Genomic DNA, 72,089 nt, shown 5'->3' with positions numbered 1-72,089 from the left:
TCAGTGATGACCTGCCAAATCACATAATTTCTGGAAAAGTCCAAGTAAAGCCCAGTGTGAAGGAGTTCACAGAAACAGATGCCATTTTTGAAGACAGCACTGTAGAGGAGAATATTGATGTTGTCATCTTTGCTACAGGATACAGTTTTTCTTTTTCTTTCCTTGATGGTCTGATCAAGGTTACTAACAATGAAGTATCTCTGTATAAGCTTATGTTCCCTCCTGACCTGGAGAAGCCAACCTTGGCTGTCATCGGTCTCATCCAACCACTGGGCATCATCTTACCTATTGCAGAGCTCCAATCTCGTTGGGCTACACGAGTGTTCAAAGGTATGTGAATAAATGTTGGATAAAGGCCTAATATTTCACCTAAAGTTAATACTCTGTTTTTTCTCAACACTAGTTCTCTCTTTTCAGCAAAATGCACCCCTCTTATTCCTAGGAATCCTGACAAACTCTGAATTTTCTCTTCTAGGGCTGATCAAATTACCCTCAGCGGAGAACATGATGGCAGATATTGCCCAGAGGAAAAGGGCTATGGAAAAACGGTAAATAAATAATTAGTAGCAACTAGTTGGAGACCTTCATAGGGATCACAAAATTTTAAATCTTAAATTCTAAATACATGCTTCATCTCATTGAATTATGCAGGCATTTTTCTCCATTTCCTACACTATATTGTTATACAACACCAAAACAAGTATGAATCTTAGTTCCCTAACTCAGTTTTGCAACGAATAGTCATATATTTATTCTCTTTAAGTCATACTAAATTTGAATTTAAGCCCTCTATATCAATTTCAGTCATTATGAATATTTCTCCCAGGATCTTATTATGAATATTTCTTCCCAGGAACTCAAGAAGCTTATGTGATTTCCCAAAATGTGAGAATAGTTTCTGATTTTCACCACATCGTGTTCTTTACTGACATCCTTGTTGCCTAAGTTTAAAGTATACCCTTCATGTCTGGAGGCTTTTGGCTTCCCTATCACAAGTAGAGTGCAGGAATCCTTACTGAGAATGGGGGCTCCAGCTAAGATGGGCTTGGAGTTCAGCCTCCCTAGGAACCCACACAGCTACTCTCTCTGACATCTTGCCCTAGATTCCTAGACTTTTTCAAACCAGTTTTCAATTTCCTGCTGTGTGAAATCTCTCCCTCTCCTCTCTTGTTAACTTAAAATACATTTATATTATTCTTTTCCATGAGCCCAGAATTTAAGAAATAACAAACTAGAAGGGGAGTTGTCTTGCGAATAAGGTACTTCTTTGGTCATGTAACAAAAAATGTCTCTGAAACAAGGGAACAGGAAAGGCTTGGCCACTTTTGCAGAGAGCAGAAGAAAGGAATATAGATAGAAAAGATACAAATTCATATCTTAATAAATAACCTTGCCACATTATTTCAGCATTCTAAAGACTTTATGTGTGTGTGTATCCATACAAAGATATGAAATTCATTCCCATTAACTGCCCCCACACACAGACACTTTACAGTTTTACAAACTTTGCAACACAGAGAAAACCATTCGTTGAAAAGGCCTTCAAGTGTTGTACTCATCAATATTTGGAAGAAGAAGTTAATTCATTAAAATGTATTTTGTGCCTATTGTATTAGTCATATTGCTAAGCATTTCCAAAAGGATTATGTACAATGTAAATGGAGAGCAATTTAAATGGCAACACTGCTGCTTCTTCTTATGTAACAGTACCTGAAAAATTGTGAGGGCTACAAACTCCATGTTATGGGGAAGGTCCTACAACATGAACAAAAGTTCAATACATGCAGTAGAGGTGCCAGCTCCCACACATCTCTAAGATGACACTTTGTGCATTCCTGCATCAGAAAGACATGCTACCCTTGCCCTGTGTTGTACAGCAGGTGTGCACAGGGCTGCTGCTATCTCATAAAATAAGTTTTTGCAAATTAGAAAAAGGGCAGCCCTTCCTCAGGACACTTTACTTCCAAATGCTGGAAGTCAAATTCTCATTATAAACATCAAATCTACAATATCTACAATGCAAATGGGGCCTCTAAAGTTATGCAGCCCCATTGCATCATGCAATGTATGCTCAGAGTTGAAGCATCTGGGGCAAGGGAGAGCTACCCAAGAAGCTGCCATTCTCAGCAGTGCTGCAGAGTCACCTTGCTCTGCAAAGGAGACTACGTTCCCCACATTCTTATTCCCATTGTGGTCATCAAACTCCTGGAGCCAGGTTATCAATGACTGCTGATCATCTATCCCCTGGTTAACTACAAAGACACACGGGGGGGTAAAAGTTAAAAATTTTCCATCCTGCTTACATAGTATACACAGAAGTATTTTACTGGATGACAATTCTTCATTTTAAAAAATGGACATCTTAAAGGATAGGGATCCCTTCAAACATCATCAGTTCAGTCACCATGAAGGGACAGTGAGCATGGAAACTTGGATTGTGAGTCTGCCCTGCCATTCAATGATTGAGTGATGCTGGGTTTGTCAATTCAGCTTTCTGGTTCTCAGTTTCTTCACCTCTAAAGTGAGTAGAAGGAGTTTAAACTTTGTGTGATTCTTGGATGATATAAATCTCTGTCCAGGGACTGTGAGTCTTCTACATTCTTCCCTTTTGTTTCAGATATGTAAAGACACCCCGCCACACAATCCAAGTGGATCACATTGAGTACATGGATGAGATTGCCATGCTAGCAGGGGTGAAACCCAACCTGCTCTTCCTCTTTCTCTCAGATCCAAAGCTGGCCATGGAGGTTTTCTTTGGCCCCTGCACCCCATACCAGTGCCACCTCCATGGGCCCGGGAAATAGGATGGGGCCCGGAGAGCTAACCTGATCCAGAGAGAGAGGATCATCAAGCCCCTGAGGACTCGCATTACTAGTGAGGACAGCCACCCATCCTCGCAGCTCTCTTGGATAAAGATGGCCCCAGTGGGCCTGGCATTTCTGGCTGCTGGCTTGGCATACTTTTGATATACTCATTACGGTAAATGGAAATAAATGAAAGAACACTGAGGGGGAAAAGCATGGAATAGTTTCTACTCATCCTGATCGTTATATCTTTTAAAGTCAATAGCATATGTCCAATATTATTTAGTACCACTATAACTGCCATAAGGAAATGTTTAGATAGACTTTACAAGTAGATTTATTATTTTTAAAATGGGTATAATTATATATATTCATAATGTTATGAATGCACAAGAAAATCTTATTTTAAAAAAATCCTGTTTAAGCCTTAAAAATGATGCTGCAACAGAGTATACTTAAATTGTTTTCATTAAGCTGAATTCTTCTTGTAGAAATTTACCCATGGTGAAACCCTGTCTCTACTAAAACTACAAAAAATTATCTGGGTGTGGTGCTGGACACCTGTAATTCCAGCTACTTGGGAGGCTGAGGCAGGAGAACGGCTTGAACTTGGGAGGCAGAGGTTGCAGTGAGCTGAGGTAGTGCCAGTGCACTCCAGCCTGGGCGACACAGTGAGACCCTGTTATCAATAATAATAATAATAATAAAATAAATAAAAATAAATTTACACATAAAGTTTTGCTTTTTCACTGATTTTATTTTTAACCTTAACCTTCCTTTCAGGAGATTCTATAAAGTTCTCACTCAGAAACGAAAGTTCAGTTTACAGCATAGAAGTTAAGAAACACACATTTAAATGTTTTAGGTTTTAATTTACTAGAAACAAATAAAAATGCTTCTCTTTTCAATTCATTTACAAATTATTCTTTTGAAGAAACAACTAAAGAAAAAAGTGCAATATATTTCAGAAGTTTTAATGATTTAATTATTCTAAACTTTTAATATTTAGCACAAAGCAGTCACTATACTGTATTAAGCTAAAGCTATGTGGATATCTAAGTAACAAACGCAACGGCATGCTGGCTGACATGGTAACTTTGCCTGGCTTTTGAGGTGATCCTGTCCCTATGTAGAAGAGGTGACTTCCACATTGTTGTGATTTCGAGGATGCCAGAAGAATTCTCTGCCCCAAATGCCTTCTCCCCCAACTGACTATGTGAAATCCTCCAAAGACTCAGCCTATTATTCAAGAAAGGGGTGTTCTTCCTGTCCCCCAGTTAAAATCAAAACCACCATGGAATGAGAGTGTGAAAACTGAGTGGGGTGAGGGATGGGAATTGAGCAGCCTGCACAGCTGTAGCATTAAGAAGAAATATTGGTAAAATATACTAAAAACATCATAAAGAGATTTAGATATTTACTAATGTCTCATAATGATAAACTGGACATTTATTACACACAGCAAAACTTTATTACACACAGTAAAAAAAAAAAAAAGTCTCTCCACATCTCTCTCAGTAACTCAAGTAGAATGGTGGCTGCCTTATCCCACAAGACATGCATGAGCACCTCAGAATGATAAGAACAACATTACTACGAACAATATAATTACTCACAACTGTTTAAACAACTAATGCTCAGAACCTGTGATTATGTTACCACCCATGGGAAAAAAAAGAGTGACTTTGAAGACGTGATTAAGATCAGGATCTTGAGATGGCGACATTATCCTGTATGACCAAGGTGGGCCCAGTGTAATCACAGGGGTTCTTAAATGGGAAAGAGGGAGGCAAGAGAGTCAAAGGAGATGTGGCAAAAGAAGCAGAGGTCCGGGGAGGCCATTGCTGCCTTTCAGGAGGCAGAGGACCATGAGTCGGGGAATGCAGGCAGCCTCTAGAAAATAGAAAAGGAAAGGATCAAGTTATTCCCTACAGCTTGAACACAGCCTTGCTGACACCTTGGTTTTAGCCCAGTGAGACTACTGACCTCCAGAACAAGAGAATACATTTGTATTGTCTAAGTCACTAAATTTGTGATAATTTGTTATAGCATCAATCAGAAATTGATATACTTCCTAAGTGTAGAAAGACAGTTAAAAACTGGAACAAAAATGTTAAGACCATTGGTTTAAAAAACAATGTTTATGTTTATAATTGTTGTACTTTAGTGACCATAAAGAATGTGACTTAATCTGAAAAATAAAAAGCCTTCAAATGCCTTCGTTTTATAGTTTTTTCCTTCATGCTTTGTTAGCATGTTTTTTTACACTGGATTCTATAAGCATCATCCCACTGGTCAGTAAAGCTCAAATTAATACGGGTAAAACTTTTTTCCAAACTAAAAGTAGACTAAATTTGGTATAGCAAATAATGAAGGATTTCAACATATATTATCTAGTTTAATCATATTGTAGAAGGATGAGCAATGGTTTTTTTCCCACTTTAATCTACTTTTTAATACGTGAATGAACAACCACCTTGTGGGAAAAAAGCAGAGGCTTAGAGATGGTTAGAAAATATGGCTAAAGGTGGAATCTTGGACTTTTTTTTTTTTTTTTTTTTTTTTGAGACGAAGTTTTGCGTTTCGCTCTTGTTGCCCATGCTGGAGTGCAATGGCGCAATCTTGGCTCACTGCAACCTCTGCCTCCTGGGTTCAAGAGATTCTCCTGCTTCAGCCTCCCAAGTAGCTGGGATTACAGGCGCCTGCCACCACGCCCACCTAATTTTTGTATATTTAGTAGAAATGGGATTTCACCATGTTGACCACGCTGGTCTTGAACTTCTGACCTCAGATGATCCACCCACCTCAGCCTCCCAAAGTGCTGAGATTACAGGCGTGAGCCACCGCATTTGGCCCTTTCTACATACAGTCTATCACACAGTACCAGCTGCTTCACTTTACATGGGTATGTTTTGGTACTCTGCAGAAATTCATCTGCCTGCTCTCCCCTAATCTTCTAAACAGATCTGCAACTTTCAACCAAATTACAGAGTGCTTTTTTTAATTTAGAATTTTTTCATGGTAGCTTACTTTTTTATTATTGTTTTCTTTGCTGTACAATGTGGGTTTATGTAATACATAGTTCACATATTTAAAAACGAGGTATACCAAAACAATGTATCAATGCTGACTACTTTGATACATAGTACATGTTCCAAGAACAAGGTGTAGTCAAATGCATCCTAATTCATGAATACCAATTTATTTTGTAATAATACATGTGTTTCAAGAACAAGATGTTTTCGGATGAACCCTAACTCATGAATGTTAATTGCTTTTTAATATTACAAGCCCCACAAGAACAGAGTATGCCTGGATTAGCCCCCTCTGTGAGTGAGCCTCATTCTCACACCCACTTATTTCCTAAATATTGATGATCCAAGCGTCTATCATTCCCTCCTTCTACAGGTTATTTCATTCAGGTACAATCTTGCGCTGCAACCTAATTTCCATATCTTCATCTTTCAGCGTAGACTTCTCTCCTGAGCTACAATCTCATGTTTATTCCTGTCTTCTACAAAAGCATCTCAGACTCTCATTTTTAAAACTGAACTCATTTTATTTCCAAAGAAACTGCTCTTCTCCCACACTCCTTATCTTAGCTCATATCAAAAATCTGAAAGTCCTATTATACTCTTTTGTCTCTTGTAATGGGCTGTAAGTTTCTGATGCCTGCTGGTGCTACTTTCTGCACATCTCTAAAGTCTGTCCCATCCTTTTCAAACTCACTGCCATTGTTTCAGTTCAGCTTATGATTTCCCATCTCGACTATTGAAATAGACTCCTTATCCAAGCCCATGCCATCTGTCTAGCCTCCCTCCAATTCATCCTCCACAACAACACCGTGGTTAGATCTAGAGGGAAAATCTGATCCTCTTCCTCCTTACATCCCCTTCAGCCAGGACAGACAGTACCCTTCAAGAATTTCCCTGCACCGACACTTCCAGCCTTGCTCCCAGACACCTGGGATAAGCCTACACTCCAGGCATACCAGCTGCTTCTAAGTCCCTGAATAGGTCACGTTCATGTTGACTCCACATCTTTGTACAGACTATTCTGTTTGGAAAATCTTCTTTCTCCTTTTTCTCACTTGTAAGCTGCTATTCAGTCCTTTAAACTTGGCTAAAATTACAACTCCTTTAAGAACTGTTTTCTGGCCTTTACTTCCCTTGCCCCATTAGACAATTGATATGAAATTAAGAAAAAGTAGAAAGATAGAAAAGATTAAAAACCTAGACACTACTGTGTTTTGGGATAATGATAATGGGCTCAAAACAGTGATTCATTGCTCTACCAGGAGAACAAATAGACATTGCATTACTTAAACCATCTGCAAATGCCCCCAAATCTCTCATTCTGTTAATGTGTCTCTGTTAGGTTTCCATCACTGTTGTAATAAATTATCACAAACCTAGTGGCCTAAGGCAACATGAATTTATTATCTTTTATTTCTGGAGGTCAGAAGTCTGAAATCAGTTTCACTGGGATAAAATTAAGATGTCAGCAGGACTACATTTTTTCTGGGAGGTTCTAAGGGAGACTCTCTTCCTTACCTTTTCCAGTTTCTGGAGACTGCTTGCATTCTTTGGCTCATAGCCCTTTCTCCATGGGCAAAGCCAGCAGCATCTTTTTTTCTCTCTGACTTTTGCATTATCTTTACATCTTCTTTCGCTAACTCTGATCCTCCTGCTTCCTTCTCATAAGGACCCATGTAATTAGATTAGACTCACCTAGATAATCCAAGATAGTCTCCCCATCTCAAGATTTTTAACCTAATCACATCCTCAGTCACTTTTGCCATATAAGGTAATATATTCATAGGTTCTGAAGATTAGGACATGGATATCTTTTGGAGGTCATTATTCAATGGTATGAATTATATATATGTATATATAATTCACAATATAATATATAATGATGAATGAATTATATATTGTTATAGAAATATATCACTATATTCTATATGAATTATAATTTATATGTAGAATACATGAATTCATATACATTATATGTGAATTATATATAAATATATACTTATGAATGGATTATATATACATATAATTCTTACTGTTGAATAATGGCCTCTAAATATATACATATATACATATGAGCAATTCATTTTTCCTGGTAATTAACAATTTAAAAACTGAAACAGAATGGCAACAAAAAGGAAAATATGGTAATGGCTTTGCTTAAAAATGTCTCCATAAATCACAAGCCAAATTCAGGAAAAAGATTGTACATATTTTCTGACATAGGAAAAGCAAAGGAAAGAAATGGATACTGCCATAAGCTACACTAAACATCATTTCTTAAATGCTAGCAAAACATATCTCCACAGGAACCTTGCCTCCAGAATAACTAAGCCTGGAAAAACAAAGAGAAGTTGAGGGAGCCTCGACTGCTAGCTATAGTTGCTAAATGAGGGTAGAAAACAGGGTTGGTAATGGAGAATTGGAAATACCATGAGGATTTCCTTTAGAGGCTATGATGAGAATTTGTAGATGGTGAAGGAGAATTTTAAGTAACAAAAGGGTGGCTTAACTTTATTAATACTTAATTATATTACTCCAATTCCCCTGCTTCTTTCCAGTAACAGTGTTGGCCCCAGCCCCAGAATATGGTCTCCAGCTGTTTTCCCTATTCCTCTTAGATTTTGTCAAGTTAATATGCATATGCAAAATCAAAACAACTCCCCCAGTTTCCTCCTTCCCATAGCCCCTCTGCCTATTCCCCAACTCGCCTTCCTATGAGAACACCAATGCTGAGACCTTCCTGTCCTCATTTAGAGGTATCAGCTCCAGTTTACACTCATGGACTCATATCAGAAAAATTGATAGGTCACTTTTTCACAAAGAATTCTGAAGCTTTATTCAGGTATCCACATATAGAACATTAAACTCTGACCTTCTGGAGGACAATGACTTTGTTTTATTCATTGTTTTACATCCAGCTTCTAAAACAATGACTAGTATATAGTTCTTGAATGCTCACTATCAAAATTAGGAAGACTAGATCTCAGCTGGCCTCCATCCCCGATTTGAACCTATCATTATCAAATCATCAGGAAAATAAATGACCTTTAGAACAGCACTTGTTACCCTCAGTTTCAAGGGGTGAACTCCCAAGAAAGCAGCATCAACAAGTAACATGCCATTGGGCAGTGGCATCAGGAAATTCACCAGGGAGAAAACCAGGCAGTCTGAGAAGACGTTAACAATACAAAAGCTGAGATCTAATACAGGAGGATTAAAATATTGAATGCTGGTTTTTATTCTAGTTAGGAATTATTTAAAATTTGAATAAAATGCATTAAATTATATAAAATTCATGTATTTACCGTGAGAGTTAGAGTTAGAAAATGGAAATGGTATTCTGGAGCCAAGATGGCTGACTTGAAGCAGATAGTGTGTGCTGCTCTTACTGAGAGAAGAAGGAGTGGTGAGTAAAGACTGACTCTTCGACTGGAAAGTCCAGGTGGAAGCATTGGGATTCATCAAGAAATCAACTCGACTCACAGAGAACGGAGAGGAATGAGACAGGACAACTGCCTACCTGGGACTAGCACAGAGTCAGAGGAGTCCCCCCACCACTACTAAAGAGAAATGATAAGTGAGTGGGAGTTCCGGGGGACCCATACTTCTGCCATGGACCTGTGCAAACCTGGGCTCAGGAGATCCCCCCATAAGTCCACTCCACTGGGGCCTTCAGACTGACGTGGAGAGCTATATGGAGTCTGGGCAGAGCCACCACTCAGGTACATGCAGAGTCCCAGCAGCCTTGGATTCCCAGGCATCCAGGCATTAGTGGCTGTAGCTCCAGCAACAGAGGAGGTCAGTCTCCCTCACATGCCCTCAGGAAAAGGGCCAAATTCAGGGCCTGAGCAACAATGGACTGCAGGCTTTGCTTCCACTGCTTCTCACAGTATAAGACCCACTGTCCTGGGGTTCCAGCCACCCCGCTACCTGGGATCCTAGACCAGTAGCAGCTCTGTACTTCCCCGGGATGGAGCTTCCAGAGGGAGATGCGGGCCACCATATTTGCTGCCCCATAGCCCTGGCTGCTGTTGCCCTCAGGCTCTGGATAGCATGTGGTGATTAGGGACTGGTGCAGATCCCCAGCATAATACAGCCACCTGACAGAAAAGTGGCTGGACTGTTTTCCACACGAGTCCCCCATCTTTCTTCTCTTCACTAAGTGAGACTTTCCAACCTGGGACTACAGCACAACTACCCTGCCCCAAGTGGAACACTTCAGTCAGAGGTGGCTCTGCAGTTATCTGTGGAGGAAATTCCAGAGACAACTCACAACCCCTCTGCCACAGCAGCTGCAGTGGTACTGTCTTAACTGCCCTTGGGCTGGGGAAGGAACAAAGGGCCTTGTTACTACTGGTTCTCCAAGCTCACTCAATCAGACAAAAATAAAGAGAAAACAATAAAGAAGAATGAACAATGGCTCTGAGACATAGAGATTATGTAAAGAGACCAAATCTATGATTCATTGGCATCCCTCAAAGAGAGGGAGAGAAAACAAGCAACTTGGAAAACATATTTTAGGATGTTGGAAAACATCCCCAACCTCCATAGAGAGGCCAACATTCAAATTGAGGAAATGCAGAGAATATTTGCAAGATACCGCACAGGAAGACCATCTCCAAGACACATAATCATCAGATTTTCCAAGGATGAAATGAAAGAAAAAATGTTAAAGGAAACTAGAGAGAAGGGATAGGTCATCTACGAAGGAAACCCCATCAAGCTAACAGTGGACATTTCAGCGGAAACCCAACAAACCAGAAGAGATTGGGGGCCTATATTCAGCAAATTTAAAGAAGAGAATTTCCAACCGATAATTTCCAACCAAGAATTTCATATTTAGTCAAACTAGGCTTCATAAGTGAAGAAGAAATAAGATCCTTCTAAGACAAGCAAATGGTAAGAGATTTCATTACCACCAGACCTGCCTCACAAGAGGCTCTGAACGTAGAAGGAGAGACTGTTACTGATACTAAAAAAAAAACACACTTAAGTATATACACCAGTGACACAATAAAGCAACCACACAAAAAAGTCTGCATAATAACCAGCTAACAACATGATGACAAAAACAAATCTGCACATATCAATACTAAACCTCAATGTAAATGGTCTAAGTGCACCAGTTAAAAGGCACAGAGTGACAAGTTGGATAAAGAATCAAGACCCAACGGTATGCTATCTTTAACAGACCCATCTCAAAGGCTGGGTCCGGTGGCTCACACCTGTAATCCCAGAATTTTTGGAGGCTGAGGCGGGTGGATTACCTGAGGTCAGGAGTTCAGGACCAGCCTGGCCAACGTGGTGAAACCCATCTCTACTAAAAAATACAAAAATTAGCCAGGCCTGGGGGTGGGCACCTGTAATCCCACCTGCTTGGGAGGCTGAGACAGGAGAATTGCTTGAACCTGGGAGGCAGAGGTTGCACTGAGCTGAGATGGTGCCATTGCACTCCAGCCTGGGTGACAAGAGCGAAATTTCATCTCAAAAATAAAAGAGACCCATCTCATATGCAATGGCACCCATAGGCTCAAAGTAAAGAGATAGAGAAAAGTCTACCAAGCAAATGGAAAACAGAAAAAAGCAGAGGTTGTTATTTCAATTTTAGACAAAGCAGACTTTAAAACAACAAAGATCAAAAGAGACAAAGAAGGGCATTATATAATGATAAAGGGTTCAATTCAACAAGAAGACCTGACTATTCTAAATATATATGCACCCAACATAGGAGCAACCAGATTCATAAAGCAAGTTCTTAGAGACCTATGAAGAGACTTAGATAACCACACAACAGTAGTGGGAGTCTTCAACATCTCACTGACAATATTAGGCAGATCATCAAAGCAGAAAACTAACAAAGATATTCAAGACTGAACTAGACACTTGACCAAATGAACCTGATAGATATCTACAGAACTCTGCACCCAAAGACAACAGAATATACATTCTTCTCATCTGCACATGGCACACACTCTAAAATTGACCACAAAATCTGATATAAAACAATGCTCAGCAAATTAAAAAAAACTGAAATCACATCAACCACACTCTTGGAATATAGCACAATAAAAATAGAAATTGAATTTAAAAAATCACTCATAGAATTACATAGAAATTAAACAACCTGCTACTGAATGACTTTTGGGTAAATAATGAAATTAAAGCAGAACTCAAAAAATTCTTTAAAACTAATGACAGCAAAGATACAACATAGACTCCCTAGGACACAGCTAAGGCACTGTTAAGAGGAAAGTTTATAGTACTAAACACTAACATCAAAAAGTCAGAAACATCTTAAATTAACAATCTAACATTACAACTAGAGGAACTAGAAGAGGAAACTAACCCCAAAGCTAGCAGAAGACAGGAAATAACCAAAATCAATTCTAAATTGATGGAAATTAAGATGCAAAAAAAAAAACCATAAAAAAGATCAGTGAATCCAGGAGTTGGTTTTTGAAAAAATTAATAAGACAGATAGACCATTATCTAGATGAATGAAGAAAAAAAGATAAGATCCAAATAAACACAATCAGAAATGACAAAGGAGACATTACCCCTGACCACAAAGAAATATAATAGTAAAAAAAACTAAACAGACTGCTACAAACAACTCTGTGCACGCAAGCTAGACAACCTGGAAGAAATGGACAAATTCCTATACACATGCAACCTCTCAAGACTGAACCAGGAATAAATTCAATCTCTAAACAGACCTATAATAACAAGTTACAAAATTGAATCAGTAATAAAAAGTCTGCCAAACGAAAAAAAAAAAAAAAAAAAAAAGACACAGGACCAGGCAGATTCATAGCTGAATCCTACCAGATGTATAAAGAAGAGATGGTACCATTTCTACTGAAACTATTGAAGAAACTGTGGAGGAGGGACTCCTCCATAACTCATTCTATGAAGCCAGCATCATCCTGATACCAAATGCTGGCAGAGACGAGGGAAAAAAAAAAAACTAATTTAAGCAAACTAATTTAAACTTCATATGGAACCACAAAAGAGCCTGAATAGCCAAAGCAATCATAAGTAAAAAGAACAAAGATAAAGGCGTCACCAAAATAGATGGTACTGGTAAAAAAAAAAAAAAAAAAAACACAGACACATAGACCAATGAAACAGAATAGAGAACCCAACAGTAAAGCCACACACCTACAGTCATCTGTTCTCCCACAGGGCCAAGAAAAATAAGATTAAGGAAAGGACTTCCTATTGAATAAATGGTGCTGGGATAGCTGGCTAGCCAATATGCAGAAGAATGAAACTGGACCCCTACCTTACACCATATACAAAAATTAACTCAAGATGGATTAAAGACTTATTTATTTATTTATTTTAAGACAGAGTCTCCCTCTGTGGCCCAGGCTGGAGTGCAGCGACGTGATCTCGGCTCACTGCAACCTCTGCCTCTCTAGGTTCAAGCGATTCTCTTGCCTCAGCCTCCCAAGTAGCTAGAATTACAGGCACCCACCACCATGCCCAGTTAATTTTTGTATTTTTTGTACAGACAGGGTTTCACCATGGTGGCCAGGCTAGTCTCGAACTTCTGACCTCAAATAATCCTCCTGCTTCAGCCTCCCAATGTGCTGGGATTACAGGCATGAGCCACTGCACCTGCCCAGATTAAAGGTTTAAATGTAAGACTTCAAACTATAAGAATTCTAGAAGAAAACCTAGGAAACACCATTCTGGACACTGGCGTTGGAAAAGAATTTATGAATGAGTCCTCAAAAGCAATTGCAACAAAAATAGAAATTGACAAGTAAGACCTAATTAAACTAAAGAGTTTCTTCACAGCAAAAGAAATCATCAACAGAGTAAACAGACAACTTACAGAATGGGAGAAACAGAATGGGAGAAAATATTCACAAACTATGCACCTGTTAAAGGTCTAGTATCCAGAATCTATAAGGAACTTAATTCAATAATCAAAACCAAATAAGCCCATTAAAAAGTAGGCAAAGGACATAAACAGACACCCATCAAAAGAAGACATACAAGTGTTCAACAAACATATGGAAAAATGCTCAACATCATTAATCATCAGAGAAATCCTAATCAAAAACACAATGAGATACTATCTCACCCCAGTCAGAATGGCTATTAATAAATATTTTTTTAAAAACAGATGCTAATGAGACTGCAGAGAAAAGGGAATGCTTATATACTCTTGGTGGGAATGTAAATTAGTTCAGCAGTGTGGAAAGCAGTTTGGAGATTTCTCAAATAACTTAAAATAGAATTACCATTCAACCCAGCAATCCCATTACTGGGTATATATCCAAAGGAAAAAAAATCTTTCTACCAAAAAGACACATGCACTTGCATGTTCGAAACAGCACTACTCAAAGTAACCCATTAACAGTGGGACTGGACAAAGAAAATGTGGTACATATATACCATGGAATACTATGCAACCATAAAAAAGAATGAAATCTTGTCCTTACAGCAAATGGATGCAGCTGGAGGCTAGTAACCTAAGCAAAATAATGCAGGAACAGAAAACCAAATACTGCATCTTCTTATTTATAATTGAGAGCTAAACACTGTGTACTCATGGACATAAAGATGGCAACAATAGACAATGCCAATTACTAGATAGAAGAGGGAGGAAGGGAATCAAGGGTTGAAAAACTAACTTTTGGGTACTATGCTCACTTCCTGGGTGATGGATTCAATTGAACCCCAACCTCAGTATCACACAACATACCCTTGTAACAAACCTGCACATGTACTCCCTGAACCTAAAATAAAAGTTGATTTTTTTTTAAAAAAAAGAATCTCCCAACAAAGTAAGGCCCAGAACCTGATGGATTCACGCCAAATTCTGCCAAATGTACAAAGAAAAACTAATACTAATCTTCCTGAAATTATTAGAAATAATCAAAAAGAAAGAAATGATCCCTAACTGATTCTATGGGATCCACACTACTTTGATATCAATGCCAGACAAGGATACTTCAAAAAAAGAAAACTACAGGCTAATATCCCTAATGAGCATAGATGCAAAAATCCTCAACAAAATACTAGCAAACAAAATACAACAGTCCTTCAAAAAGATAACACACCATGATCTGGTGGGATTTATATCAGAAATTTGAGAATAGTTCAACATTTGCAAATCAATAAACATAAAACCTCACATCAACAGAATGAAACACAAAAACCATATTATCATCTCAGTAGATTCAGAAAAAACATTCACTGTAATTCAACATCTCTTCATGATAAAAACCCTCAACAAGCTAGGCATTACAGGAACATACCTCAAAATAAGAAAGGCCATATATGACAAACCCACAGTTAACATCATACTAAATGGGGAGAAGTTAAAAGCCTTTCCTCTAAGAACTGGAATGAGACAAGGATGCCCACTTTTATTATTCCTATTCAACATAGCACTGAAAGTCCTAGCCAGAGCAATGAGGCAAAAGAAAGAAATTAAAGGCAGGTAAATTGGAAAACGGGAAGTCAAACTCTCCCTCTTAATTGATGATATAATCTTATATCTAAAAAATCCTAAAGACTCCACTGAAAAACTCTTAGATTTGATAAATAAATTTAATAAAGTTGCAGGGTAGAAAATCAATGTACAAAAACCATTAGTATTTCTATACATCAGTAAGAATCTAGCTGAGAAAAAAATCAAGAAGGCAATCTTGTTTACAATAGCTAAAAAACAATAAATAAAATACCTAGGAATACATTTAACCAAGGAGGTGAAATATATCTACAAGGAAAACTACAACAACTAATGAAAGAAAATGAAGATGATACAAACAAATGAAAAAACATTCCGCGCTCATGGATTAGAATTTATATCGTCAAAATGACCATATTACCTAAAGCAATCTACAGATTCAATGCAATCCCTATCAAAATACCAAGATTGTTCTTCTCAGAAATAGAAAAAAACAATTCCACAATTCATGAGGAATAAAAAAAGAGCTCAAATAGCCAAAAACAATTCTGAGCAAAAAGAACAAAGCTGAAAGCATCATGTTACTTGACTTCAAAATATATTGCAAGGCTATAGTAACCAGCAGGGTATTAGTATAAAAATAGATACATAGACCAACGAAACAGAATAGATAATCCAGAAATAAAACCAGATATTTACAGCCAATTGATCTGTGACAAAGTTGGCAAGAACTTATTTTGGGGAGAGGACACCCTTTTCAATAAGTTGTGCTGGAAAAATTCAACAGTCACATGTAGAAGAATAAAACTGGACCCCTATGTCTCGTCATATTAAAAAAATCTAAAATCTATTGCAATCTTAAACATAAGACTCAAAAGTATAAAAATATGAGAAAATCTAGGGAAAAAATCCCTGAACATTTGTCTAGGCAAATAACTTACAACTAACAGCTCAAAAGCACATTCAACAAAAACAAAAATAAACAAATGGAGCTTAGTCAAACAAAAAAGCTTCTTCACAGCAAAAGAAGTAATCAATAGAGTGAAGAGATAATCTGTTGAATGGGAAAAAATATTTGCAAAGTATTCACCCAACAGGGGACTAATATTCAGACTATACAATGAACTCAACAGGAAAAAAATCCCATTAAAAAGTGGGCAAGGGACATAAATTGACATTTCTTGAAAGAAGACATACAAATGGACAACAGGTATAAGAAAAAATGCTCGACATCACTGATCATCAGGGAAATGCTACTCAAAATTGCAATCAGATATTATCCTACCCCAGTCAGAATGGCTAGTATTAAAAATAAATAACATGTTGGCAAGGATGTGGAGAAAGGGGAACTCTTATACACTGTTGGTGGAAATGCAAACTGCTACAGCCACTATAGAAAACAGTTTGAAGGTTTCTCAGGAAACTAAAAATAGGATTACCATTGCACCCAGCAATCTCACTACTGGGTATCTACCCAAAGGAAAAGAAATCAATGTACCAAAAGGATATCTGCACTTGTTTGTTTGTTTCAGAACTATTCACAAGAGCTAAGACAATGGAATCAACCTAAATGTCCATCAAGAGATGAATGGATGAAGAAAATGTGGTATATATACAAAAGGAAATACTATTCAGCCATAAAAAAGAATGAAATAATGTCATTTGCAGAAACACGGATGGAACTGGAAGTCATTATCTTCAATGAAATAAGCCAGGCACATAAAGACAAATATCACATGTTCTGACTTATATGTGGGAGCTAAAAAAAATTAGAACACATAGAGGTAGGGAGTGGAAAAAATAGATAATGGAGACTGAGAAGGGTGAGTGATGTGGGGAGGATAAAGAGAAGTAAGTTAAAGAGTACAAACATACAGTAAGATAGAAATAAATTCAATGCTTGATAATAGATTATTATATATGGGATTATTATATTTAACAAAAATATTTTGTACTCAGATGATGCACACCCTGAATACCATGTCTTGATCACTGTGCATTATATACATGTAACAAAATTTCTTATGTGCCCCATAAATGTGCGCAAATTTAAAAACATTACTTGGGGGTGTTGGTGGTAATCAATTTAGTTCAGCATAATTATTTGACTGTATGATTTTCAAGTTACTATAGGCAATTCAAATTTTCATGGGAATTTTAGAGCATATTAATGATACAGCAAATGAAACTTTATAGAATTTTAGTTAAATACCATTTTAACAGGTAGATATATCGTTTTGTGTGTAAAGACATTTTTGGAGAATCTTTGGGACTAAATATGTTAAATTCGGGGACATGTGTTAAGTGATTTTTGTAGATTGTATTAAATGGAGCAAAGGAGTCAAAATCAGTGGGAAAGTTGTGACATTGTCATTAAATTGATAAATGTATATGTATACATAATTATTAAATATATGCTTTTCATAAAGGTGGCTGTGGGAGATAGTCCATGGGGCACTCATGGTCTCACTATGGAAATTCATGTAAGTGAGGGGATCTGGAAGTACCTTGAATTGGACTGATAGTGATTTTAAATGAAATCCTGGAAATAACTCTATCATTCTGTGATAGTGCCATGGTCTGGACCATTGGTTGAAAATTCTGCATTAAATGTTTCTCCATTGAGTTCAAAGATTCGATAAGATTCCTGAGTATGCCTATGTAGAGCAGAGCTTTATGTCTTCTTACATTTTTACAAGTGTTTTCTGTGATTTTGCCATCTACCACAACCACAGCTTACGTACAGTTGAAAACTGTCCAGTATTCATCTGGCTGGACTTATTTCTGTATTGCAACAGACCCCACTGTGATCGCTGAAAAATTGGCAGAAGTGTTTTTCATGTACCAGAATAACTCATCAAGGAGACCATTGTTTCAGAAAAGAATGTCCAAAAGATATGGAAAAGGTAAATTAGAGCTATTTCCATATGTGGAGCAGCAACTTAAAAGGAAAATCTGCTAATATCCTTCTAGAATATTCCTACTATAAAATCCCAAGACTATGCCACCACTTCTCGGCTTTGGATTTCTATTTAATGTTATTTATAAATCAAATGCTAAAATAATTTAATTTATCATGAATCTAGTTCTAAAGTATCCTTGAAATTTCCAAGTCAAGGCAGATTACATTAGCAAAGAACTTCAAAGAAGAAGCACAATACCATATGTTAACTCTTACATGATACCCTCTCTCTTTAACCACAGTTGCACCCTGTCTACTGGTGGTCAGAGTCTCTAGGAACAACTCTGAAAGCAGAAGGTAGTAAATAATGTCTTGAGGACTAAAGATTAGTTTGGCTTTATCAATGAAACTCATGTTTATTAAACATACATGGAAAGGAATTCCTCTTTTAAATAAAAAAGGTAAAATTATTATTATTTATTCATGTGATTTATTACAATAAGATCTACAGTTTTTATAAGAATATTATGTCATATCTTTGAAAATAAAATTTTCTAATAAAGCAGAACTGGAGGTCTATCAGAATCTCTTGTGGTACTTTTCCAAACTACAAGAGATTTTCTATCTACTTTACTCCTCAAGAAATTTTGATTTAGCTAGACAACTTCTAAGTAGTCTGTCCATATTATTGATGAATTCATTTCAAGAGTGAAGTTGTTAGTACTAACACCAAGACAAAAGGCAAAACCAGGACTAGTCTAGGTAAACCAGGACATGTAGATACTTAGCTTTAAATCCCTTTTGAATTCCAAGGGAGTGGTTCTCAACTCTGTCTGTACATTAAGATCAGCATGACTACCTCTTGAAAATACCAATCTCTGGTCCCTACCAGAAAAATGGAGTCAGATTTTTGGGTGTGAGGAACAGTTATCAGTTCTCTAGGTTATTTTTATGTGCAGCCAGAATAGCCCACAGTTCTAGGAAAGCCAAGAACAAACAAGAAAGCCTAGCAAGACCTTAAGGAAGAAAAGTTTATGCTATTCATGTAGTGCTATACTGATCAGGATAGGAGATGCCTTGCTGCAATAAAATCCCCAAATCTCAATGCTCTAACACAACAAAGGTTTGTTTTTCTCTCATATCATAGTCTAATGTTATTCAAGATGCCCTCCCTGATGGCATGCACCAAGCAGTGACTCAAGGACCCAGGCTTCTTCTGAAGGGTATCACTTCCATCTTAAACTAATGGCTTCCATTGCTGAGATAGATGGAAGAGGTAGGGAGAGAATAGATAAGATGAGGGGTTGTCATGCTCAGGCATGGAGTACTTGCATCACTTCTGTACATATCCAGTTGGTCCAGACCTAGTCACATGGCCACAATTTAAGAGCAAAACAAAACAAAACAACAATCCCTAGGAAATATAGTCTTCCTGTGTGCCCAGGAAGAGGAAAAGGATGTAAAATTTTAATAAATACATTGCATTGCCTGTCACAAGTACTTGGAAATCTTTAGAATTGACAGAAAAGTCTGAATTCCCATTCCTCCCTCCAGATATTTATTCAGTCTCTCTTCCTATGTTTTTCCCCTCAACCTATTCCTTAAATATGGGAAAATCCCAGGCATTTGTCTTTTGTTCTCTTCTCACTTTGCATCCTCTCCCCTAGGTAAACACATCCTCTCCCATGACTTAACATTAACACTATTTTACTGATAATTCTCAAAACTATGGCTTTAGCCCTGACCATTCTTTGGCGATCAGTCCCATTCTTCTCCCTGCCTGTGGAACAGACACCTGAATGCCTGGCAAGCTTCCCTCAATTTAGCATGTGCAAAAGTGAACTTAGTCTCAAGTAATGTCACTTTCCCTTCAATCCTATTCACCTTAAATCATCCCCCGAATCTCTCTTTCCCTGCAGCTGCAAATCCACTTTATCACCAAATATTGTTTGTGCAACTTTAGGAGTTTTTCTGTGGTCCATACCACCAGACATTCTTGCCTCATTTTATTGACTTTGACCGCAGTGGTCGTGTGTACTTTATTTCATCAGCCTTCTACCATGAATTTTGTCATCACCACTAATTACTCCACATATGAAATCTTAAACTTTAAATAAAAATTCTATTATAATTTGGCTTTCTAGCCTTCCAACTCCTTCTGTGACTCCCACTACATCTACTCATTACCTTATCAAGGCCTTGTCCTTTTACTCACTCCTTATCAGTCACCTTCTATGCTCACTGTCTCCATACCCTATCCGGACCCTGTGATACACCACTTGATACATCACTTCACTTACCTACTCCCATGTACCCATCATTCTACACCTTGGATCAATATATTTGAATATAATTTCCAGTAGGGCACAAAACATCTGTTTTGGTAACAGCTTTATCTCCAGCATCTAGACTAATGTCTAACACATTGTAGGCATCCAGTAAATGTTGGGTGAATAAGTGAATGAATAAATTCTGAAATTTGTTTTATCCATTCCAGCACCTGACATGCTAAGATTGTTCATTGAAAATTAGTGCCATTACATTTTTAAGGTTTCCAACTCCAGGCAGACCTTTTGGTTTATCTTTGATCTGCTCTGGGTCCCATTTTCTTGAATAAGTATTCCAAAATCCTTATAATCCTCAGACTCCCTGCTCCATACAACAACAACAAACCCTAAGAAGTACAGTCTTCCTGTGGGCTCGGGGAGAGGAAAAGGAAATAGAATGTTTAATAAATAGATTGCACTGCAAATTCAAATTTGAACCCTTCAAGTTCCAATCTTGCACCTATACACTTGTCTGTGCGTTACTTCTGAGGTATCTTTCAGGAGATTTCTTTGTTTGTTTGGGTTTGTTTTGGGTTTTATGGGGGCAAGTAATTGAATCTGACTCTTGTTGGCTTATTTATATGGGGATATTAATTGGAAAGCTGTTTCAGGATGAAAAAGAACACAGAAGTTCTGGTTAAGGAAAAGCAGGAACCAGAGTAATTCCAGGAGACCAGATAATGGAATCACTGACCTCTCCAATTGCCTTTCTGAGGAGCCTCCTTATTTTTCCCTCTACCCCAGTAGATATGATGGATGTATGTTTGATCTCATACTTGCTGCAAGCCTGAATTCTATCTGGCCTTTGTTACTCAAAGTTTACCTCAATTTTATCTTTTTCAGTCATGAGTGAGAATTTTTTTTCTCAATTTTTCATTTCCTGAATTCTGGGATTCTCTCTAGTCCTTTTTATTATTGTTTGAAAGAAAATCAGTTCTTTCTGAGCTCATCTATTTCTTTAATACCTTATCAGTTGGCAGCCAACTAATACATTAACTAATGAATTATTTTTCCAGACTCTTCCCCTAGAGCTATAAGTATATTAAATATAATATCTGCCTTCTATCATAACAATAGTTCCACAAAAATATTATTTAGTTCATAACACAGATGGTCATTCTGCCAGCCTCCATATCGGTGTCCTTACCATCTGCTAGCTGAATACTAAGCCAATACCACATATTTTAGGATTTTGTTGCAGCAGCACCCAACTTCCAAGTACCATTTTCTGTAACAGTCAGAAAGTTTAGGTTAAAGCTTCAGTAACAACTTCAAAATTTCATTAGCTTAAAACAAGATTTATACCTTGTTAAAAGGAATTGAAGCTATCTCATTTATGCTTCATGTCATCCTTACTCTAAAATCCAGGTGGACAAAGCAGTCACTAACTGTAGCACTCAACATTTGCAGAGGATATTGTGAGTTGTATACTGGTTCACTGGTCAAAACATGTCACATGGCCATGCTTAACTTCAAAGAGGGTGAAGAAGTGAAATGTGCCAGGTTTCCAGAAGGCAGAGAGCCAGGAATATTGGAAGAACAGCATTAATGACTTCCATGCCATATTTCTTGTTAATCTACTCAAGATTCAAAGACCCAGGAAAGAGAATGAGATCAGCTTAATGGGCTTGGCTGGAACATGGCAGCCCAGGAGTCTGACATTTCCATTGAGACCACACACAATGGAGAAGAGATTGTTTCCCAAAAGGAAACCAGAATGTTTCACCAAAGGGAAATTACCTCTCATTTTACAAGAATGAGAGGTAATGGATGCAGGGTAAACAAACAAACAAACGAAATATTACTACATAAATATTTTCTCTATTGACCTCACAAAGAAAATCCTTCATTCTTTTGAAACAATTCTCTCTCATGTCTCCCTTACAGCCCTCCTCTTGGAAGGTGATGTTCCCCAGAGGTCTTTTTCAGCACTGTTTGCACTTTAAATCCTCTTCCTGGGGATGTCATGGCTTTAACAGGCCCTTCTATGTAGGTGAATATTTTCACTGACCTTGAAATCTATACAATCAACTGCCTACTAGGACACTTTTATCTGTCTGTTACAAAATTATCTAAAATTAAACTCATATCTTACCCTAGTCCAAAATTGCTCTTTCTTCCATGTTTTTTATAATGATTGGTGACACAGATTGCCATTTATTATCTTTCATTCAGAAACTTGCAAGCAATCCTAGACACTTTCCTTACCCAATGTGTTGGCATCTTGTTGATTTTACCTGCTAAACATTTATCAAATCTGTCTTCCTTATTCTCACTACAACTTCCTCAGGTGAGTGTGTGTGTGTGTGTGCATTTGTGTGTGTGTGGTTTGTGTGTGTGTGTGCATGCACATGCACTTGTGTGTGGGGCATGGTATTTTTTGAATAGCCTACTACATTTTCCTTTTCTGGCCTTGCCCTCTTCACTGAGAAAAAAAATTATATTTCAAAGTATTTAATCTGATTGTCATCTCCTACTTTCAATTATCCACTATTTGTAGGAGAATCCCCAACCTCCTTAGTATGGTACATCCCACTCTCCAGTCATGGCTCCCTGCCTCCTCTTCAGTTTCACCTTCTGCTACTTTCCTACCTGCATCTTAGTGCTCACATTTATGAGCACAACATATTCTTCCAGACCTTTATTGCTACCTGCTATGGGCTCCTCTTGAAATTTGATTTTTTTTAGTCTTATTGGAAAATGTGTAGTGGTCTTTCAAAACACAATTCAGATATTAAGACCTTCTCTTTCTTTATATATATATATATATTTTTAATTATACTTTAAGTTCTAGGGTACATGTGCCACAATGTGCAGGTTTGTTACATATATATATATATATATATATATATATATATATATATATGCCATGTTGGTGTGCTGCACCCATTAACTTGTCATTTACATTAGGTATATCTTCTAATGCTATCCCTCACCCGCTCCCCTGCCCCACAACAGGCCCCTGTATGTGATGTTCCCCTTCCTGTGTCCAAGTGTCCTCATTGTTCAATTTCCACCTATGAGTGAGAACATGCAGTGTTTGGTTTTTTTGTCCTTGCAATAGTTTGCTGAGAATGATGGTTTCCAGCTTCATCTATGTCCCTCCAAAGACATGAACTCATCCTTTTTTATGGCTGCATAGTATTCCATGGTGTATATGTGCCACATTTTCTTAATCCAGTCTGTCATTGTTGGACATTTAGCTTTGTTCCAAGTCTTTGCTATTGTGAATAGTGCCACAATAAACATATGTGTGCATATGTCTTTATAGCATCATCATTTATAATCCTTTGAGTATATACCCAGTAATGAGATGGCTGGGTCAAATGGTATTTCTAGTTTTAGATCCCTGAGGAATCACCACACTGACTTCCACAATGGTTGAACCAGTTTACAGTCCCACCAACACTGTAAAAGTGTTCCTATTTCTCCACATCCTCTCCAGCACCTGTTGTTTCCTCACTTTTTAATGATCGCCAGTCCAACTGGTGTGAGATGGTATCTCATTGTGGTTTTGATTTGCATTTCTCTGATGGCCAGTGATGATGAGCATTTTTTCATGTGCTTGTTGGCTGCATAAATGTCTTCTTTTGAGAAGTGTCTATTCATATCCTTTGCCCACTTTTTGATGGGGTTGTTTGATTTTTTTCTTGTAAATTTGTTTGAGCTCATTGTAGATTCTGGATACTAGCCCTTTGTCAGATGAGTAGATTGCAAAAATTTTCTCCCATTCTGTAGGTTGCCTGTTCACTCTGATGGTAGTTTCTTTTGCTGTGCAGAAGCTCTTTAGTTTAATTAGATCCCATTTGTCAATTTTGGCTTTTGTTGCCATTGCTTTTGGTGTTTTAGACATGAAGTCATGACCTTCTCTTTCAATCAAACTCTGATAGAGTCAAACACTCTCTCTTTAGTGCTGCTTCTGTACTTTGTACATATTTCTACTGCATTTATAAAAAGCTGTATTTTCAATCTGTCGTAGGAGGAGCCACAGACAGGAACCCCTCAGACACCGAGTTGTAGAAGGAAAGGGCTTTATTCAGCTGGGAACATCGGCGGACTCATGTCTCCAAAAACCGAGCTGCCCAAGTGAGCAATTCCTGTCTCTTTTAAGGGCTTACAACTCTAAGGGGGTCCAAGTGAGAGGGTTGTGATCAATTGAGCAAGCAAGGAGTACGTGACTGGGGGCTGCCTGCACTAGTAATCAGAACAGAACTGAACAGGACAGGGATTTTCACGATGCTTTTCCCTACAATGTCTGAAACCTATAGATAACACAAGCAGTTAGGTCAGGGGTTGATTTTTAACTACCAGGCCTAGGGCATGGTGCTGGGCTATCTGCCTGTGGATTCCATTTTTGCCTTTTAGTTTTTACTTCTTTCTTTGGAGGCAGAAATTGGGCATAAGACAATATGAGGGGTGGTCTCCTCCCTTAAATCCATGTGTTTGTATGTCTTATCCTCTGCTAGGCTTTGATTTGCTTAAGGGTAAAAGATGTTTTATCATCTCTTTATCTACATTCCCTAGTATAATACCTGGTAAACCAGGAAGCATTTAGCAAGTGTTTTTCAAATAAAAGGAATGAGTCCATTAATTAATTTAATCAATTCAAGTGTAGCAGGAGACTAACAGGTGGTTCTTGATCCGGTAATAATCTGTAGAGAATTAACATAGAAAGAAGTAAATGAAGTCGGGGGAAGCCACATGATTTTATAAGTGGAGGTCAAGGCACACTGTGTACAGCACTCCACCTCAGGGACATACCAGAAGCCAGGAAATTCAGAAAAGAGTTGGTACCAGAGAGACCTCTCTTCCTGTCAGGACAGTTTTCCTGGGTATTTCCAGTTTGTTCCCACATCCAAGTTCCAGGAATCACTGCCCAAAGCATTCAGTATAAGTGTGATGCAAAATGCTTTACATTCTGTATTTACTGTTTGAAAAATTAGATAATGAGCAACCTGGAAACCAAACAATCATCTTAACTAAGGATGAGCAGGTTGATGCATAGTGCTGCTCTTCCCTTCTCCCACTCTTCCCTCCCAAGTTTTTCTTTAAGCACTCAGTCCCTTCTAGGATTGATATGGGATAAGCATGTTTGTCTAGTTGGCATGAAGATAAAGAGCTGAATTGATCCCCTTACCATTACATAATGGCCTTCTTTGTCTCTTTTGATCTTTGTTGGTTTAAAGTCTGTTTTATCAGAGACTAGGATTGCAAACCTGCCTTTTTTTGTTTTCCATTTGCTTGGTAGATCTTCTTGCATCCCTTTATTTTGAGTCTATGTGTGTCTCTGCATGTGAGATGGGTTTCCTGAATACAGCACACTGATGGGTCTTGACTCTTTATCCAATTTGCCAGTCTGTGTCTTTTAACCGGACCATTTAGCCCATTTACGTTTAAAGTTAATATTGTTATGTGTGAATTTGAGCCTGTCATTATGATGTTAGCTTGTTTGGGTAGGAAGAATCAATATTGTGAAAATGGCCATACTGCCCAAGGTAATTTATAGATTCAATGCCATCCCCATCAAGCTACCAATGACTTTCTTCACAGAATTGGAAAAAAACTAACTTAAAGTTCATATGGAACCAAAAAAGAGCCCACATTGCCAAGTCAATCCTAAGCCAAAAGAACAAAGCTGCAGGCATCACCCTACCTGACTTCAAACTATACTACAAGGCTACAGTAAGCAAAACAGCATGGTACTGGTACCAAAACAGAGATATAGACCAATGGAACAGAACAGACCCCTCAGAAATAACGCCGCATATCTACAACTATCTGATCTTTGACAAACCTGACAAAAACAAGACATTAGGAAAGGATTCCCTATTTAATAAATGGTGCTTGCAAAACTGGCTAGCCATATGTAGAAAGAGGAAACTGGATCTCTTCCTTACACTGTATACAAAAAATAATTCAAGATGGATTAAAGACTTAAATGTTAGACCTAAAACCATACAAACCCTAGAAGAAAACCTAGGCAATACCATTCAGGACACAGGCATGGGCAAGAACTTCATGTCTAAACCACCAAAAGCAATGGCAACAAAAGCCAAAATTGACAAATGGGATCTAATTAAACTAAAGAGCTTCTGCACAGCAAAAGAAACTACCATCAGAGAGAACAGGCAACCTACAGAATGGGAGAAAATTTTTGTAATCTACTCATCTGACAAAGGGCTAATATCCAGAATCTACAATGAACTCAAACAAATTTACAAGAAAAAAACAAACAACCCCATCAAAAAGTGGGCAAAGGATATGAACAGACAATTCTCAAAAGAAGACATTTATGCAGCCAAAAGACACATGAAAAAATGCTCATCATAACTGGCCATCAGAGAAATGCAAATCAAAACCACAATGAGATACCATCTCACACCAGTTAGAATGGCGATCATTAAAAAGTCAGGAAACAACAGGTGCTGGAGAGGATGTGGAGAAATAGGAACACTTCTACAGTGTTGATAGGACTGTAAACTAGTTCAACCATTGTGGAAGTCAGTGTGGCAATTCCTCAGGGATCTAGAACTAGAAATACCATTTGACCCAGCCATCCCATTACTAGGTATATACCCAAAGGATTATAAATGATGCTGCTATAAAGACATATGCACACATATGTTTATTGTGGCACTATTCAAAATAGCAAAGACTTGGAACCAAGCCAAATGTCCAACAATGACAGACTGGATTAAGAAAATGTGGCACATATACACCATGGAATACTATGCAGCCATAAAAAAGATGAGTTCATGTCCTTTGTAGGGACATGGATGAAGCTGGAAACCATCATTCTCAGCAAACTATCGCAAGGACAAAAAACCAAACACTGCATGTTCTCACTCATAGGTGGGAATTGAACAATGAGAACACTTGGACACAGGAAGGGGAACATCACATACAGGGGCCTGTTGTGGGGTGGGGGAGCGGGGGAGGGATAGCATTAGGAGATATACCTAATGCTAAATGACGAGTTAATGGGTGCAGCACAGCAACATGGCACATGTATACATATGTAACAAACCTGCACATGGTGCGCATGTACCCTAGAACTTAAAGTATAATAAAAAAAAAAAAAGGAAAAGAAAAAGCTGGTTTATCTGTAAACAAACATTTAGCATTTTAGCTACTTCCATGCATGTTTTACAATTCACAAATCTGAAATAACTTAGATTATTCTTTATGAAACTCTCAAACCCAAGAATAGAGTGATAAAAAGCAACACCTTCAAGATATCTCTAGGGAATCCAAACTTAGGAAAGCATAGGCACCTCACTGGAGCCCTCAGGGTCCCTGCATGGCCTGAGGATAGGTCACTACTCACTCTTGATCTGAATCAACAGATAAATTTTTGCAATCCCAGTCCTTGGAGATTTAGGACATAAGAATCCAGGAACTTTATAGGTAATCATGATACCAATTCTACCCCCAAAATATCTTTCTCAATGGCTGTCTAATTTCTAAAATGTTACCATTCAACTTTTCATATGTTAAGTCTCTCTTTCATTATCAGGCAAAGACCTCCCAACCCCAATTGTGGTAGTCTGAATAATGGCCACCCAAAGACATTTATGTTCTAATCATTGAAACCTGTGGCTATGTTACTTTACATTGCAAAAAGGACTTTGTGTGATTAAGTTAAAGATTTGGGGATGGGGAGATTATCCTGGGTTTTTCAGGTGGGTCCAAAGCAATCATAGGATTCTTAAAAGAGAGAGGAAGGAAGTTGAACGCGAGAAGGTGATGTGACACTGGAACCAGCATTTTACAGCTGAAAAAGATGAGAAAATGAATTCTGTCCCAGACCCTCCACCAAATTTGTGGTGATTTGTTACAGCAGCATATATAAAATGAAAACACCGATTTAAACCACAATCATAATTTACACTTTTGTATCTCATTTCCCAGACTGCACTCTGGAGAATTTATTCTAGAGTACTGTAAATTGAAACCATGGGATTATAAAGTGATTCCTAGCAAGTTATGACAATGCTATAGTCTAATCACCACTGTGGATCAATAGCTTTATTGATTCTCTATGTGAACATATATCTGTAAAGATGGGAACCTTACATAAGATAACAGGTTACTGGATCCAGAAGTTGGGGTGTATGGCATAATAAAGCCCCATCTTTGAGACCATTTAATCCCTCATTAAAGGCTTGGGTAAACAAATTTAGTTTTCTAAAACTCTTTTGAAATAACTTATTTGCTCAGAAAAAGACTTGGCTTTATTTCTGGGTATATACACAAAGGAATATAAATTGTTTTATCATAAAGACACACGCATGTGTATGTTCATTGCAGCAGTATTCACAATAACAAAGACATGGAATCAACCTAAATGCCCATCAGTGGTAGACTGGATAAACGTGGTACATACACACCATGGACTACTATGCAGCCATGAAAAGGAATGAGATCATGTCCTTTGCCGTAATATGGATGTAACTAGAGGCCATTATCCTTAGCAAACTAACACAGGAACAGAAAACCAAATACCACATGTTCTCACTTATAATTGTGAGCTAACTGGGGAAAATAGGTGGACACAAAGAGGGGAGCAACACTCTGTGGGGCCTATTGGAGGGTGGAGGGTGGGAGGAGGGAGAATATCAGGAAAAATAACCAATGGGTACTTTGCTTAATACCTGGATGATAAAATAATCTGTACAACAAACCCCCATGACACAGTTTACCTATATAACAAACCTGCACTTGTACCCCTTAACTTAAAATAAAAGTTAAAAAAAATGACTTCACCTTTTTGCAGCTATTAACATCTCCCAAAGAGATTTTCCTTAATACAATTTTGAAACTTCAGGCATAATGTAAATATGTTAACCCGATATTTTTCTAAAAGAATTTTTCAATAAGGTCACAAGGGAAGGAGTGTGAAGGTCAGTCACTCACACAGGTCAGGTGGAAAGGAATAAAAGAATGGTGTAGAGAAGAAGCACAGAGAAACATGAAGTTAAAAGTTCTGAAAATAATCAATTTGGGTTTTATAGTATTCCATCACACCGACTCTGGCCTATGCCTTCAATTTATCAGAGACTGGGTAGGGCTCGGGAAGTTTTGTTGTTACTGTTTCCTGAGTCCTAACGGTTGGAAGTGGATAGTAGTGCATTCCCAGGTCATGGCGGAATTATAGTACCCTGCCAGGATCTTAATCACCTGAGAATCTAGGAGGTCTGGAACCCTGCAACCCTTCAGAAAACATGCCTGTTCACAGTATGCAATGGATAAACAGGACTAATAGGGGGGAAAAAAAGACATTTTGTAGGTGTATATTAAAACTACCAACTGTCCTCCATTTATTAATCTATTCTAAGGCATATGAAGAGAGGCAGAGGAGCCCTGAGAATATATTTTCCTTCAGAATGTAGGGAAACAATTAAACAATGAGGCAATTCAAAGATCAAGATGAGATTTAAATACTGTATAAAACCTTCACCCATGAAAGACCTTTAAGTGGACAGAATCGCATCTTTTGATTGCTGATTTTATACATCTCTGTTAAGGATAAAAATAAAACATTTTGAAACAGCCCTCTTAGGTGACTGTGGACCAAGGGCACTGAAAACTTTTATCCACCTAGTCCAGACAATATTCCTTCATCACCTTTACACTGAGCTGCTGTATATTGGCAGAAAGTGAATGTCTAACATACTTTCTACTAGAGTCTACTGCTACACCCAGAACTAATGAAACAGTGTGTAGTCCATGATGATTATGTGGATCCTTAATTTCACAAATTTCTCCTAATAAGGTGTGATAGTTAATTTTAGGTGTCACCTTGACTGAATTAAGGAATATGTAGAGAACCAGGAAAGCATTACTTCTGGAAGTGTCTGTGGAGATGTTTCCATAGAAGATTGGCCTATGAGTCGGTGGACCCAGTGGAGAAGCTCCACCCTCAATGTGGGTGGCCAGCATCCAATTGGCTGGGGGCCCAGATATAACCAAAAGGCAGAGGAAAGGCAAATTCTTTTCCCTCTCTCTTGGAACTCAGACACATTTCATCTGCCCTTAGACATCATAAATCAAGCTTCTCCAGGCTTTGGACCTCAGAACTTATACCAGTGGGCCCCTGGTTTCTCAGGCCTTTGGCCCCAAAATAAGAATTAGATCATCAACCTCCCTAGTTCTGGGGCTTTCAGACTTGTACTGAGCCATGCTACCAGCATCCCAGGGTCTCTCATTTGCAGGCTGTTGTGGGACTTCTCAACCACCATAATTAGGTGAACCAATTCCTCCAATAAATCTCTTCCCATATGCCTATATCTATACCTATGACTATATCTACATCTATACCTATATAGATGTAGATAGCCTATTCTATTGGTTCTCTTTCTCTAGAGAACACTGACAAACATAGATTGTGGTTCTGGAGGAACAGAATTTTAAGGATGAGTTTCCTACATTGGTTTTGGAGTTTCTGGGACTAGTCCTGTAATCTGATTAGACCTAAAAACGCTAAGGACTCTACTCCTAATAGTACAGAAAACACTAATAGTCCACGGTGTGAGCTATTATAGAGCTACACAAAATAACTATATTTGATACTGCTTTTTCTTTGAGAGAGAGAGAGAGGGTCTCACTCTGTTGCCCAGGTGGGAGTGCAGTGGCACAATCTCAGCTCACTGAAACCTCCGTTTTCTGGGTTCAAGTGATTCTTGTGCCTCAGCCTCCCAAGTAGCTAGGACTACAGGTGTGAGCCACCACACCTGGCTAATTTTTTTATTTGTATTTTTTATATTTTGGTAAAGACAGTGTTTCAACATGTTGGCCAGGCTGGTCTCAAACTCCTCACCTCAAGTGATCTGCCCACCTTGGCCTCCCAAAGTGCTGGGATCACAGGTGTGAGCCAGCATGTATTTGATACTCTTAATCAACCACTTATAAGAGGCAAGGAACTTGATAACTCTTTATATAATACTTTCAAACATTTGTGGAAAATTAAGGAATATAATGACCTTGGTTGGTTACACCTAATGTCACTGAACAAAGTGGTCAAGCTGGAAGGATGGAGATTATGCATGGTTTCAGCAACATGAACTTTCACTCATCAACAATGACCTGGCTACCTTAATTGCTGAGTATTCAATCTGCCAGCAGCAGAGACCAACACTGAGCTTCTGACATGGCACCATTTCCTGGGGTGATCAGCCAGCTACATCGTGGTAGGTTGATAACATTGGACTGCTTCCATCATGGAAGGAGCAGTGTTTTGTCCTTATTGGAATAGCCACTCTCGATATAAATTTGCCTTCCTTGTGCACAATGCTTCTGTCAAAACTACTATTTGCAGACTTATGGAATGCCTTATCCTCCATCATGGTATTCCACACTTCATTGCTTCTGACCAAGGAACTCATTTCACAGCCAAAGAAGTATGCCATGCTCTTTTTTGGGAGAAGGGTTCATGCTCATGGAATCCACTGATCTTACCATGTACACCATCATCCTGAAGCAGCAGGCTTCATAGAACAGTGCGATGGTTTCTCAAAGTCACAGTTACTGACAGCTAGGTGACGATACTTCGCAGGGCTGGAGCAAAGTTCTGTAGAAAGCTGTATATGCTCTGAACCAGCATCAAATGTATGGAACTATTTCTCTTATAGCCAAGATTCACAGGTCCAAGCATCAAAGGGAAAAAATGGAAGTGAGACAACTCACCATTACTCATAGTAGACCACTAACAAAAATTCCTGTTCTTGCAACTTCATGCCCTGCTGGCCTACAGATCTTAGCCCTGGAGAGAAATACAACAATGATTCCATTGAACTGGAAGTTAAGCCTGCCACCCAGCCATTTTGGCTTCTCATGTCTCTAAGCCAACAGGCTACAAAGGGATTTAAAGTGTTGGCTGGAGTGATTGACCCAAACCTCCAAAAGGAAATTGGAGTTAAGAAAGAGTATGTCTGGAATATAGGAGATCCCTTAGGGAATCTCTTAGTATTACTATGCCCTGTGATTAAGGTGAAAGGAAAATTACAACAACCCAATCCAGGCAAGACTACAAATGGTCCAAATTCTTCAGGAAAGGTTTGGGCCACCCTACCAGGTAAAGAACCATGGCCAGCTGAGGTGCTTGCTGAAGGCGAAGGAAATACAGAACGGGTTGCAGAAGATAGCTGTAAATACTACCTATGACCACATGACCAGTTACAGAAATGAGAACTGTAATTGTCATGAGTATTTTCTCCCTCTTTTGTTAAGAATACATTTTTATGTATTGCATATATACATATATTAAGCAAATATCTTTGTTTCATTCCTCTTTTTTCTTTATGATATAATATGATTTATTGATTTTATATCAGTATTTAAGCCCTGTTAATTTTACTTCATAGTATTTAAGTTATGTGATATCAGAAGAAGAGTAAACACACCCAGGAACTTTACTTCCTCTTTTAGTGAAGGTATTAGGACATTTTTGGCTGTACACAGGATAGTTGTATCATGTTAGCCTGAACTATTCCTTTTTTATTGCCTTTTTGGAGATTAAATATGGTTCAAGGAGATCTGTATAGGTGCCAACTGGACAATGGATGGACTTGTGATGGTTGATTTCAAATATGAACTTGACTAAATTAAGTAACACCTAGAGAGCTGATAAAGCATTGTCTCTGGATGTGTCTGTGGCAATGTTTCTATAGAGGCATGGTATGTGAGTCGGTGGACTGAGTGGGGAAGATCCACCCTCAGTGTGGTTGGCCACCACCCAATTGCCTATAGCTCCAATAAAACAAAAGGCAGAGGAAAGGCGTGTTCTTTTCTCTCTCTCCTAGAGCCAGAACATACTTCTTATGCCCTTGGACACCAGAAGTCCAGGTTCTCCAGCTTCTGGACTCCAGGACTTACACCAGCAGGCCCTCACCCAGGTTCACAGGCCTTCAGCCTCAAACTGAGAGTAATACCATTGGTTTCCTGGGTTTTGAGGCTTTCAGACTTACACTGAGCAATGCTACCAGCATCCCAGGGTCTCCATCTTGCAGATGGCCTGTTGTGGAACTTCTCAGCCTCCACTATCAGGTGACCCAATTCCCCTAATAAATATCCTCTCATATACCTATCTATACCTATATCTTTATATGTGTGTATCTCCTATTGATTCTGTCTCTCTGGAGAATCCTAATAAACAAAGAAAGGAACACGTCACCTAGGTAATGAGAGCAGTGCTTTGTCATCACAGATTCCTGACAAAATTTGTCAAGGGAGCTTCTCTTATGCTAAAGAGCCCCAAAGCGGGGAATTGGAGACAGATCTCCTTCAGAAACGATTTATAACAGTTAAGTGGAAATAGTCTACCTTTATCTGTTGTGATCCCATTCCAAGAAAAAAGGTTGGGTTCTTCTAGGAGCAGGTATAAAGATCCTACCCTTCCATAAATAACCAGTGGCTGGTTAAGTATAAAAGAGGACTGAGGATGGGAAGGCACACTGGCAACACCAAGGTTCCTCAGGAAGTCGAGAGGGCACCTTGGGGGCATCACAGAAAAGAGGCCAGCAAAGAGAGGAGACTGTCTCCTGCAGCTTAGTCACTTGGTACATTAGCAACCCAACCTGAGGGGCTCAGGACAGGAAAATCAACAACGGCACAGCTGCACCCCACAAGAATCCGGGAAGGGGATGATTCCCCTCCTCAAAGACAGTAAGTTAGATGACCCTTCCTTTGTGACATTACAAGACTGTGGTTAGCTGGGTCTACTGAATTTTCTGCCTTCTTCCATCTTCTGCTCCATAAACTTTTATTGCATTGGTTTAACCACTCTTCCAACAGCAACAATATATCCTGAAATTTCAGTAAAAGCTTTGGGAAAGTAAGAATTTTTAAAATAATACTAGAAATCTGGAAAAATCTAAAATGTGCAATATAATGGAAATTTTTGCACCATTAAAATTTATTAATTCATTTAACAAATATTTTTTAGTACTTGGATACAGTTGTCATTCAGTATTCTCAGGAGATTGGTTCCAGAACTCTCTCAGATACCAAAATCCTGGGATGCTCAAGTTTCCTTTTTTTTTTTTGAGATGGAGTCTCGCTCTGTCACCCAGGCTGGAACGCAGTGGCACGATCTCCGCTCACTGCAAGGTCCGCCTCCCGGGTTCACACCATTCTCCTGCCCCAGCCTCCCGAGTAGCTGGGACTATAGGTGTCCGCCACCACACCCGGCTAATTTTATGTATTTTTAGTAGAGATGGGGTTTCACCGTGTTGGCCAGGATGGTCTCGATCTCCTGACCTCGTGATCCACCTGCCTCGGCCTCCCAAAGTGCTGGGATTACAGGCGTGGGTCACCGCACCCAGCCTCAAGTTTCTTATACAAAATGGCATAGTATTTGTATATAACCTACACACATCCTCCCATATACATCCTTCCACATATTTTAAATCATCTCTAGATTGCTTATAATACCTAATACAGGGTAAATGCAATGTAAATAGTTGTACTGTATTGCATATTATTTGTATTATTTTTTATTTTTGTATTGTTATTTTTGTTGTTTTTTTTCTGAATATTTTTGATCCATTTTTTATTGATTCCACAGATGTGGAACCCACGGTTACAGAAAGCCAACTCTGTATGGAAATATATTCACAAAACTGTTAGATGAAAAAGTAGGTTACATGCTATAAGTAGTACATTAAATTTTAAAATACATATAGATTGATAGATATAAATAGGTATGCACAGAGAGAGAGAGAAAGAGAGAGAGATGAAATCCAAAACTATATATACTGTATAATCTCTGGGTTGATGAAATAAGCAATTTTTATTTTTATTTTTTCTTTTAATTTGACATTTATGATTTTCTAAATTTGCAAATATGTATTAACTGTGGGATAGAAAAAAAGTGGAAAACATTCCTGAGTCCATTGTAATAGTTCATAAGCTATAATAACTGTATGTGAATAGGTAATGTTCTAGATATCAAGTGGATATAAAATTTAAGACAGTGGGAGTTTGTTTTACACTGATTAAATTACTTATTAGCTCCGTTTATAAATAAACATAGAATATCTACATTAGAAAAGAAAATAAAACTTCCTTGAAGAAAATGCATGTAAAACTGCTATGGTACAAGCAATATAAATGTATATTTCTCACTGTTTCTAACTAAGTACAAAATGGACACAAAAGAAAATTTAGCATTAAAAGTGAGCATCGGTTTTATTGCCAAAAGGACAAGGTCTTCCCAATCAAGCTGGATTGGAGAATGTGACTCATCCCCATAACTAGAATAAGATTCCTATTTCTTCTCCCCAAACCTAGACTTTGGAAGCTGCCTGGAAGAATAAATTCTTCAAAGCACTCATCTCTAGCCAGAGGCATGGAGGACCACAAGTATACTTCACACCCTGAAGGGCAGAAGAAAGAGGCTAAGTGAGAGGGGGCAGTGCTTCAGGCTTGCTTCAGGTCATCCAATAGACAGCAAACCCTGCCACCTTGTCCATCAGAGAAGCCATTCATCCTCCCACTAAGAGAAGTGAATTAGGGTACAGAGGAAGGAAAAACCAGAATTAATACCCCCAAAATGCACCCCTCCTGGGGGCTAAAGCAGGAATCCCCTCATCAAAACAAGACTGAATTAAGAAGGGCTTGACCTTATGAGTACTAAGCCCACGTCTCTGTCATTGAGTTCCTGTGCTATCCTTTGGCACTATGATGAGGACTCGAAGAGAATGATGATGTCCTTATCTTCACAACATCACTGTCAAGTTGAAGAAGAAATATGGCACACCCGAAATAATGTAATATTATAGAAAACTGTAGTGAAGTTTTAAATTGTGTACTGCCAAGTATGAATGGGTAAAAGAAGGTCAAAAAGAGTTAAAATTGTCAAGAAAAACTTCAAAGAGGCAATAAAACACCTGAGCTTTAACAGCATTTCTCTCAATTGACAGAAATGAGTCTTGATAAATAGATGTAATTGGGTATATATGGAAAAGACTTTCTGAACAAAACGAGTAACAGGCAGGAAGATACTCAAATAAAAAGGTCACATTGTGTTGGGTAGTATAAGGATGACATGCAAGATGGCAGGGTGATGTCAAAGAATGAGCACTAAGATCAAGTAATAGGGTGAATCCAGATTTACCAAGAGCCTTGAAAGCCAGGTAGAGATGTTTAGCTTTGACGCAACAAGAAATGAGTACACTCTCTAAGAAACTGCTCACTACAGCCATCAAAACCAAGAGCCCTAAAATATTTCTGTCAATATACTAAATGGGAAGACAAGGGAAATTGTTGTTTAACAAGTCTGATATTTTCTGTTTCTGGACTGCCATAGAGCAGTGATAAAATACAATTAATCTGACTTAATTAGGTTGAAATAGAGTAATGCCTTATAGAGGCCAGCTTCTATTCTGATTTTGAATTAGGACCCAACATAATATTCCTATGTACAATTCTGGCCAACCTTGAGCATTTTTTAAGTTATTAGTAAGCAGGCTATACTAGAGTTGCCTTTATTATATAAAAATTATATTCTAATAAAATTTAATAGAGTGTACAAAATCTGAGATATAGCTACAATAAAAGATTTTGAATCAGCTGAAATTCATGCAAATTTCGTCTTGATTAAATGAGGCAAATATTTTATGATTCTAATAAAATGACCAAAGGCCTGTTCTCTAAATATATGTATTCCAAAATAAAATAATATAAGCTAGACTAGAAGCAAGCAAACCTCTATCGAAGGAAATGATGATTATGCTAAAATAAAAGGGGACACTGACATGGCAATAAACCTTGATCTTGTCTGCCAAAACAAAACCGAATGTCTTCTTTATTCAACAGACCTTGTATGAGAAAAAAATGCAGTGATTGGCACTGGGGTCAGTGGATTAGATGCCATTAAGAGCTGCTTGGACGAGGGACTCGAACCTGTATGTTTTGAAAAAAGCAATGAGATTGGAGGACTGTGGAGATACGAGGTAATTAATAAACATTCTCATAAACTCTGATGTATCTGTATACTATGAGAGAAGTGTTTTCTTTCTAACTAGGAAATAGAACTCTGATGACATATAACTTAGATATTCTTTAAGTGTTCTTTTCAAAATAGTGATATCTTACATTCATATAAACCTGAAATTTTTTGAAGTGCTTACACAATCCTATTCACTTTTATTCCCCCAACAACCCCATATGGAATACTTAGGGTATCAGTATGCAAATTTTACAGATGAGAAAGCTAAAACTCAGAAATTCTGTATATTTATCCAGCCTCTAGCACACTTGGTAATAAGACTTAAGATCTCCTGAATTCTGTTTCTGACATTTTCCTCTCTACCATAGAATCATCCTCTTTATGTTGCTTTGTGTTGTTTAATGGATGCTGAAAAAACTACCTGTACCAAGAAAGATGTGTGTAATCATGATTATACTCATGCATAGCTTAAAGCAATAGGTTTTATATCATGGATAGTATCCCAGATGAATAGAAGTAAGCGTATTCTTAAAAATAATGTCTTCCATTTATGCAGCCAACAGACACATGAAAAAATGCTCATCATCACTGGCCATCAGGGAAATGCAAATCAAAACCGCAATGAGATACCATCTCACACCAGTTAGAATGGCAATCATTAAAAAGTCAGGAAACAACAGGTGCTGGAGAGGATGTGGAGAAATAGGAACACTTTTACACTGTTGGTGGGACTGTAAACTAGACAGTGTGGTGATTCCTCAAGGATCTAGAACTAGAAATGCCATTTGACCCAGCCATCCCATTACTGGGTATATACCCAAAGGATTACAAATCATGCTGCTATAAAGACACATGCACACGTATGTTTATTGTGGCACTATTCACAATAGCAAAGACTTGGAACCAACCCAAATGTCCAACAATGATAGACTGGATTAAGAAAATGTGGCACATATACACCATGGAATTCTATGCAGCCATAAAAAAGGAGGAGTTCATGTCTTTGGAGGGACATGGATGAAGATGGAAACCATCATTCTGAGCAAACTATCGCAAGGACAGAAAACCAGACACTAGGTGTTCTCACTCATAGGTGGGAATTGAACAATGAGAACACTTGGACACAGGGTGGGGAACATCACACACTGGGGCCCGTCATGGGGTGGGGGAAGGGGGGAGGGATAGCATTAGGAGATACACCTAATGCACGTGACGAGTTAATGGGTGCAGCACACCAATATGGCACGTGTATACATGTGTAACAAACCTGCACGTTGTGCACATGTACCCTAGAACTTAAAGTATAATTAAAAAAATAATAATAATAATGTCTTCATCATTTATGCAGCCAACAGACACATGAAAAAATTCTCATCATCAATGGTCATCAGAGAAATGCAAATCAAAACCACAATGAGATACCATCTCATGCCAGTTAGAATGGCAACCATTAAAAAGTCAGGAAACAACAGATGCCAGAGAGGATGTAGAGAAATAGAAATGCTTTTACACTGTTGGTGGGAGTGTAAATTAGTTCAACCATTGTGGAAGACAGTGTGGTGGTTCCTCAAGGATCTAGAACTAGAAATACCATTTGACCCAGCAATCCCATTACTGGGTATATACCCAAAGGATTATAAATCATGCTAAAGTAAAGACACATGCACATGTATGTTTATTGTGGTAGTACTCACAATAACAAAGACTTGGAACCAACCCAAATGTCCACCAATGATAGCCTGGATTAAGAAAATGTGGCATATATACACTATGGAATACTATGCAGCCATAAAAAGGGATGAGTTCCTGTCCTTTGTAGGGACATGGATGAAGCTGGAAACCGTAATTCTCAGCAAACTATCACAAGGACAGAAAACCAACCACCACATGTTCTCACTCATAGGTGGGAATTGATCAATGAGAACACTTGGACACAGGGCAGGGAACATCACGCACCAGGGCCTGTCGGGGGGTGGGGGGCTGGGGTAGGGATAGCATTAGGGTAAATACCTAATGTAAATGACGAGTTAATGGGTGCAGCACACCAACATGGAATATGTATACCTATGTATCAAACCTGCACATTGTGCACATGTACCCTAGAACTTAAAGTATAATAATAAAAATAGAAAGTATAAGTAAAAAAAAGTCTTCTTGAAGTATAATTCATTTTTTTAAAAAGGCAGCCTTTTTTCTCTTAAGTATTCAACATATTTTTCTACTACTTTTTGTTTTTAACCCTGAACTTTTTTCTTCTTTTCTTTTTTCTTTTTTTTTTTTTTTTGAGATGGAGTCTTGCTCTGTCTCTCTAGGCTGGAGTGCAGTGGCGCAGTCTCGGCTCACTGCAAGCTCCACCTTCCGGCTTCATGCCATTCTCCTGCCTCAGCCTCCCAAGTGGCTGGTACTACAGGCGTCTGCCACCACGCCCGGCTAATTTTTTGTATTTTTAGCAGAGACGGGGTTTCACCATGGTCTCGATCTCCTGATCTCATGATCCGCCCGCCTCGGCCTCCCAAAGTGCTGGGATTACAGGCGTGAGCCACCGCGAGGGCCTATCCCTTAACATTTTAATATACATCACATTTGCATGATTTTTTTTTCTCTCAATTTTCATAATGCTTTTTTCTAGGGGCTTCTCTTAATCCAAATTCTTTTAGTTGTGATGTCTTTTTTACCCTTTGGAAGTTTCTCTTCTCAACCCCTAATTTTTAATTAGGGGTTTTAATTTTGTTTGTTATGCTGCATTTTAGTATCTATAATCTTCCTCCTGTTAAGTTATAATGTAATTACTGGTATTAATTTAGGTCTGTCATTATAAGCAAAATTCTGAACTATAAAGAGTTCCCTTTGTAGAGAAATGAGTCCAATGCCTCCGTTGTTCCTGTTGGGCAATATTACAGTAAACTGACTGTCAAGTACATTTTTTCAAGGAAAAATAAGCCTACAACCACCTGTCTGATCATACCTAACCATTCTTTGTTGTGCTACTGAATCCTGAAAGCCATGGGTTTGTTGTTTCCCACAGGAAACACCTGAAAGTGGAAGGCCTGGGATATACAAATCTATGACCTTCAGCGCTTCAAAGGAGACGACAGCCTTCAGCGACTACCCTTTCCCTGATCATTATCCCAACTATTTGCACAATTCCAAAACGATGGAGTATCTCAGGATGTACACCAGGCACTTTCACCTCATGAAGCACATCCAGTTTCTGGTAAGGAATGAAAACTATGCTCATCACCTACAAATTGTTGAAGGCAAAGCTTGTGTAAGCCAGAGAAAGCTAAGGCGTATTTTCAATTTGCATTTTCCATTACAATTCAGAGAGAAATAGCATGTCTTCTATTAGTCTCAAGATTAGTGAATCTAATATTAGTTTTCCCAGCAGAGGAAAAGCATTGTCTCATTATTTGAACCTAAAATCTAGTTTTCAATTAATTTTATTAAATAGAGAATATAAGTTATGGGGAAAAATTAATGTGTTTTTTTCTCTAAGGTACCTTGATGTCTGGAAAGGGATCATTTTAGGACATTTATGTGAACAAAATTCCTAAAGAGCCAGAAACTCTGAATATAAAAGGCACAGCCTATTTTATTTGTTAAGACACAGAATTGGGGGAAAAAAAACGGAAGACTGAGAACAATACTCTAAAACCAAGGCTGTCTTTGTTTCTTTGTTCCCAGTCAAAGGTGTGCAGAGTGAGGAAGCACCCAGATTTTTCATCCTCTGGCCAGTGGGATGTTGTGGTAGAAACCGATGGGAAGCAGAAATCCTGTGTCTTTGATGGGATCATGACTTGCAGTGGCTATTACAATTAAAAGTGTTTGCCCTTAAAGGATTTCCCAGGTGTTTAACTGATGAGTGTACAAGAAAAATCTTTGCATTCTAAGAATCGTAATATCTGCAGTATTACAGCATTGGACAGAACTGTTTACATGGTACAGTGGGGATTAAAAAAAAGAGGGTGTAGCAACTTTCTGGAATAGCCAGGAAAGATCTGATAATAGAAATATAATACTTGAACGAGAAACTAAGAGTTCCTCAGGCAAACCAAGGTCTGGGAGCAGGCATTCCCGTAAGAGGAAGTCATACAAGAAAAGCAATAGCATGTGAAATAGTCACAGGAGCTCAGGGAACGACACTCACTTGATGTTCCTGAAGCAGGTGAGTGTGCAGGGAGAGATATGTAGGAGTCAATAAAAGACCATTGAAGTGTGTGTGTGTGTGTATTTGTGTGTGTGTTTATATGTTTGGAGGGGCAGGTACATGATTATACTTTCATTTTGTAAAGATCAGTCTTGCAGTGATGTGGAATATTAATTGATACGGAAGAGGGGGACAAAGCAGGAACATCAATAAAGAGGGTTTTTTAATAGTCCATTAAAGAGATGGTGAAAGCCTCTAGTAAAGTAATGGTAGTAGGACGCAAAAGGAGGAGAAAAATTCAGGAAATATTTTGGAGGTCATTACAAGACTCAATGAATGATAAAATATGCGACAAATAATTTTTTATTTAATATTTTTGAAATTTTACTTTTTATTTTTGAAATACTATTTAATATTTTTGAAAAATAATACTTTTTTTTTCCTTGAGTTGGAGTCTCTCTCTGTTGCCCAGGCTGGAGTACAATGGCACCATCTCAGCTCACTGCAACCTCCGCCTCCTGGGTTCAAGCGATTCTCCCGCCTCAGCCTCCTGAGTAGCTGGGATTACAGGCACATGCCGCTATGCCCGGCTAATTTTTGTATTTTTAGTAGAGACAGGGTTTCACCATGTTGGCCAGGCTGGTCTCGAACCCCTGACCTCATGATCCGCGCGCCTCAGCCTCTCAAAGTGCTGGGATAATAGGTGTGAGCCACCGGGCCCGGCCAAATATTTTAAAGATGTTTTGAAATTTCTGTTACTCTAGATTTGCACCATCTTAGTCACTGCTAGCAAGATGTTGCTACTGAGCATTTGCAATGTGGCTAACAGGAATTGAGATGTAATTTCAGTGTAAAATACACACCAGCTTTTGAAGACATAGTAAAAATGTAAAAAATATGTCAATAATACCTTTGTAAGCAGGACAATGGCCATGGAAGTCCAAATCCACTAAGGAGTATGTTAAGAACTCACCTGCCTAAAAACAATTAATTGATAATAAAGTATAAAAAATCAAAAATTAAAAGAACCTTTGTATATCAATTATATACTGATAACATCTTAGATTTTGTTGGGTTAAATAAAATATATTATTAAAGTTAATATCTTTTTTCTACTTTTTTCATATTACTACTAGAAAATTTAAAATTGCATATGTGGTTGAATTATATTTCTTTTAGACAACACTGCTCTATATTGCTAAGTATCTTTACATATTTTTAAAATCAATTTATGGAGTCATAAAGATAGAACAACAGTTCCTCATGAATCAGTAGAGAGTAAGAAAAAGTAATACCTCCTAAAGTGACAAGTCATCATATTGAGCAAATTTAAAGCTGGATTTTTGAAAGGAAACATTAATGTGCTCTGATTTTTGTCTTAGGCATATCATTGCTGCCACTGGATATTTCATTCCTTGGATAATCTCATTTTGAAACATTGGCAGCAACTGACCAACCAACAAAGAAAGGGATTTAAGTAACACATACTTCAAGTTTAGAAATAAATTTTCTAAAACAGTCTTTCCTATTTCTGTTTGTGATTTAAGAGATTCTACCCTTTCCTTATAGGGATCGAGAACTTCCAAGGTCCCTGTCTCCACACCTAGGCATACAAGCATCTCGACTATTTTGTGGGGAAGAGAGTGGTTGTGGTCAGCATTGAGAATTCTGGAGCAGATGTGGCTGGCGAGATCAGTCATGTTGCTGAACAGGTTTGACATTCTAAACTGATTCTGTTCTTGGTGTAACCTTGATATCTGCAAAGCATGGCCCATAGTGAGTCTAGGCTTTTGCTAGCCCCAACCTTGACTGCTGCTCTCCAACGTGGTAAAAGCACTTTCTTCTTCTGACTTTTCACCATGAGTGAAAGAATGTAGAAAACCAAAATAATGGTACCCTCCCATACCATAATGCACTGAAATTATGGAAGATAGCAATCAAACTAGAGTCAGATAACGGGAGTTATCGAGGTGTAGCTACGCTAGAGAGATGGAAACTTTCAAACTGAAATGAATTTTACAGAAAATGCCAAAATTTTCATACTGGAAATAACGTTTAAACAGAGAAATATATACACAAGCATAAGTAAAAATACACTGCTGATACAAGAGCAAGGAATAGGGTGGAAATTCTGTGGGCTCCCACTGACTGAAAAAAATGAAGAGTAGGGAAAAAATTAGCTATTTTTTTCTCTGCAGGGACTGTTTTTGACCCCTAAAGAGCATAGAGAGATTACTTTTCAAAACTCAAAATTAATTTTCATTTTTGATTTAGGATTTCCAGGAAGAAGACACAAGATTTCCACTACTTAAAGTCTTCTGTATGGATGAAATTCAATCAACCATTCTGAGTGCCATCTTACCCCCTGCCAAGCATTGTATGCAAGATATAATGATAAATGAGTCATAATCTCTGAGATTAAAGACCTCACAAGCTAGTGATTTTATTTTCATTAAAAACTCAGTAGCCTTTTTGAAATCTCAGTTAAATAATTCAAAATAGAGAATTTTTTAAATGTATCCTCTATTTTTCATGGACTTCATACTTTTCACGTTAAATTTTCCATTTGGAAATGTGAAAAAATTCAAGATGTGCATTTTCACATTGCATTTTTGATTTGTGTGTGTGTGTGTGTGTGCATGTTTTGTTGTTGGTGTTTGTTTTCTTAATAAAGGCATGGTCTCTCTCTGTCACCCAGGCTAGAATGCAGTGGCACTATTGTAGCTCACTGCAATCTTGAACTCCTGGGCTCAGGAGATCCTACTGCCTCAGCCTCCCAAAACACTAAGATTACAGGCATGAGCCACCATGCCCAGCCTGTATTTTTGTTGTTATCTCAGTCTTTGCATCCATATATTTTTCCATCAGTCTAAATTGTAGAATGATAGAAAGGAGAAGGAACCTGGATACTAACTTGTAGCTCTCAACATAATAAATTATTCATGTTAACTTTTTTTCCACATTGTAAGACCTAAGAGATTCCAGATATCTAGCACAGCTATAAGTGAACATTAAAATGGAAACAGAAAAAACAGTAAAAGAATTAAAATGACTTTAAATAATTGGACCGGAGAAATGTATAGAGTGAAAGAAGAGGAAGAGAATCAGGGAGGGGGGATGAGATGATATGAGAAGTTAATTATATTCCCTTGACAGTTTAGAAAAAAATGCATCTGAGCTTCTGAGATAACAGTAATAAGAAATAAAATGGTAATTTGGCAACGACTTCTCTCCTACAGGTTTTCCTCAGTACAAGACCAGGTGCATGGATATGGAACCGGGTTTGGGATAATGGGAATCCCCTTGATATCACACTCTTCACTCATTATAATAGAATAATGGAAAAAATTTTCCCCACATTCATGATCAACAGATGGGTAGAAAATAAATGAAATGCAAGGTTTAACCATGACAATTATGGGCTACAGCCTCAACACAGGTAAGGTCTAGGATTTAAAACAAATAAACAGTATTTCAAAGCTACTAGACCAAGCAGAATCTATAAGCTATATTTAAGAAATAAGAACGAAAGGGTACCACTCTAATATTTGGTAGCATTTAGTTGGATAGAGAATATTCAAGTTATTTCCTTCCTACTAGTAACTTCAGGTCATTCTACTAAGGTTCTACTGAGAAAAAGATGTGGGGGGTTGGGAGTAGGGGAGTAGAGGCAAACTTTAATACTTGTTTTATTTGAGACTCACACCATCTAACTATGCCACCCTCTATTTCCTCTTTCACTATCATCTGTTAACCACTTCCTCTTCACTCCCAGATTCAAAACTTTGATTCCTCTGGAGGGCATGACTGTCACCCTCAAACCTATTGTCAACCAGAACAATTTCAATGTCTGTATGTATGACTACTCAATACCCATGCAGTGCAGCCCCTCGACTTCCTCAACTGCACTGGTCTCGTGTCCACTTCACTTGAGTCCTCCACACCCATAGCCATCCTGGAACTTATCACCCAGAACTACAGTGTATCCGGATGTCATTCCAGGGCCCATTATGTGATTGCAGCCTCTTCCTTTTACACTCTCATCCCACTACACGCTAGCCAGTTCTCTGACTTTATCCAGTCCTCTCATCCCATGTCTTCCTCTTCTTGTTCTTTCATCTCTGTTACCACTTTTCCTCTATTTTCTTTCTTGCTCCCCTTTCCCCACTTGTCCCTCAAAACTTGGTGTTATCCATGTATCTATTCTTGGTCTTCTTCCCTTTTCTCCCTACACAGCTTCTTTTATTAAAAAAAATTTAAAAACACCCCAGGCAAAAGACAAAAACTTGAACTAAAGCACTGAAAATAAAAAAAATAGTATTAAGAAGTATCTGGAAGAAAAAGCATACATAGCTTTATGACTAACTGATGTTGGATGTGTGACTCCAGGTTCTTTCCTGAGGAAAAAGTATTCAGAAGATGAAAGATGTGTATTAATAGTAAAGTGGAACTGAAAATATGACTTCTTGCTACTAAATTATACCTCAAGTACTAAATTACAATTACCAAAGATCTGTGTGTCACTGAACATAAGTTTTTCCAATGAAGATTCACTCTTAAAATCACACAGTTGCACCTTGTAGGCCCTTGAAAAATATTAATGACCAACTGGTGTTAATATTTACATTATATTGAGTGAAACTATATCTGTTAAGAATCAAAAAGCTTTATTCCTGGAAAAAAATACTATTAGCTAAAAGTATATTTAGCTAAAAATAATTGGGTGTATTGTCACCTGATTATCACAATCTGATCTGATTGTTATATTATTATTATCATTTTACAGATTAGGAAACTGAGACTGAAATGTTACGAGACTTTTCCAAGATCTCACAACTAGTAAGTGACAGGACCATTATTAGTCTAGTTCTGACTCTGAAAATCAAGTTTGTAACCAATAAACTGTATCTCCTTTTCAGGAATGCCAATATAGAATATAAAAAATTGTTAAAATACTATGGTGATTTCCTGAGCATTTGCCAACCAAAACTTGTTTATGAAGAAAATTTATACTCCCTTCTTGATGTTACACTCTTTGCCATGCAGATTTCTCAGCCATCAGGCTACTGTGGGTGATGATCTGCCTAACCACATAATTTCTGGAAGAGTCCTGATGAAACCAGACATGAGAGAGTTCACCACAACATCAGCCTTCTTTGAGGATGGCACTGAAAAGAACATTGATGCTGTCATCTTTGCTACAGGCTACACCTTGTCTTTCCCTTTCTTGGAGGATGACTCAGCAATCCTGGACAGCCAGTACTCCGTGTTTAAATTTATGTTCCCTCCCCAGCTGGAGAAGCCAACACTAACCTAGCTTCATGGGCATTCTCCAGCCAGTGGGAGCCATCATTCCCGTTTCAGAACTCCAGAGCCGATGCGCTGTGCAAGTATTCAAGGGTAAGTGGTGGTCTTCTGCATGAGCAAAGTAGGTTCCTAATTATACAGTAAGACGTTAAGAGCACTCAGAAGGTCTTCTGTTCAATACATCTTCTCCCTTACTCTATTGAAGTGCCTGAAATTTCACCATTAAAAATGGACTACATTGGGACTATCTAGAGTTTTGATTTTCCACTTCTAAGAGAATCCTATTAAAAGAAAAGCATTCCAGGAATTATAAAAACACATAAAATTATAATCAGGTTACATTTTGGTATTTTGTATCCATTCATTTATTTATTTCCAGTAGAAAGCTAATTTATCATAAGGCTTTAAAGAAACAGAAAATAGAGAAGGTAGGAAAACAAACAAGGGAGAATATGCTTATGAAAGTATTTCAGAAAGGTTGCGAAGTTATTTTACTTTGTTGGACAACTCCAAGTATTTGGTTCATATTCTTGACTCATTTCCAAAGTCCTTACCTTTGATGCTTCAGAGCAAATTGGTAAAATTGGTATCAGAAAGAAATCAGGGCTGGGCACTGTGGCTCACGCCTGTAATCCCAACACTTTAGGAGGCTGAGGCAGGCGGATGACTTGAGGTCAGGTGTTTGAGACCAGCCTGGCCAACATGGTGAAATCCTGTCTCCACTAAAAATACAAAAATTAGCTGGGCATGGTGGCGCATGCCTGTAATCCCAAGTACTTGGGAGGCTGAGGTGGGAGAATCGCTTGAACCCAGTGGGTGAAAAACAAAAAAGAAGAAGAAAAAAAGAAATCAGGATCAAGTTTGATAGAATTGCATTGTAGTTTCTGCTAACCAGAGTAAATTGATGAAGTCATCTGGAGAAGTTTCCCTCGGATTCCTAAATAATTATTATCAAGTTCTCCATGATCTGATTAATGAGAAGTCAGAATTGCATCTAATCAGGATACATCACCAGACAGTTCTTTCCTGATGAGTCAAAATGTGATAGAAAATAGTAGATACCTTCACTGAATCCTTTACTTTTGAGACATAAAATTATCAATTAGACAAGTCAAGAATTTAAAAGATGTAGTGCTGTACACTGAGGCCAGAGCTCATATCTAAGTGGCTTATGTTGTTTCTGTATCTTACATCGTTCACTTTCTAAAGCCATGTGGTTATTCCCTCAGTGAAGTCATTTCTAATAATAACACATTTTATTCTCATTTAAAAATATCTACAGTATATCACTACTTTAGGCAGATATGTTGGTTTCCATATACATATATCTTGCTCCTCTTTCTTCTAGCAAGTATACATTTTCTTTGCTGACTTCCGCTATGAATCCATGCCTGGAAATATGAGCACCAATAAATACCAGTGGAATGTTGAAAGGTGACAAATGGATAATATGATGGTAGCCATAAAAGAGAATAGTTACAAATTCACTTATCATGCTTACTGGATTTAGCTACCTGTACCTAATTGCGTTTTTTAAAATAAACATTTTTAAAGATTTATTTTAGTATAATATATACATAGAAAAGTACCATGCCATGAATGTTTAGCTTACTGAATTTTCACAAATTGAACAACACTCATCTACTCAACCATCATTTAGTTTAAAAAAATATGTAGCAACAACAAAAAACTCAACAACACGACTAGCACTCAGAAGCTCCCCCTGCAGTTTTTTCTGTCCCCAGCGTGACCAAGAGTAACCACTATTTTCATTTCTAATAGCAGCAGTTCATTTTCACTTTTCAATTTTTTTCACAGTGTGTGTTGTATTCTGTTTGGCTTCTTTCACTCAACTTGATATTTGTGAGATTCATCCATATTTTGTACTAATTTATTTTCACTACTATATAGCATTCCATATACTTATCCATTGTAGATATGGATTTGTATATATATATATATATATATATCTCCACAATCACCCATTCCACTTTGATGGGCATTTAGAGTTATTGTAAACAGTGATGCCCTGAACAATCTAATACATGTCTTTTGTTGAATACACATATTTCTGTGGGGTATATACTGAGGAAAATAATTGCTGCTTCACAAGGTGTGCGTATGTATAAAATAGCATTTTAATGTACTAGGTTGCCTTTCCATTCTGCAAGTCTGTTTCTTTGATGTCTTGCATACTCAACCTCTATATTATGTTTCGTAAGACATTTAACAATATTCATGAGTAGATCCTACTTTTGTACCAACAGATATGTGCACCTGATGAAGCAATGAGGGGAATAATTTAGAAGTTGATGGGCCTGCCTCTCTTTGTTCTGTTACCCTGATTTATTGTCTTTTCCCACTCTAACCTTTGTCATGTCCTCTCTCCCCACAAAACACACACATGCACTCATACACCATCTTCTTTTTTATTACTTGCTTTTCTTTTTAACAAATATAGTTATTGCAATCTTGAGAAATTCATGAATGTATAAGTGAGAACTGAGATTTTTTCCAATTGCTCTGAGGACTGAGAAAAATCATTTTTGAGATGTAAGATCAATGCCAGGGCCTATTCACATAATGAGAGGGACTTTTGAGGCAGATCACAGTACAGTTTGAAGATCTCTGGGAAATTAAAAATTATATCAAGGGAATTCTTAATATTTAAAAATTTTGATTGCAGATTTAAACTGAGAAACAACTCCAAACATATTTCTCTTAAGGGAAGGCTAACTTCCCTTCCACAACCCGAAAATGATAGAAAGGAAAATATCTTCCTTGAGAATTTTTTTTTTATAAAGGGCTTTGGTTATATGTTCCATAAAGACCTGATTATTATAACTGTGTTCTTTCAAAACCACCGTTTTCATTTACTTGTTTTCTCCAGCTTTCCTGACAATCCTCTTATTTCTATCTCTTTTTCTTAGGACTGAAAAAATTACTCTCCACAAGTGCCATGATAGCTGACATCAACAGGAGGAAAAAGAAAATGGCAAAAGAGTAAGAAACTTAATTGTTGGTTAAAGTAAATGAAGCCTACTTAGACAGAGATACTTGATTTTTCTCATTATGTACTTTACACCTAAATGAGATCTCCTAAGATAATTTTAGTTCATTGTGAAAAATGTACATGGAGTTCATGTATAAAAATGCCTGGCTATGGAACATAAATCTCATCATTTGTTGGTCAGCCATAGAATATTAAATCTATGCAATGAAGGCCTGGCATGGTGGCTCATGCCTGTAATCCCAGCACTTTGGGAGGCCGAGGTAGGCAGATCACCTGAGGTCGGGAGATCGAGACCAGCCTGACCAACATGGAGAAATCTTGTCTCTACTAAAAATACAAAATTAGCCAGGCATGGTGATTCATGCCTGTAATCCCAGCTACTGGGGAGCCTGAGGCAGGAGAATCACTTGAACCCAGGAGGCGGAAGGTGCAGTGAGCCAAGATCGCGCCATTGCGCTCTAGTCTGGGCAACAAGAGCAAAACTCCGTCTCAAAATAAATAAATAAATAAAAATAAAAATAAAAAATCTATGCAATGAGCAATCTCCAAAAGTGAGAAATGTCAAGAAACTTTATTCATTGTGAGACGTGAGATCACAAAAACTACATGAGAAATTAGCAAAATTCAGAATCTAAAGAAAAATACTTTACAGATGTATAATTAAGTGAAGAGTAACTTAAGATGATGTACATTCATTTCAAATTGTTAAACACCTACTTTGTGCACTTTGTAATAAATTTCCATTCTAAGAGCATCCTTAGGGGAATTTTGGAAGAGATGCTAAAATATCATTATTATAATTTAATAACTAAGCCAACAATATAAACTGTAAGACTAAATATAACATGTAAATATCATTTACTTTTCCTATGATCTCATGTCTCTACTTAAGTCTATACTTATTCATTTTTATTTGCTAAAATAGATTTTCCCTTTGTATTTTCTGTCTGATTACTTTGGGTTTTTAGGAAAGTTACTGATTTATATACATTTATTTTGTAATAACATTTTACTTTAAATTTTTGCTGATTATAATATGTATTTGATTATCTTAGATTTGCTGAGTAGACCATGAAAATAACTGTAATTTAGACTCTTCTTTCCTTTTATTTATTTCTTTTTTCTGGTATTACTACCTTGGCTGTAACTTACAGGATGATCTTAGATAATAGAGAACACTATACCTATTCTTGCTTTGTTACTGATTTTGTTGAGATCACCTCTAGTATTTCACCATTAGGTATGATACTGTCTACTGGAGGCTGAGAAAGTATCCTTCTGTTCCTATCTTATGCAAAGAAACGTATGTTGAATTTCATCAAGTGCCTTTTGACCATGTTTTTTTTCTTAGTTTTATTTTTTATTTTATTTTTTATTTCAATAATTTTGGGGGTACAAGTGGTTTTTCGCCAAAGGGGTGAATTGTATAGTGGTGAAGTCTGAGATTTTAGTGTACCCATCACCTGAATAGTGTACATGTACCCAATATGTAGTTTTTGATTTCTCACCTCCCAATCCCTTCCTCCTCCTTCTCAGTCTCCATAGCTCATAATATCACTCTGTCTGCCTTTGTGTACTCATAGCTTAGCTCTCACTTGTAAGTAAAAACATACGGTATTTGGTTTTCCATTCCTGAGTTACTTCACTTAGACTAATGGCCTCCAGCTCCATTTAAGTTATTGCAAAAGACACTATTTCATTCTTTTTAATGGCTGAGTAGTATTCCATGGTGCATATGTACCACATCTTCTTTATCCATTCATTGGTGGATGGGCATTTAGATTGGTTCCATATCTTTGCAATTGTGAATTGTGCTGCAATAAACATACATGTGCAGGTATATTTTGACTATATTTTTAAATGATATGAATTTTCACCATTGATTTGTTGATGGCATGAATTATAGTAATATATTTCCAAATACTAAACATTTCTTAATTTCCAGGAATAAGGACTACTTGGTTATTGTGTATAATTATTTCAATATACCGTTAAATTCTATCAAATAGAATTTAACGGTCTATTAAATTTATAGACGGAATTGGTCTGTGATTTTCCCTTAGATGGAATGTGATTTTAGATGGTATGTGATTTTCCCTTAGATGGAATTGTTCTGTGATTTTCCTTTTTGTTTTCACTTTTGTTTCGATTTTTATTATGTTGTTAAGCTTATACGAACTTTACAAAATGAATAAGGAAAGTTTAGTGCTTTTCTATGGTCAGAAACAACTTAAATAGACTTAAATAGAATGGGGAGTTCAAGTTACTTGGAAATTTGAAGTAAAAAAATTGATAAAATTGACATTAGCACCCCATGCTTATTTTAGAAATAATTCCTAGACCACATTTTTCATTGTTTGCTTTATTAGGGGTCTAGTTGCATTCTTCTGTTCTTGTGAAAGGTAAAGATACATTGTATTAGAAAATTATCATACTTATCTAATTTTGCAAACTTTAAGCCTGTAGTTATGCACAATATTTTCTTATCTTAATTGCTCTTATTTTTTGTATAAAATTCTTATTTATTTTTATATGTATAGTATTTGTCTTTTTCTTCTTTTGACTAAACCTTCAAAAATTTCTCTATTTTATGTTTATTTTTATTTTTCAAGCAACTACCTTTGAGATTTTTCAATTCCTCTTTTTTATGAATTTAGTCTTTCACCTTAATGCCTTATTACTACTTTCCTTGGCTTTGTTTTGTGTTCCTTTCAAACTTCATTATTTGGCTACTTGGTGCATTTACTTTACATTATTTTTTCTTGGATAATACTAACTTTTTTCTCTCCTAACATTTTGAAAAGTTTTGATATTTTTAAGATAGTCTGTAATTCCAATTTGGTTTCCTCTTTTACCCTAGAGTTATTTAACAGAGTGATGTTTAATTTCCAAGTATGTGGATCAAGTCACATAAAAGTGAATAAAAACTAATTCATGACTGTCTAGGAATATTACTTAAGGGCAGAATTTGTGTCCAGGATTAATACATGGAAAAGATAGTTCATGTAGCTTGGAAGCATGAAGTACGCAACAGAGTTTAACACTCTACTCAAATCATATATTCCTCACTTACCAAGGCTTACGTAATGAAACTGCATTTTGTTTCTAGAAGGGGAATCAGTATCTAAGATTGCATCCATTCACATATCCAACAATTTCTGTGTGTACGTGACTCTACTTGGTACTTTGGGAACTTTAAAGATATCAGGAATTCACATCTTCTGTTTAGGAAGTGTATTCTTCTAAGGAAATTAAGGCATGTGCATGAAATTTGATAAGAGAATGATTTGGTTAGTAGAAGATAATGAAGTCAATAAACGAAGCAGAAACAAATTCCAGTGTAAACTTAGAGGAGAATAGTGACTGAAATCTGGCACGGGGCTTCAAATATTTTCTTCTTATTCCAGGTTTATAAAAAGCCCAAGAGATACATATCAAGTGCCATGTATTGACTACATGGATGAAATTGCATCTGAATTAGAGTCAAACCCAACCTGTTCTCTCTCCTCCTCTGGGATACAAAGTTAGCCAAAGAGATTTTCTATGGGTCTTGCACCGCATGTCAATATTGTCTACAGGGGCCAGGGAAATGGACCAGGGCCCAAAAGGCCTTTCTTACTGAAAGAGACCGGATCCTCAAACCCCTGAGAACACGTGTGGTCAAACACACTAGACCTTCTTCCTCTAGTCTGTGCTGTCCTTTTTCTCTTTGTTTCCATGTTAGGCATCCATGCCAGTGATATGTTATCAAGCTCACATTGACATAGATGTTTAAGGAACTAGAGAAGTACAGCTCATTGTTATTTGAATTATATCAAAATGAAGACAGTTAATTATATGGGAGAAGACATTTATTGGATAGACTAGCTCATATATGAATACTTAAATAAAAAAATTACTCTGATAATGATTTTTCTAAATGCTTTATATGAAGAGAGGTTTGAAAATGTTTTCTTTATTTTAGTAGTAATTTGAAGTATTTACAGATTTACATATAATATGACAATGAACAGTAATTAAAAATGGGATTCAATTTTTAAAGGGGTGGAGGCAAAATTAAACCAGAGTAAAGCTCAAAAGTACACTGCGTGGTCTCAAATTATCACCCCACAGATAACATATTTATTGCAAAAGGAAGATGTGTCTTTTCCATGGGAAAATCTGACAGTTATCATCTTAACTAAGTGATCAAACAGCACTGTTAATAGAAGGCCAACCTGAAAATTTGCAACTCCTAACATGACGCAATGAGAAGTCCAATATTACCTATCTAGTATCATTGCAAAAAATGTTTAACTTGAATTTAATCATCAGGAACAATCAGAAAAATGAAGAAAGTGCAACATTCTGAAGACATCTATAAAAAACTAAACTAAAAAAGACCAGGAAAAATTTTCTATATAATGGTGACTAAAGAGACATAATGACCAAATGCAATATTTGAACATGGATTCAGAGTTTGGTACAAATGGGAAAATTTAAATGCACACTGTAAATTAGATTATCTTTTTAAATTAATGTTAATATTATCTGATATAATAAAGGTATTATAGTTATATAGCAAAACATTCTTATTTTTGGGAGATGTATGCAGAAATAGAATGAGTAAAGAATCATGATATCTACAATTTATTTGCAAAAGGTACAAGAAAAAGGATGTATGTGTGTGTAAGAGAGAGATAAAATAAAAGATACAAAATATTAGCAACTGGCAATTCTAGGAAAAAAGTATACAAGTTAATTATACTATTTCTTCAACTCTTGTAAATTGGGAATTTTCAAAATTCCTAATTTTAGGGAAAAACACATTCTCTATAATGATTTATATGTGGGCCACAGATAAGCCATAAATTTGAGTTTAACTTTTTATTAACCAAACCAAAAAGGAAAGCTTAAATAAGCAAATGGTAAGACTTATGAAATAAAAACAATTCAATTGCTAAAGAGAATAGTAACTATCCTAGGTATTAAAATAGGGAAGAACTTTCTATGGGGGCTTCTTATAATAGAGGACACTATGTTGTAACAATCTTTGCTAAATATTATTTCTATCAAAAGAAATTTTTATAAATGTTTAAAGCATAGTCCCAGAAAGTGTCTAGAGCAATTTTTAAGACAGTAATTTTGATCACAGGGTCTCATTCTTTAACGTGTAGTAGAATGGGGCTCAAACTCTTCGTGTAATTGAAAGACTGGGTGGTGCAGCTGTCCCTAAAGAAGCTCAGTCCACCCGCCTAAGACTTGAGTTCAAGGAGTGCTTGCTTTGGGGGTCAAGATTATTTCTGGTAAATTATTTTGAATCTGCTCCTCATAGGCAAAGGACTGATTGAGGCCCCTAAATTCTACTCTTTCTATTACGGCCAAATGAATTTTAATGTGCAAAAATATATTGAACAAACTTTCAAAAGAATATTCATTTGAACATCCTGTTGAACCCTTTACAGTAAACTTTGAAATATACACCAATAAAAATGAGTTAACTTATTGTAAGGGATTGCAATTTATAAAACAGTTAACGGCTGAGCACAATAGCTTAAGCATGTAATCCCAGTGCTTTGGGAGGCAAAGGAAGGAGGTTCTATTGAGGCCAGGAGTTCAAGATTAGCCTGCGCAATATAGAAAAACTTCATCTCTACAAAAAATAAATAAAAAATTAATCGTGCATGGTGGTGTGCACCTGTAGTTCTAGCTAATCAGGAGGCTGAGGTAGAAGGATTGCTTCAGCCCAGGAGTCTGAGGCTGCAGTGATATATGATCATATCACTGCATTCCAGCCTGGATAACAAAGTGTGACTTTGTTTCTAAAAACTAAAAGAGAAAAAGAAAAAATAACTAAAAACTGTTAAAAGTTGAGAAATATCTATCAAAAATAATAAATTTAGATTAGAATTAGCTAAACTTTACCATTTTTTTAGCAACAACTAACTAGCAGGGTCACCTATCTATTTAGCCCCTTCTAAGATCAAAATTTGTTTTCAACTTTTATTTTAGAATCTGGAAGTACGTGTGCAGATTTGTTATAAAGGTATAGTGTGTGATGCTAAGGTGTGGAGTACAAATGATTCTGTCATCCATGTAATAGGCATAATACCCAGTAGGTAGTTTTTCAACACTTGATCCCCTATTCCCCACCTCTTGTATTCCCCAGTATCTATTGTTTCCATCTTTATGTTCATGTGTACCTAGTGTTTAGCTCCTATTTATAAGTGAGGACATGTGGTATTTTGTTTTCTATTCCTATGTTAGTTTACTTAGGGTAATGGCTTCCAGCTACATCCATGTTGCTGCAAAGAGCATGATTTTGTTCTTTTTTATGGCTGCATAGTATTCCATGGTATATATGTATCCTATTTTCTTTATCTAACTCACCATTGATAGGCATGGATTGACTCCACATCTTTGCTATTGTGGATAGCACTGCAATGAACATACAAGTGCATGTCTCTTTTTGGTAGAACAATTTATTTTCCTTTGGGTATGTATCCAGTAATGGAATTGCTGCATCAAATGGTAGTTCAACTCTTAGCTCCTTGAGAAAACTATAAACTGCTCTCCACAGTGGTTGAACTAATTTACATTCCTGTCAACAGTGTATAAGCGTTCCATTTATTCTGCAGCCTCTCCAACATCTGTTATTTTTTTACTTTTCAACAAAAACCACTCTGACTGGTGTAAGATGGTATCTCATTGTGGTTTTGATGTGCATTTCACTAATGATTAGCAATGATGAGCATTTTTTCATACATTTGTTGGCTGCATGTATGTCTTTTTTTAAGTTTTAAGTTCAGGGGTACATATGCAGGTTTGTTACATAGGTAAACTTGCATCATGGGAGTTTGTTTTACAGATTATTTCATCACCCAGGTATCAAGCCTCATACTCATTAGGTATTTCTCCTGATCCTCTCCCTCCTCCCACCCTCCACCCTTTTATCAGCCCAAGTGTGTGTTGTTCCCGTCTATATGTCCATGTGTTCTCATCATTTAGCTCCCACTTATAAGTGAGAACATGAAGGATTTGGTTTTCTGTTCTTGTGTTAGTTTGCTAAGGATAATGAACTCCAGCTCCAACCATGTCCTTGCAAAGGACATGATCTCATTCTTTTTAATGGCTGCATAGTATTTCATGTTGTATATATACCACATTTTCTTTATCCAGTCTATCATTGATGGCATTTCCATTGATTCTATGTCTTTGCTATTGTGAACAGTGCTGCAATGAACATACACATGCATGTGTCTTTAAAACAGAATGATTCACATTCCTTTGGATGTATGCTCAGTAATGGGATTGCTGGATCAAATGGTATCAAATTTCTTTCTTAAGGTCTTTGAGGAATCACCACACTTCTTCCACAATGGTTGAACTAGTTTACACTCCCACCAGCAGTGTATAAGCCTTCCTTTTTCTACACAACCTTGCCAGCATGTTATTTTTTGATAACATGTGATATGGTGTCTCATTGTGGTTTTGATTTGCATTTCACTAATTATCAGTGATGTTGAAGTTTTTTTCATATGATTGTTGGCCACGTGTATGTCTTCTTTTGAAAAGTGTCTGTTCATGTCCTTTGCCCATTTTTTATGAGGTTGTTGGATATTTCCCTTGTAAATCTGAGGGCATTATATAATGGTAAAGGGTTCAATTCAATAAGAAAATCTAACTATTCTAAATATATGTGATATATGCACAACTTTCCACCCAAAAACAGCAGAATATACATTCTTCTTATTACCACATGGCACATAATCTAAAATCAATTGCATAATCAATAATAAAACACTTCTCAGCAAATGTCTTATTTTGAGAAGTGTCTGCTCATGTCCTTTGCCTGCATTTTAATGGGGTTGTTTTTTGCTTGTTGATTTGTTTAAGTTCCTTATAGATTCTGGACTTTTATCAGATCCATAGTTTTTGAAAATTTTCTCTCATTCTGTAGGTTGTCTGTTTACTTACTGATAGTTTTGCTGTGTAGAAGTTCTTTAGTTTCAGTAGGTCCCACTTGTCAATTTTTTGTTTTTGTTCCAATTGTTTTTGAGGACTTAGCCACAAATTTTTTGCCAAGGCCAACATTGAGAAAGGTATTTCCTGGGTTTTCTTCTAGGACTTTTAGTTTGAGGTCTTACATTTAAGTCTTTAATCCATCTTGAGTTAATTTTTGTACATAATGATAGGTAGGGGTCCAGTTTAAATCTTCTCCATATGGCTAGCCAGCTATCCCAGCACCATTTATTAAATAGGAAGTTCTTTCCCCATTAATTATTTTTTGTACCTTTGTCGAAGATCAGATGGCTGTAGGTGTGTGGCTTTATTTCTGGGTTCTCTATGCTGTTCCATTGGTCTATGTGTCTGTTTTTGTACCCGTACCATGCTCTTTTGGTTACTATAGCCTTGTAGTATAGTTTGAAGTCAGGTAATATAATCTTTCTGGCTTTGTTCTTTTTGCTTAGGTAATATGTCTTTAAAACCATATTATCTTTTTAAAATAAATAGGCAATATGTTTTAAAACATGTTTTAAAACATTTTAAAACAAAATGTTTTAAGCATTTTAAAGATATAAGTTTAAGGAGGAAGAAGAGATATAGAGGAAGAGGGAGAGTGAAATCTTCCAGTTATTCTGGATTAAAACTCTGTAATTACATTTTTGAAAACTCTATAGCTTTGCTGTGGTGCTATCACTTTGATCTTTGACTTCTGTGTCCAAAGGGCCAGTGGTTTGAAATTGGACAAGGCCCATTTTTTCTTCTAAGGTAGAATCAACTTTTAAAAAGCAGCTCCAAATAATTAGAACTATTTAATAGTAAACTGCATAGTTTCACAGTGGCAGCCATAGATGGAGATAGAACAATGTCAAGAGAGAGCATGCATGATGCTGGTTTACTGCACTATGAGGAAGCCTTCACTAGAGGCATGCCTCCACCTTTGCATCCTATTTGGGAGTGTTGATTCTGACATTCAGTGGGGTCTCTCCTCTCTTCATCAAGCAGAGTAAAGGTTCTTCATGCTTCTGATGTCTCTGTCTTTCATTCCCTCACCATTGGTTCCCGCATATGTGACAGCAATTTTGGGTAAATGCATCTGCTCTGCAAACCTAAAGTCTCCCTTGATGGGTTTCCTTAGGTTCAAGACTTAGGAAGAACTATTAGAAAGCCCAACTGCAGCTGCATATCAATGCCACAATCTATCTTCAACTTCATCAGAAATAAAGTTGGTGTTTTCATTACCATATGCCTGACTCCTGTGTCTTAATTCTGACTTGTTTCTGAACTCAGAAGGGATTTAAGAGCTGTGAGCAATTATTACCCCAAATGCCAAAACAAAGCACTGTTGTGAGAAATTTTGGAGATGGAAGAACAAGGATGGAAAGAGAGGCTACCAACACGTGTGAAATCAGGACTATTGTGGTACCAAAGGACGTAGAAAAAAAGAAAATCTATAGGGGAGAAAAGTGAAGTACCAAATGAAGAGCTATAAGAACACCAAGTGAGATCCTACAGCCTCACCCTCACTTCCGCTCTGATCCACAGCACCTTAGTATTCTCTCATGAAGAATGGAAAGAATTGGAGACTCCTCACTACTAGATAAGAACTTGGAGGATCTTGATGCAGGAGCATTAAATCCTAATTTTATTTCCATAGGAGTTCTACCAGCATCCTCTTTTTGAGGATAGGGGATAAAGTTTACAAGACAGAAGTTTACATAATATCTCAGCTACCCTTAAGGATTTCTAGGTGAGAAAAAGAGAGATTCTGTTCATTATTCCTAAACACTTTATAAATTAAGGTATATGAAACTATGTTTTTCCTATTTGCTAGAATGTTTTCACTAGAAATCTGTGACTATGACAATATTTCAAGATCTGTATTACTAAATTTCAACCTCAATGAGAGATTGGCATCCACAATCCCAAAATAATGGAAGGTGTGAAGATGTTAACAGAATTTAATTATCAATTTTTCTTAAAGCAAGACAAAGCTATCTACACAAAGCCAGGTCATAGTACAGATATCTCAAGAGTCAGGACTCTAAACTGTAAGTCCACTGAGGAACAGACTGTCAGCTTTATCTTAAGCTTCTCTCCTAAGTAAAGCTGTGGACTGGAGCTCTTGCTTGTCTCCTTGTTCCATTACCTAAGTACATTCATTTTCACACTTCTATTCCAACTGTGTACTCTTTTACTTTTTTCCTGACCTCTCCAGTAAAAGTCCCCTCCTTTTCCTTTTCATTCACTTCCATTAATTATAGCCTAGGCAAAAATTTCAAAGAGTTTTAGATTGACTACTTATCCAACCAACCAACACATACACACTGTTTGCTAAGTTATAATTTAGGAACTAGGTCAGAAACCAATTCAGAATAACAGAACACTTTTTTATTACTTTGATGTTGTTAACCTCATAAAAGAAAATTCAGCAGAGACTTAGCAGCCTAAGCCTAAGGCATTTCTGTCTTAAGTATATATTAGTATATATTACATTTATATTAGCTTCCTAAGTATATGTGTTTATTAGCAAGTATTTTTCAGAAATTACCCTTTTATTAAAAGTTCACATCATTCTAAATACTTTTTTCTGAACTTTCTTCGGAAAAGAAAATTAAAACTGTTGAAAATTCAAAAAATTCAAATGATAACAGCTGCCCCAGGATTTGCTTCTTTAATAGTATTAATGATTCTCATCATTTTAGAGATAATTAACTATCAAAATTTATGCTTATGGGCTTGAGGTGATTTGAGTCTATAACAGTATTACTATAACTTTGTTACAGGGTGAAATATCAGAAAAATAATATGGTATAATGGAGCAAATAACAATTTGAGGAAATTTTTCACTGAATTAGCTGATTATTTCACCATTCTGCACATTCAGTTGGCAGGTTCTTTAGTGTATGTATTGGTTGGTTGTATAAGTACTCAATGATGACAACTACTTAAGAAGTAGCAGAATCTAAGTTTCTCTAAAATACTTGATCTACCTAGATCTTAAGAGACTCTTGGAAATTTATTCTAGGGTTTGGGGTGGTCCTCTATTTTCATATTTGTGTAAACTTGACATACTACCTGGATACTCCCTGTTGTTTATTTATACAAGAGGCAGAAGAGTTTTGTTTCTGAGATCTTGTGTTCTACAGCCAGGCAGCTTGAGTTCCAATCCTGGCTCTCCCACTTGCCAGCTCTGTGATCATAGGCGAGTTATTTGCCCTCGTTATGTTTGGTTTCCTCGTCTATAAAATGTGAGTGATAATATAGTGCCTACCTCACTTTAAATAAGTTAAGGATGTTTAAAATAGTACCTGCCACAGCATGAGCACTCAAAAAGGTGGCTATGTTAGTAAATGTTAGCTGTTAACATGGCATGTCAAGCTGTTAAGTGTCAATCACATTTATGTGGCCCATTTGTGATCCTGATTCCATATTCTCTAGTGTAAAGAAAATTTATAAGAAACCAAGATAGATAACTTTGCAGTTGGCAAGCTCATTTGTGTTTCCAACTGATATTATGTCACAGTACCTTGAGAATGTCTACATTATTTCTTCTTCCAACGTGGTATTATACCATACATACTCTTGTGACTTGCTTATAAATTATTTAAGCAAACCACCAATATTGGACATTTCTGTTGTTCTGAAAAATCCCCTATTATTTCCCTGACATTGGACCATGTCTTTCTTTATTCGATTGTGTCAAATTCTCTTCTAAGAACAGAAGATGAAGGGCAGATTGATTTACTCAGTTTTTAATTAATTTCCTAGATTCTAGTTATCATTCATGTATTTCAGCTCTATTTTGTCACATTTTTCCTACTTATAATACCTGATTCTTTGATAAACTGAATCTGTAAAGCACATAAAAAAACTAAACTGTCAATACTTCTTCCTAGTTTTGCTGAACCTGCAGAGCTTTATTTGTGGATACAACACCTCTCAGAATGCCATCCTCATTCCCAAACACTCCCTTCATTCAACACCCCACCGTCACTAGACTGAGTCCACCATTTTCTGAGAACTGTTGTTTATGAATCAGTGTAGAAAAAAGGAGAATGCTGCCCCAAAAAGCATCACAAAGTTATGGCTGGTAGAGCTTCATGGTCTCCAAGCCAGGAAAGCAAATGGGAAAAAGGGTTTCATAAGAGCCAGCCAAATGCCAATTTTTTTCTTTTTTTTTTCTTTTTTTTTTTAATGAGACAGAGTCTCGCTCTGTTGCCCAGGCAGGCTGGAGTGCAGTGGTGCAATCTCAGCTCACCACAACCCCCACTTCCTAGGTTCAAGCGATTCTCATGCCTCAGCTTTCCAAGCAGCTGGGATTACAGGCATGTGCCACCACACCCAGCTAATTTTTTGTATTTTCAGTAGAGATGAGGTTTCACCATGTTGGCCAGGCTGGTCCCAGTACTTTGGGAAGCCAAGGCAGGCAGATCACTTGAAGTCAGGAGTTCAAGACCAAATGCCATCTTTAAAATAAAAACCTGCCATGCTATTTGATTAGCCATTAGTATCCCTTCTTCCTTCAAATTTTTTATTTTAAATTCCTTTTTGATGTTTTTATTCATCCAAAAAGGGTAATATTTAATATTTAAATGTTATAGCAAAAATATGTGCAGTATATGATATATCCTAAATCACTTTCAGCTGCCCTATTCGGACCTTCTAGGATAGTTTTAATAGCATCATACTTAACTCTTTGTTCAAATTCAGTCCCCAAAAATGTAAGCAGTGGGAGGGGTCTAGACACATACTGTTGCTGAAAGCCTCAGGCTCCAAAGCCAGACTGGCATGGGTTCAAATCCCAGTCCTACTGCTTACTGCTAAGTAACAAGGGGCAAATTGCCTCACCCAAATGAGTCTCTGTGTCTCGTCTGTGACATGTGGATAACAGTACCTACCCCACAGAAGAGTTGCAAAGAGTAAATGAATAAAGCATGAGTGGTATGTCTCAGCACTGTGCCTTGTAAGTGTTAGATATCACGATTGCTATCATTCTCTGTTGCATCCTTATTCTCCTGAGGAAGTCAAAGTGCAAGTTAGAGCCAGGTGCTGTGGCTCTTTCCTGTAGTCCCAGCGATGCGGGAGGCTGAGGTGGCAGATCTCTGGAGCCCAAGAGATTGAGGCTTCAGTGAGTCATGATTGCTTCACTGCACTCCAGCCTGGGTAAGAAAGAAAGACCCTGTCTCAAAAAAAAAAAAAAAATAGTGCAAGTTAGATCTCAGTCTTTGAAAAATGGCAGGCACAGAGCTATTGAGCCAGCCCAGGAACAGAAGCCCCACTGCAGTCATGTGATGTGCCTGAATGTTTATTCAACCCAAGACCAGGAAATCTCCAAAGCAAATACTTCTAAACTTCCTAAACTCTACATTTTCAATTCTTAGGGAAATTAGTGTATGTATACATTAGTGTATACAATATTCTGAATTAACGTGCCTCTCAATATTTATAGCTCTTCAGCACACTGAATATGCCCACCAAAAAAATGTTAATTTTGATGATAAATTATTTCATAAAAGTGAAACAAAATTTGTCAAACTGACCCTAGAAATAAAAGTTGTATTAGAAATGAGGATGTGGCTCAAAGTCTTCAAACATCTTTTGTATTTCAAAGGCACTTGGGCAGCAGCAACCTGTGAATTCAGGGATGGGCTAAAGAATATTCTGCTGTCCTTGGTTTTCTAGATGTCTCAGACACTATAGGGTGAGGAAGTGACCCAAGGTATTTGTAAAGCCAGGGCTAGATGTGAACTCTAGGATCTGTCCTTCCTGGATGAATGAACTATTTGACTCTATTAGAAACCCCCAGATAAATACGTACAATAAGATTAGCGTTGCTGAGAATGGTTTGGTCCACTTCAGAGAGACCCCCCTCAAAACAAATGAATCCTTTTATAGGGAATAAAAAAGACTTGACAGTCTCTCTTTTCTCAGACAACACCCAGCAAAGAAATGAACCCATTGAAGTCTTGACTAACACTCCTGATTAAAACACTCCCACTGGGCAGGCCGATGCCTGAGGGGAATAAATGAGTAAGAAAACACATTACAAGCTTAGTAGTTTTGACATGTGGCTTTTCCTGAATCTTTAAAGGAATCTATTTCAAAATAATGATACCTATAAATGTGAAACAATTTGAAACATGAACTAATTATTCTATATAATGCCTTTAGATGCCAGGAAGCATTAATATCTCTTCTTGTTTGAGTGATGAAACACATATGTGAAGTTGGCTGCCTTAAGGCACCACAGTTAATAGACATTAAGACCCAGTAACATCCAGAGTAGATTGTACGGGTCAAATCACACAGCTGTTACAGGAATGGAGTCCTGATCCAGACCCCAAGAGAGTGTTCTTGGATCTTGGATCTCATGCAAAAAAGAATTCAGGGCAAGTCCATAGACGAAAGTGAAAGGAAGTTTGTTACGAAAGTAAAGGAATAAAAGAATGGCTACTCCACAGAGCAGCCCGATGCCTGCTGGTTGCCCATTTTTATGGTTATTCCTTGATTATATGCTAAACAAGGGGTGGATTCCTCATGCCTCCCCTTTTTAGACCATACAGGGCAACTTCCTGACATTGCCATGGCATCTGTAAACTGTCATGGCATAAATTGTTATGGTGGGAGTAAAGCAGTGAGGACGATCAGAGAGGTCACTTTCGTGGCTATCTTGGTTTTGGTGGCATTTTAGCCAGCTTCTTTACTGCAACATGCTTTATCAGCAAGGTCTTTATGGCCTGTATCTTGTGCTGACCTCCTGTCTCATCCTGTGATTTAGAATGCCTTAACCATCTGAGAATGCAGCCCAGTAGGTCTCAGCCTCATTTTAACCAGCTCCTATTCAAGATGGAGTTGCTCTGGTTCACACGCCTCTGACACAGCTGCCCTATCTCTGTTTCCAAAGGCTTGAAGGAAACTCCAGTCAATCAGGAAATATGTCTATGTGGCTGTAATGCTGCAGGAGGTGGGAGACCTGCTGACCTGCACTGTTCACCATACAGTAGCTTCACACTCATATGATGACCCTTCAAATACTGGGAGTCACAGGTTTACAGTTTCCCCAGTTTGCTGGAATTCAAGTGGGTATCACAATGGCTTATCACCTTGGTACCCCACCTATGTAAAATTCAAAACATAATAGATCCTTATGTTCTCAGAAAATCCACCCCTTAGATAATCCTTCCCTATGGCTTAGACATCCTGTATAATCAGCAGACAAAACCAGTTGAAGCATGAACCTATTCTGACCCCCAAGGAAGCACCACTTTTCTAATACTGTGCTAGCAATATTTTCCACTTATGCAATTTCATTTATTTATTTATTTATTTATTTATTTATTTATTTATTTATTCATCACTGCAACAAACGTTTCCTGAGCTCCAGACACTGTTCTAGGCACTAAAAATATAGCAGTAAACAAGAAAGTCAAAATCTCTTCCTGTGAGCTACACACTCTAGGGGGAGAAAAATACTCAACAGATAAATAAACAGTATCATGGAGGGGGAAAGACCAATAAGAAAAATAAAGCAAGATAAGAGACTAGAAAATGATCTGGAACAGAGATAAAGAGGACTTCTTTCTCAAACAGACTAGTCAAGGAAGAACTTTGAGGAAGAACATTTGAGCAGAGACCTTAATGAAGTGAGGGAGATAATGACTGTCAGCAACTTGGTGGAAAGTTTTTATGATTCTTTTTTATGCATACAAACACACAAACTGTTTTCTCGCAAAAATTGGAACATACTATATCAATTTTGTTGTAAACTTCCATAATTTATTTCAGTAATCTACCAACTGTTGGGAATTTAGTTTGTCTCAACATACTTGAATTTATAAGAAGAATCAACTGAAAATTAATTACATATGGAATAGATAATAAAGACGTTAATAATTAAAGAGGCTAAAGGCTGGAAAAATAGATGATACATCCAAAGATCACTGTCATGTTGACTAGACTGCTTGTAGCCAATTACTGTACTTCAACCAGAACAGCACTTTACAGTAACTGTGGATTCTGCTACTGTTTCCCACACCTGTAAGTGCCACTGTCACCTCTATCATCTCTCATTAATGGAGAATCTATGATCCACTCCAACATACAAGAAGTAATTCAAAGCCTATTGTTCTCAGAACCAGGAAACAAGAAAGAACATCTGAGCAGAAAACATTATCTGGCTCCTCTCCTTAAAGAGACAAATCCTCTGCTGATAACAAAAAACACCTGGAAACTTCCTAACCTTATGAGATTTCGCCACCATCTGACTTCTGCCTTCATGGATTATCCCATGTTCCATCTACTCTCTTCCAAACAATTAACTGCTCATCTGCATCCCAGACTTAAGATTTTAAGAAGATAAACTAGACACATGGCACAAGAAGTACTGAATTCCCAAGGGGGCACAATCTGCTCCCTGCTTAGTACAATGATGAGGATATGAGTTGGAAGAGGAGTCATGGAACCCAGCCACTGTATTCTCTCTTAAGGAATCAGAGCTTTTTCAGAAAGCCTAGGCTCTACTGCTCCCACTATAGAAAGCCTACAGAAAGAGGAATAGTACTTCCTGCTCATAGCTTTAAGTAAGCCAACTCACTAGGCAGTTGACCCAACCTCTTACCTCCCCCCACTTGCCAGTCCTTACTACTATACTAATTTTTTTTGACCTGTATTTAAGGAACCTAGCTCACCTCTGTGGTTGCCTTTTGTCCCCTCTTATTTCAGCCTAAACTGGCTGCCCAGGACTTGACTGGCTCAATGCTGGTAAAATCTGGCAGTCTGCCAAGTCAATAGCGGCAGGATAATAGCTACTATTGGGTCTCCCTGCCTCAAGGTGGGAGGCAAAATATAGGAGGACTGCAGGAAGCAACAGGTCCTTCTGCAAACAGAAGACCTGTAAAAGACAGAGGCACAGAAGTCAGGATAGGGGCTGTTGGGGGTTGGGGGCAGGGCCAGGATGCATCTAGCTTTACTAGATGCCACAGCCTTGTGTCATTATGATGAAAAAGCAGTGCTGAGGAAAATTCTTGCTTAGGGTCTAGTAAAGAGCTCACATGGATGGGCACTGACGTGATTCTCACCATATAGTAATCCATTTATTAGTGCTTCTCTATGAGAATGTGTGACTTTTCTCTAAAAGAATTATTATGCTACTCTCGAAAATCAATATAAGCGCATTCTATATCAGCTGGATGACCAGTGACCAAATTTGTTTATGCTCATGACTGCATCAATACTAACAGGCATAGGTTTTTAATTGTCTCAGAACAAATGAGAAGAATTTAATATGTACGTGATGAGCAACAAAGAGAAGGCTAAACAAAGTGTTTGTAATAGTGCAAACAGAGAAAAGTTGTCAAGACAGGGATGCGCTCTATCACCACTCCTATTCAATATAGTGTTGGAAGTTCTGGCCAGGGAAATCAAGCAAGAGAAAGAAATAAAGGGTATTCAATTAGGAAAAGAGGAAGTCAAAGAGCAGACGACATGACTGTACATTTAGAAAGCCCCATTGTCTCAGCCCAAAGTCTCCTTAAGCTGATAAGCAACTTCAGCAAAGTCTCAGGATACAAAATCAATGTGCAAAAATCAGAAGCATACTTATACATCAATAACAAACAAACAGAGAGCCAAATCATGAGTGAACTCCCATTCACAATTGCTTCAAAGAGAATAAAATACCTAGGAATCCAACTTACAAGGGATGTGAAGGACCCCTTCAAGGAGAACTACAAACCACTGCTCAATGAAATAAAAGAGGACACAAACAAATGGAAGAACATTCCATGCTCATGGATAGGAAGAATCAATATTGTGAAAATGGCCATACTGCCCAAGGTAATTTATAGATTCAATGCCATCCCCATCAAGCAACCAATGACTTTCTTCACAGAATTGGAAAAAACTACTTTAAAGTTCATATGGAACCAAAAAAGGACCTGCATTGTCAAGTCAATCCTAAGCCAAAAGAACAAAGCTGGAGGCATCATGCTACCTGACTTCAAACTATACTACAAGGCTACAGTAACAAAAACATCATGTTACTGGTACCAAAACAGAGATCTAGACCAACAGAACATAACAGAGGCCTCAGACGTAACACCACACATCTACAACCATCTGATCTTTGACAAACATGACAAAAACAAGAAATGGGGAAAGGATTCCCTATTTAATAAATGGTGCTGGGAAAACTGGCTAGCCATAGGTAGAAAGCTGAAACTGGATCCCTTCCTTACACCTTATATAAAAATTAATTCAAGATGGATTAAAGACTTAAATGTTAGACATAAAACCATAAAAACCCTAGAAGAAAACCTACGCAATACCATTCAGAACATAGGCATGGGCAAGGACTTCATGACTAAAACACCAAAAGCAATGGCAACAAAAGCCAAAATTGACAAATGGGATCTAATTAAACTAAAGAGCTTCTGCACAGCAAAAGAAACTACCATCAGAGTGAACAGGCAACCTACAGAATGGGAGAAAAATTTTGCAATCTACTCATCTGACAAAGGGCTAATATCCAGAATCTACAAAGAACTTAAACAAATTTACAAGAAAAAAATCAAACAACTCCATCAAAAAGTGAGCAAAGGATATGAACAGACACTTCTCAAAAGAAGACATTTCTGCACCCAACAGACATATGAAAAAATGCTCATCATCACTGGTCATCAGAGAAATGCAAACCAAAACCACAATGAGATACCATCTCACACCAGTTAGAATGGCGATCATTAAAAAGTCAGGAAACAACAGGTGCTGGAGAGGATGTGGAGAAATAGGAACGCTGTTACACTGTTGGGGGGAATGTAAACTAGTTCAACCATTGTGGAAGTCAGTGTGGCGATTCCTCAAGGATCTAGAACTAGAAATACCATTTGACCCAGCCATCCCATTACTGGGTATATAACCAAAGGATTATAAATCATGCTGCTATAAAGACACATGCATACGTATGTTTACTGTGGCACTATTCACAATAGCAAAGACTTGGAACCAACCCAAATGTCCATCAATGATAGACTTGATTAAGAAAATGTGTCACATATACACCATGGAATTCTATGCAGCCATAAAAAAGGATGAGTTCATGTCTTTTGCAGAGACATGGATGAAGCTGGAAACCATCATTCTGAGCAAACTATCGCAAGGACAGAAAACCAAACACTGCATGTTCTCACTCATAGGTGGAAATTGAACAATGAGAACCCTTGGACACAGGAAGGGGAACATCACACACCGGGGCCTGTCGTGGGGTGGGGGTAGGGGGTAGGGATAGCATTAGGAGAAATACCTAATGTAAATGATGAGTTAATGGGTACAGCAAACCAACACGGCAGATGTATACATACGTAACAAACCTGCACGGTGTGCACATGTACCCTAGAACTTAAAGTATAATAATTAAAAAAAGAAAAAAGTTGTGTAAAAGAAAATCAGCTCATCACACAGCACACATTAATGAAGTCACACTGATGCCACGAGAACAGGAGTGGTTTGGTACCATGGTCTTATTGCGAGCAGCTTTATACTTTCATCAAACTGGCATCTATTAGTTAAATTAATGTTAGGGGTTTGTTTTTACTTAAATTTAAAATCTGTTATGTAAGAGTTATTATAAGAAATTTATAACTGGTTTTAATGTCTGTACATAAGTAACCAGATAATTAAAATAATTTAAGTAAACATCACAGATTCTCAAGAATTATTTTTCATGTACAGAAAGCTCATTAAGATTATTTATTGCAGCATTGTTTATAATTGCAAAGCATCAGGTGTATCCCAAATTCCGAATATCTATCTATAGCATACTGATTATATAACTATGGTGCAGCCATACAGTGGAATATGGTACAACTGCCAGAAAAAATAAGATAACATGAAGCAATCTCTAAGATATTTGTTCAGTAGAAAAAAGTACAGAACAGTGTAAATAATATACTGCATTAGGTGTAGAAAAGGTACAAATAAGAGTCTACGTTTATTTTTGTTTGCATTTACATTTTTAAAAAGCACTACAAGGACACTCAATAAACTATTAAAAGTGGATATCAATGAAACCAGACAGGAGGACTTCTCACTGTGTGCCTGGTTATATAGTGTCCGTTTTTGAGCCATACAAAATTTATATACTGAAAAACTAAAACTAAATTTATAAACAAAAAGTAAAAGTAGTGCGTCTATCTGTTAGCCAAGATTAAGAAACACTCAGCAAATTGTTGGAGTGAGTATGTAGATTAAGGTGTTTTAGAAGTTCAAGAAAAAAAACACATTTATAGATTCACATATTAAAGCCACCAAAATCTATTGAGGATCGTGGGCTGTCTCATTCATGAATAGCTCATTCATGACCCTGGATGAACTTTAAACTCCGGTTTGAATGCATTGGTTTCAGCGCAACATGCTGCCTGACAAGGTATCTCAGTAGGGTCCATTTCAGCCGCTAGGTAAGCTTAGTTAATGCTAGATACTGTGATAGACATTGCCTGTGACTGTTTCAGGGAGTTACACAGACTGCATTCAAGTATTTCCTTTATTGTATCTTGATGTCTTTAGTTTTGGATTTTAGGAGCAAACTTCAAAGAGCAGGGTTTTTTTGTTTGTTTGTTTGCTTGTTTTTGTCTTTCTCCAGATATCCCAGGGGTGCCCTTGCATCTCTGCAGTAATGACCCCACACAACTCAGGATAAGAGTAACAACAACAGCCAGTCATTGGGAAAAGAAAGTTGGTGGTAGAAAAGGAAGAGAAGACAACCGTTGGAGTGGCTTCGACCCCAAAGTGAAGCTTCCACTGGAAAGTTAAAGACATCCCCTCAGCATATTCCCCACCCCAGCTGTGGAGAGCAAGGAAGGGTCTTCAGGGCAATAGAACATTAGTAGGTGAGATCAGAGTCTGAGGAAAGTGGGTTTGCATCGTGGCTCTATTACTTTCTAGCAGGGTAACATTGTGCTACTCATTTAACTTCTCTGAGCTTATGTTTGCTTACTAGGAAAACAGGGACTATCACGGTACAGTCCTCATAAGGCTGCTGTGGGAATAAATAATCTGTGTAAAATACTGAGCACAGTAATAACCAGCACAGATAAATGTCAGCAGCTATTAATGTGTGATTGACAAAATCATTAGTAGAATAATTCTTCAAACACCTAAATTAAGACAAAGTTGTTTAAAATATGTGTATTACTCTGTAAAACCCAGCATACTCTGACTGAAAGCCAGAAGATAGCAGCATTCTGTAGAGGGCGCTCCATACCTACCCCGAACTCCAGACCATGACTATGGTCATCAGGTGGGTGCTTACTGGCCCAGGTGTTTGACTGCATCAATGGCACGTGAGTTCTTTGTGAGACAACAGAGGGATTAGCTGCAAATGATGGAATCCACACTTTGGGATAAGAACTATCTATGGTTTATTTTACAGTTAAATCAAGCATGAATGCCATATTTTCCAGGTCTGCTGTTGTACAGAGCTAAATTAAGCAAAAAAGAAGGCATTTTGATAAGCATGCAGGACTAATAGGCCAGGCACAGTCTAGCCTCAAGGACTGGCTCCAGAAACTGGAAAACTGCTTGAAACCCAGGCAGGACCCTCTCCCTCTCAGGTCTCTGTTCTGACAGCTGTTTCCTTCTCTACTTTCTGCCTAGAGCAGCTTCCTCTGCTCCCAGCCTGCAAGGTAGAATACGGCTGCCCATAGCTTCCCAGCAAAAGTTGCAGGTCCAACACGTGAGGGAAGTTAAATGTTTCTCAGTTTCTGTTCTAAATTCCCAGTGAAGGGTCTGTAATTGACTCACGTGGGTCAAATTCTCATCTCTAAAGCAAGTAACTATGGCTTTCTTCAGAGGGCAGATTTGTTTTATACTTACATGGCTGCTGGAAACCCACTCCTTGAATTGAGAGGGGGCAGTTAAGGTAATTGCTAAGATCTGGACAGATGTCTCCAAAAACGCTCACAGTAAATCATATAGAGGGGCTCTGATTTTCATGCAGCACACAGAGACAAAAACCAAGTTTCTTCTGTGAAATCTTAGAAATCTACTTCTTTATAAAAAGATTACAATAAATTCTTGGTCTATTTTTGTTCACTCAAAAGATAAGTGCTGAGTCCTCTTTAACTCAATTTATAATCCTCTTATTCTAAAGTTTTCTGCTATGCCTCTGCCATGTATTTCCTTAGGGATGGCTTT

General features: G+C 37.5%; 1 protein-coding gene and 1 pseudogene across 1 annotated transcript in view; both read left to right on the top strand.

Moving 5' to 3' along the window:
* LOC469566 (flavin-containing monooxygenase 5-like) overlaps nt 1–2,966 on the top strand; it is a 10,662-nt gene extending 7,696 nt beyond the window's left edge. Inside the window, 3 exon segments of the mRNA XM_024354611.2 lie at nt 1–330; nt 476–548; nt 2,618–2,966. The exon segment at nt 1–330 is cut by the window's left edge and continues 23 nt beyond it. Of these exon segments, the coding sequence (XP_024210379.2) occupies nt 1–330; nt 476–548; nt 2,618–2,966 (752 nt within the window).
* A 29,265-nt stretch (nt 2,967–32,231) lies between these two features.
* On the top strand, nt 32,232–70,706 carry LOC100611866 (flavin-containing monooxygenase 5-like; annotated as a pseudogene).
* Nucleotides 70,707–72,089: the final 1,383 nt, after the last annotated feature.

This window comes from Pan troglodytes, chromosome 1, assembly GCF_028858775.2.
Source record: "Pan troglodytes isolate AG18354 chromosome 1, NHGRI_mPanTro3-v2.0_pri, whole genome shotgun sequence".
NCBI classification, from domain to species: Eukaryota; Metazoa; Chordata; class Mammalia; order Primates; family Hominidae; genus Pan; species Pan troglodytes.
The sequence above is the reverse complement of the archived record's forward strand: the minus strand, read 5'-3'. Positions and strand labels throughout refer to the sequence as shown.